Source organism: Chenopodium album, chromosome 2 (genome assembly GCF_948465745.1).
Source record: "Chenopodium album chromosome 2, dcCheAlbu1.1, whole genome shotgun sequence".
Lineage (NCBI taxonomy): Eukaryota > Viridiplantae > Streptophyta > Magnoliopsida > Caryophyllales > Amaranthaceae > Chenopodium > Chenopodium album.
Genome location: NC_137835.1, coordinates 51910885 through 51982973, shown reverse-complemented (window position 1 = coordinate 51982973; position 72089 = coordinate 51910885). Strand labels below are relative to the sequence as shown.

Below are 72089 nucleotides of genomic sequence, written 5' to 3'. Positions count from 1 at the left end.
GGAGGATGATGCAAGTCTAATCATGGAGAACTTCGAAGATTTGCTTATCATGCATCAAGATAGTTTATCCCTAAACATTGATTCAAGCCAAACATTGCATGGACACTTTCTTGGATATCAAAGCAAAGCCACGGTTTGCTTAGTGGTTTTTCTTGGAGTCTAGTTCACTTTCTTGAACTTTCTTGAATTTTCTTTACTTAGATTTTGCTTACAAGTTTTTACCTTTCACTTGAAAGGGTTTTTCTTGGTTCAAGCATTAGGATCTTTAATCTTTATTTAGTTATTTAACTTTTATTTATTTATTTAGTTGCTTTAAAAATCAGTTAGTTAGCAAAATAAATCAGTTTAGGCGTGTGCTTGTTCTCCAAGGAGTTTGGTGTATGCTTGTGCGCCAAGGTGCTTGCTCTTCAAGCAAGTTAGAATTCTAGTTTAATTAGGATTGAATTAGGAACTTGTCCTAATCTTCCTAGGTAAACTAAGTCCTATAAATAGGGCTGTAAAACACACGAATAAACATATAGATTAATATTCAGATTTATTTCTTAAGTTTCATACTTGAGTTTTTGTTGATTGTGATCAATTGCTATTTTGCTTGTTTTAGTTAAAACATTCGTTTGGATTGATTAATTAGGTGGATTCTTAATTGATTAATCTTAGTTTTTGTTTAATTCTTGGCGGATTTCCTGTATAGAATTAGGCTGAACATATCCCTTGTGTTTTGTTGATTTTCGGATCAATAATTCACATCATCTTTGGTATCAGTGCAGGTTTGCGCAACTTCGGTAAACATTACACTGGGAACAATTGGCTGGGAATTTTTACGTGATTCTTTTTGCATTGAACTCTAAAAACGTCCAGCTATCACCATATAAAATTTCATAATTTTTAGTTGAGTAACGCGTTCTACACAGCCTCAAACGTTTGGTGTTTGTGCACTGATTTGCGGTTGGGAGTCCGGTTTTTGTGTTGCCTAGTTTTCCTTCAAGGTTCGATCTTTTAATCAAGATTTTTGCATAAACTGACTTGTTTTGTGTAGGAATCATGAGTGACGAAGAGGTCCCACAAGTTCCAAGGGGATTAACCTTAGAACAGCTCAAAATCTTAGAAGAGACAGGCGAATTGACGAGTTGGCAGCAAGGATGGATGAGATATTAAAAAGGCTTGATACTCGTGCTGGAGATTCTTCAAGGAAAGGGAATTCTAACCCTAATTCTGGTTCAAGTGAGGAAGAACAACCAAGGAGGAACCCAAGGAGGCCACGAAATAATTATTCTTCAAGTGATGAATCACCAAGGCCTAAGAGAAGAGATAGACCAAAGGATGATGATAGGAACCTTAGATTAGATCTTCCCGAATTCAATGGGAGTATGAATGAACCTGAAAAATACTTTGAGTGGATTAGAAGGGCCGAGACACTCTTTGATTACAAGGAGTATGATGAAAGGAAAAGATGCAAATTGGCTGAATTAAAACTGACCGTTTATGCTAGTCTTTGGTATGATAATCTAAAGAAGAAGAGGCATAAGGAGGGGCGTGCAAGAATCTCAACTTGGGAACAACTCAAGAAGCACATGAAAAAAAGGTTCGTACCTAGTGATTATATTCAAGATGTTTATCTTAAGATGCAACTTTTTAAACAAAATTCTATGACTGTTGAGAATTATATTGGTGAATTTGAAAAGTTATGCATGCTATGTGGCTTAGAAGAGATTGTTGAGCATAAGATTGCTAGATTTATTTCGGGGTTGAATGATTATATTGCTGAAAAAGTTGAATTGCAACAATATTGGTCCTTTGAGGATGTTTGCAAGGTAGCTTTGAAAGTTGAAAAACAGATAAAGGGGAAGAAAGAGACGTACACTAAGCCCTTTGTAAAAGGTTTCACTAAACCTTTTGAGAAGAACAGCTTGGAGAAAAGTGGTTCTAGTTCGAACTACAAGGAGACTAAATCAAAATTTGAAGCTCCTAAAAAGCTTGTTGAAGATAGGAAGTGCTTCAAGTGTGGTAGTGTTGGTCACATTGAAACTAATTGTCCATCAAAAAGAGTAATGACTGCTCAAGAGTGGGAACAAGAACAAGCTAAGTGTGAGCAGGGTAGTGACTATGAAGAAAAGAACGAAGAGGAAAACTTTGAAGAAGAGGAGGGGCATATTGACGAAATTGATCCCGAGACTCATGGTCAAAGTTTGGTTCTAAGAAGGGCGCTACACTCTAAAACCGTACCTATGGAAAACAATCAAAGGGAGAAAATCTTTCTTACAAGGTGCAAGGTAGAAGATAGGTTGTGTGACATGATCATAGACACGGGGAGTTGCACTAATGTGGTATCTACTACTTTGGTAGACAAATTGAAGTGGCCAACTACTGAACATCCAAGCCCTTATAAGCTTCATTGGCTTAATAATTCGAGTGATGTTAAGGTAACTAAACAAGCCTTAATCTCCTTTTCAATTGGTAAATTTCATGATAAAGTTTTGTGTGATGTTTGTCCTATGGATGCTTGTCATATACTATTAGGCCGTCCTTGGAAATATGATAGATTTGTGAAGTTTGATGGAAGGACTAATGTGTATGTTGTGGGAAAAGGAGAAAAAGAGAGACCGGTTGCTTTAAAACCTTTGATAAGCAACAAGTCTTCTAATGTTACCTCTAATTCGACGAGTTCTTATTTGATTAGCGAGAAGGAATTAGAAAAAGAAATTTGCAGCAACAATGTGGTATATATACTTGTTTCTAATGAGATTCGAATTGATCAAAATAAACACGCAAAGAGGCCGTATGAATTGGAATCTGTTTTAGAAGAATTCAAGGATGTCTTTCCTAAGGAATTACCTCCGGGACTACCTCCTATTCGTGGGATAGAGCATCAAATTGACTTGATTCTGGGAGCACCATTACCTAATAAGGCAGCCTATAGAAGTAATCCGGAAGAAACAAAGGAGATGCAAAGGCAAATTGAAGAGCTTATGGCTAGAGGATACGTGAAGGAAAGTATGAGCCCTTGTGCCGTGCCTACTTTACTTGTCCCAAAGAAAGATGGGAGTTGGCGCATGTGTATTGATAGTAGGAGTGTGAATAACATCACTATCAAATACAGATTTCCTATTCCAAGGTTAGATGATCTACTTGATGAACTACATGGTTCAAAGTTGTTTTCTAAGATTGATCTTATGAGTGGTTATCATCAAATTCGAATGAGAGAAGGAGATGAGTGGAAGACAGCATTCAAGACTAAGTTAGGGTTGTATGAATGGTTGGTGATGCCGTTTGGACTCACTAATGCACCTAGCACTTTCATGAGGTTGATGCATGAGGTACTTAAACCTTTCCTTGGCAAGTTTGTTGTTGTTTATTTAGATGATATTCTGATATACTCAAAAAATTTGCATGATCATCTAAATCATCTAACAAGTGTGTTTGAAGTGTTAAGAGAGAAGAAACTCTATGCTAAGCTTGAAAAATGCTACTTCTTAGTGCCTAGTGTTACTTTTCTTGGTTATGTTGTATGAAAAGATGGAGTTTCAGTTGATCATTCGAAAGTAGAGGCTATTAAAACTTGGCCTATTCCTACTAATATGAGTGAAGTAAGGTCTTTTCATGGTCTAGCTTCGTTCTATAGAAGATTTGTCAAGAATTTCTCAAGTATTGTGGCGCCTATGACCAAATGTTTGAAGAAGGACAAGGGTAAATTCGAATGGACTAAAGAAGCTCAAAGTGCGTTTGAGTTGGTTAAAAAGAAGCTATGTGAAGCACCTATACTTGCGTTACCAGATTTCTCAAGTCCTTTTGAAGTTGAAACCGATGCTAGTGGAGTTGGAATTGGAGCAGTTTTACTCCAAAAGAAGAGGCCTATTGCATATTTCAGTGAGAAATTGGGAGGAGCTCGATTGAACTATTCTACTTATGATAAAGAGTTCTATGCCATTGTTAGAGCTTTAGATCATTGGAGTCATTATCTCCGACCTAATCACTTTGTGTTGCATTCTGATCATGAAGCATTGAAGTACATATATGGACAACAAAAGCTCAATCCTAGACATGCTACGTGGGTTGAATTTTTACAATCATTTAATTTTTCTTCAAAGTACAAAGAAGGGAAATCGAATGTTGTGGCTGATGCATTATCTAGAAGATACACTTTGATTGGAATTCTAAATAGCAAGCTACTTGGTTTTGAATTGATCAAAGAATACTATAAAAGTGATGATGATTTTGCTACATTGATTGAAGAGTGTTCTAAAGGAGCCGTGGGTTCTTATTTGCTGCAAGATGGTTTTCTTTTCAAAGGAAATCGACTTTGTCTTCCTAAGTGTTCTATTAGAGAGCTAGTTGTTAGAGAAGCTCATGGGGGAGGAATTGCTGGTCACTTTGGCATTACAAAGACCTTGAGTATGTTACAAGAACACTTCTATTGGCCTAAGATGCTCACGGATGTGCAACTAGTTATTTCTAGGTGTGCAACTTGTCAAAAAGCGAAGGCTACTTTTCATCAAGGCTTGTATACTCCTTTACCTGTTCTAGATTCACCTTGGGAAGATATTTCTATGGATTTTATTGTGGGATTGCCGAGAACACAACGGGGGAAAGACTCTATTATGGTTGTTGTGGATAGGTTTTCTAAGATGGCTCACTTTGTTCCTTGTCACAAAGTGGATGATGCTATGAAAGTGGCGGAATTATACTTCAAAGAGATTGTTAGATTGCATGGAATTCCGAAAACTATTGTGAGTGATCGAGATACAAAGTTCATGAGTTTCTTTTGGAAGTCTCTATGGAAGCTTGTGGGAACTAAATTGCTCTTTAGTACATCTTACCATCCACAAACTGATGGACAAACCGAGGTTACTAATCGTACTCTTGGTGCGCTTTTGCGTGGGTTAGTGAGTAAGACACAAAAGGATTGGGACATCAAGTTAGCTCATGCGGAGTTTGCTTATAATAGATCACCTACATATGCTACCAAACATAGTCCTTTTGAGGTAGTCTATGGAGTCAATCCGAAACTTCCAATTGATCTTGTTCCATTGCCTAAGGGTGAGTTAATTCACAAAGATGTCGAGTCTAAGTTGAAGAGTATGCTGAAATTACATGATCAAGTTCGAACAAGAATAGAGAAAGTAAATGACATGTACAAAGCTAGAGCAAACAAGCATAGAAAGCAACAAAGTTACAATGTTGGAGACTTGGTATGGTTACATTTGAGAAAGGAAAGATTTCCAGGAAAACGCAAGAATAAGTTGATGCCTAGAAGTGAAGGTCCTTTCAAGATTGTTGAGAAGATCAATGACAATGCTTATAAGTTAGAACTTCCGGGAGAATATGGAGTTAGTGCTACATTCAATGTTGGCGATTTGGCTAAGTATATTCCTGATGAAGAACTTCGAGATTTGAGGACAAATTCTTTCGAAGAAGAGGAGGATGATGCAAGTCTAAGCATGGAGAACTTCGAAGATTTGCTTATCATGCATCAAGATAGTTTATTCCTAAACATTGATTCAAGCCAAGCATTGCATGGACACTTTCTTGGATATCAAAGCAAAGCCACGGTTTGCTTAGTGGTTTTTCTTGGAATCTAGTTCACTTTCTTGAACTTTCTTGAATTTTCTTTACTTAGATTTTGCTTACAAGTTTTTACCTTTCACTTGAAAGGGTTTTTCTTGGTTCAAGCATTAGGATCTTTAATCTTTATTTAGTTCTTTAATTTTTATTTATTTATTTAGTTGCTTTAAAAATCAGTTAGTTAGCAAAATAAATCAGTTTAGGCGTGTGCTTGTTCTCCAAGGAGTTTGGTGTATGCTTGTGCGCCAAGGTGCTTGCTCTTCAAGCAAGTTAGAATTCTAGTTTAATTAGGATTGAATTAGGAACTTGTCCTAATCTTCCTAGGAAAACTAAGTCTTATAAATAGGGCTGTAACACACACGAATAAACATATAGATTAATATTCAGATTTATTTCTTAAGTTGCATACTTGAGTTTTTGTTGATTGTGATCAATTGCTGTTTTGCTTGTTTTAGTTAAAACATTCGTTTGGATTGATTAGTTAGGTGGATTCTTAATTGATTAATCTTAGTTTTTGTTTAATTCTTGGTGGATTTCCTGTATAGAATTAGACTTAAACATATCCCTTGTGTTTTGTTGATTTTCGGATCAATAATTCACATCACCCGCTGGAGAAAGCATTACAAAAGATGGATGCATCGGGTAGACTCTTAAAGTGGGAAATCGAGCTTTCTGAGTATGAATTCGAGGTCAAGCCTAGAGCAGCCATCAAGGCACAAGCTTTAGCAGACTTCATACTGGAAGCCTCCTATGAGGAAAAAGAGGATGACATTGGGGTCTGGAAGGTGGAAGTGGATGGATCCTCAGCCCAAACGGAGAGTGGGGCAGGAGTCATAATGACGTCTCCAGAAGGAAACGTATTTGAGTATGCCATCAAGTTCAAGTTCAAAGCGTCTAATAATGAAGAAGAGTACGAGGCGATGCTGGCAGGCCTGCGTATGAGCCTCGCAGCCGGAGCCCGCAAAGTACACCTACAGACTGATTCTCAGCTCGTTTCCAGCCAACTGCAGGGGTCGTATGAGATAAGGGAAGACACTATGATGAAATATGTAACCAAAGTGAAAGAGCTGGCAGCCCAGCTAGTCCATTTCCAGATAGACTTGGTCCCCAGAGCAGGAAACTCTCAGGCTGACGCCTTATCTAAGTTAGCCAGCTCCACCTTACAAAGCCTCACAAGAGCAGTGATGGTCGAAGTGTTAGAGGAAAGCAGCATCGTTGAAAAGGAGCAGGTAAACTGCGTCGGCAGTCAAAGAGCCTGGTTCTCAGACATCTTGGCGTACAAACTTCATGGCTCGTTGCCCGATGATGAAGTACAAGCTAAAAAGGTGAAGAAAGACGCAAATTGGTATGTAGTGATGAATGGAGAGCTCAACAAGAAAGGCTTCTCAAAGCCGCTGCTGAGGTGTATTCCAGAATGGGAGCAGGAGGGCATTATGGAAGAAGCCCACTCCAGAATATGTGCCAACCATATCGGCGGGAAAGCATTGGGAGTAGAGGTCCTTAGAAGAGGGGCATATTGGCCAACTCTCACGCAAGACGCACTAGCATATGTCAAAAAATGCGACAAGTGTCAAAAATATTCACCAGTCATAAATCAGCCAGCAAACGATCTAACTCCAATCCTCAGCCCGATCCCGTTCGCTTAGTGGGGAATGGACATATTGGGACCTTTCACCACTAGGTCAGCGGGCAGGAAGTATCTCATTGTGGCAGTAGATTACTTTACAAAGTGGATAGAAGCTGAACCCACCAAGTACATAAAGGCAACCCAGGTCAGAACATTTATATGGAAGAGCATCATCACTAGATTCGGGGTGCCACAGTGCATAGTCTTTGATCATGGGTGCCAATTTGACTACGATATTATAAAGGACTACCTGGGGGATATGGGCACCAAATATGCAAGTGCCTCAGTCTGCCACCCGCAGAGCAATGGCCAAGCAGAAGAAGCAAACAAGCTGATCCTGACTGCCCTACAGAAGAAGCTGGAGGAGTACAAGGGCCTGTGGGCAGACTTAGTCCCAGAGGTCTTGTGGGCAAATAGGACCACTAAGAAGGAGTCAACCGGTAAAAGCCCTTTCACCCTGGCCTACGGGGTTGATGCAATTGTCCCTGTGGAAGTGCAAATCCCCAGCCTGAGGATACAGCACTATGAGCAGCAAGGAAATGAAAAGCGCATGCTGGAAGAGCTAGACTTCCTGCCAGAAGTAAGGCTAAAAGCAACCCTTAAGCTGGCAGCCCAAAAGAGCAGGATCTCAAAAACTTTCAACAAAAGGGTCAAGCACAGGGAGCTCCTGCCAGGAGACTTAGTCCTCAGGAGGACAGCAGCAATTGGAAGAGGAAATCAGCATGGAAAGCTGTCAGCAAACTGGGAAGGCCCTTTCATCATCCACGAGCAGGTTGGACCAGGCGCGTTCCTCCTTGCAGATCAAGAAGGTCAGGTCTTAAGAAACAGTTTCAATGCTGATGTGTTAAAGAAATATTTTGTTTAAATAGCCTGAAACATAGCTGTTTCTAGTCGATAAACCTTTATTCAGTCCATGTTATGTTAACTAAGGCATTTGAGCCATTTTTATTCAATGAAATACAAGCCTCTGCGTGAGGAGTATGTTGCATAAATTTGTTTAATATAGTATGCCCAAGCATCATATACTAACATGCAGAAATCAAACAAGAATAATAATAAAGTGTTAGAGGCAAGAAGCACTCTAGCGCAAAATGACAAAGTGAAAGCATCCCTCCTTAAAACCTCACTTCACCTGCAAAAAGCAAAATAGGGCACCACCTCGGGGACGCCTGAGGGGGAGCCTGGCACGTTCAGCTTAAGCAAGGGAGAAGAGAAGAAAAGAAGAAGATGAGCTACATGGGCAACACTAAGGTTCTCTTAGTCCCATTCAGCCCATCTCTTCGAGGGGGAGAGGAAAGGAGAAGACAGTCAAGCAGTAAGCCCTTACAAAACGAAGTAAGCAGGCAGTAAACAAGCTGAATGACATTAATAAGTAACAGCATAAACAAGCTGAATGACATAAATAAGTCGCAGCATAAACAAGCTGAATGACATAAATAAGTCACAAAAACTTTATTTGATTCAAAAGGCTATGTTTGAATGTGTTTGACTTTCATTTGATTCACAAAAACTTTATTTGAATGTGTTTGACTTTCTTTTGATTCAAAAATTTTTGTTTTAATGTGTTTTACTTTTTTACAATTCGAAAAGAATTTTTTAAACGTATTTGACTTTCATTTGATTCAAAAAGCTTTGTTTGTACGTGTTTGACTTTCATTTTATTCAAAACCATTGTTTGTATGTGTTTGACTTTCATTTGATTAAAAAATATATGTTTGAATGTGTTTGACTTTCATTTGATTTTGAAAGATTTGTTTGAATGTGTTTGACTTTCATTTGATTCAAAACGCTTCTTTGAATGTGTTTGACTTTTTTTTTTTTAATTAATAAAGCTTTGTTCGTATTTGTTTTACTTTATTTCGATTCAAAAAGAATTGGTTGAATGTGTTTAACTTTTATTTGATTCAAAAAGCTATGTTTGAATGTGTTTGACTTTCATTTGATTCAAAAAGCTTTGTTTGAATGTGTTTGACTTTATTTCGATTCAAAAAGATTTTTTTGAATGTGTTTGACTTTCATTTGATTCAAAAAGCTTTGTTTGAATGTGTTTAACTTTTATTTGATTCAAAAACTTTGTTTAAATGTATATGACTTTCATTTGATTCAAAAAGCTTTGTTTGAACGTGTTTGACTTTCATTTGATACAAAAAGCTATGTTTGAATGTGTTTAACTTTCATTTGATTCAAAAAGCTTTGTTTGAATGTGTTTGACTTTCATTTGATTCAAAAAGCTTTGTTTGAATATGTTTGACTTTATTTCGATTCAAAAAGATTTATTTGAATGTGTTTGACTTTCATTTGATTCACAAAGCTTTGTTTGAATGAGTTTAACTTTCATATGATTCAAAAAGCTAAGTTTGAATGTGTTTGACTTTCATATGATTTATAAATATTTGTATGAATGTGTTTGACTTTCATTTGATACAAAAATCTTTGTTTAAATGTGTTTGACTTTCTTTTGATTAAAAAAACTTTGTTTGAATATGTTTTACTTTTTTTTTATTCAAAAAGAATTATTAGAATGTGTTTGACTTTCTTTTGATTCGTAAAGCTTTTATTGAATATGTTTGACTGTATTTTGATCTAAAAAGATTTGTTTGAATGTGTTTAACTTTCATTTGATTTAAAAAGCTTTTTTTGAGAGTGTTTGATTTTCATTTGATTCAAAAAGCTATGTTTGAATGTGTTTGACTTTCATTTGATTCAAAAATCTTTGTTTGAATGTGTTTGACTTTCTTTTGATTCAAAAAGATTTGTTAGAATGTGTTTTACTTTTTTTCGGTTTAAAAAGAATTGTTTAAATGTATTTGACTTTCATTTGATTCTAAAAGCTTAGTTTGAACGTGTTTGACTTTCATTTGATTCAAAAAGCTTTATTTGAATATGTTTGACTTTCATTTGATTTAAAAAGCTATGTTTGAATGTGTTTGACTTTTATTTGATTTTGAAAGATTTGTTTGAATGTGTTTGACTTTCATTTGATTTTGAAGGCTATGTTTGAATGTGTTTAACTTTCATATGATTTTGGAAGATTTGTTTGAATGTGTTTGACTTTCCTTTGATTCAAAAAGCTTGTTTGAATGTGTTTTACTTTCTTTTGATTCAAAAAGCTTTGTTTGAATTTGTTTTACTTTATTTCGATTCAAAAAGAATTGTTTGAATGTGTTTGACTTTCATTTGATTCAAAAAGCTTATTTTGAATGTATTTGACTTTCATTTGATTCAAAATACTTTGTTTGAATGTGTTTGACTTTCATTTGATTCAAAAATCTATGTTTGAATGTGTTTGACTTTCATTTAATTTAAAAAGATTTTTTTAAATGTATTTGACTTTCATTTGAAACAAAAATCTTTGTTTGAATGTGTTTGACTTTCTTTTGATTCAATAAACTTTGTTTGAATGTGATTTACTTTTTTCGATTTAAAAAGAATTGTTAGAATGTGTTTGACTTTCTTTTGATTCATATATCTTTGTTTGAATGTGTTTGACTGTATTTCGATCTAAAAAGATTTGTTTGTATGTGTTTGACTTTCTTTAGATTCAAAAAGCTTTGTTTGAGTGTGTTTGATTTTCATTTGATTCAAAAAGCTATGTTTGAATGTGTTTGACTTTCATATGATCCAAAAAGATTTGTTTGAATTGTTTTAATTTCATTTGATTCAAAAAGCTTTGTTTGAATGTGTTTGACTTTTTTTCGATTCAAAAAGATTTATTTACATGTGTTTGACTTTCATTTGATTCAAAAAGTTTTGTTTGAATTTGTTTAACTTTCATTTGATTCAAAAAGCTATGTTTGAATGTGTTTGACTTTCATTTGGTTTAAAAAGATTTGTTTGAATGTGTTTGACTTTCATTTGATTCAAAAAACTTTGTTTGAATGTGTTTGACTTTCTTTTGATTCAAAATGCTTTGTTTGAATGTGTTTAACTTTCATTCGATTCAAAAGCTTTGTTTAAATGTATTTGACTTTCATTTGAGTCTAAAAGCTTTATTTGAATGTGTTTGACTTTCGTTTGACTAAAAAAGCTTTATTTGAATATGTTTGACTTTCATTTAATTCAAAAAGCTTTGTTTGAATGTGTTTGACTTTATTTCGATTCAAAAAGAATTGTCAGAATGTGTTTGACTTTCTTTTGATTCTTAAAGCTTTGTTTGAATGTGTTTGACTGTATTTTGATCTAAAAAGATTTGTTTGAATGTGTTTAACTTTCATTTGATTTAAAAAGCTTTGTTTAAGTGTGTTTGACTTTCATTTGATTCTAAAAGCTATGTTTGAATGTGTTTGACTTTCATTTGATTCAAAAAGCTTCGTTTGAATGTGTTTGACTTTCTTTTTATTCAAAAAGATTTGTTAGAATGTGTTTTACTTTTTTTCGATTTAAAAAGAATTGTTTAAAAGTATTTGACTTTCATTTGATTCTAAAAGCTTTGTTTGAACGTGTTTGACTTTCATTTGATTCAAAAAGCTTTTTTTGAATATGTTTGACTTTCATTTGATTTAAAAAGCTATGTTTGAATGTGTTTGATATTTATTTGATTTTGAAAGATTTGTTTGAAGGTGTTTGACTTTCATTTGATTCAAAAGGCTAAGTTTGAATGTGTTTGACTTTCATTTGATTTTGGAAGATTTGTTTGAATGTGTTTGACTTTCCTTTGATTCAAAAAGTTTGTTTGAATGTGTTTTACTTTCTTTTGATTCAAAAAGCTTTGTTTGAGATTGTTTTACTTTATTTCGATTCTAAAAGAATTGTTTGAATGTGTTTCTCTTTCATTAAATTTAAAAAGCTTTGTTTGAATGTATTTGACTTTCATTTGATTCAAAATACTTTGTTTGAATGTGTTTGACATTCACTAGATTCAAAAATCTATGTTTGAATGTGTTTGACTTTCATTTAATTTAAAAATATTTTTTTGAATGTGTTTGACTTTAATTTGAAACAAAAATCTTTGTTTCAATGTGTTTGACTTTCTTTTGATTCAATAAACTTTGTTTGAATGTGATTTACTTTTTTTCGATTTAAAAATAATTGTTAGAATGTGTTTGACTTTCTTTTGATTCATAAATCTTTGTTTGAATGTGTTTGACTTTATTTCGATTCAAAAAGAATTGTTTGATAGTGTTTGACTTTTATTAGATTCAAAAAGCTTTATTTGAGTGTGTTTGACTTTCATTTGATTCAAAAAGCTATGTTTGAATGTGTTTGACTTTCATATGATCCAAAAAGATTAGTTTGAATGTGTTTTAATTTCATTTGATTCAAAATGATTTGTTTAAATGTGTTTGACTTTCATTTGATTCAAAAAGCTATGTTTGAATGTGTTTGACTTTCATAAGATTTAAAAAGATTTGTTTGAATGTGTTTTACTTTCTTTTGATTTAAAAAGCTATGTTTGAATTTGTTTGACTTTATTTCGATTCGAAAAGATTTGTTTGAATGTTTTTTACTTTCATTTGATTTAAAAAGCTTTGTTTGAATGTGTTTGACTTTATTTCGATTCAAAAAGATTTATTTGAATGTGTTTGACTTTTATTTGATTCAAAAAGCTTTGTTTGAATTTGTTTAACTATCATTTGATTCAAAAAGCTATGTTTGAATGTGATTGACTTTCATTTGATTTAAAAAGATTTGTTTGAATGTGTTTGACTTTCATTTGATTCAAAAAACTTTGTTTGAATGTGTTTGACTTTCTTTTGATTCAAAAAGCTTTGTTTAAATGTGTTTTACTTTTTTTCGATTCAAAAAGAATTGTTTCAATGTAATTGACTTTCATTTGATTCAAAAAGCTTTGTTTGAACATGTTTGACTTTCATTTGATTCAAAAAGCTTTATTTGAATGTGTTTAACTTTTATTTGATTCAAATAGCTATGTTTGAATGTGTTTGACTTTCATTTGATTTTGAAAGATTTGTTTGAATGTGTTTGACTTTCATTTGATTCAAAAAGCTTGTTTGAATGTGTTAAACTTTCTTTTGATTCAAAAATCTTTGTTTGAGTTTGTTTTGTTTTATTTCGATTCAAAAAGAATAGTTTGAATGTGTTTGACTTTCTTTTGATTCAAAAAACTATTTTTGAATTTGTTTGATTTTCTTTTAATTCATAAAGCTTTGTTTGAATTTATTTAACTGAATTTCAATCTAAAAAGTTTTGTTTGAATGTGTTTGACTTTCATTCGATTCAAAAAGATTTATTTGAATGTGTTTGACTTTCATTTGATTCAAAAACCTTTGTTTGAATGTATTTGACATTCATTTGATTCAAAAAGCTATGTTTAATTGTGTTTGACTGTATTTCGATCCAAATAGATTTGTTTGAATGTGTTTGACTTTCAATTGATTAAAAAGCTTTGTTTGAATGTGTTTGACTTTCATTTGATTCATAAAGCTATGCTTGTTTGTGTTTGACTTTCATTTGATTTTGAAAGATTTGTTTGACTTTCATTTGATTCAAAAAGCTTGTTTGAATGTGTTTCACTTTCATTTGATTCAAAAAGCTTTGTTTAAATGTGTTTGACTTTAATTTGATTCAAAAACCTATGTTTGAATGTGTTTAAATTTCATTTGATTCAAAAAGAATTGTTAGAATGTGTTTGACTTTATTTTGATTCTTAAAGCTTTGTTTGAATGTCTTTGACTGTATTTCGATCTAAAAAGATTTGTTTGAATGTGTTTGACTTTCATTTGATTCAAAAAGTTGTGTTTGAGTGTGTTCGACTTTCATTTGATTCAAAAAGCTATGTTTGAATGTGTTTGACTTTCATTTGATTCAAAAAGCTTTGTTTGAATGTGTTTGACTTGCTCTTGATTCAAAAAGATTTGTAGAATGTGTTTTACTTTTTTTCGATTTAAAAAGAATTGTTTGAATATATTTGACTTTCATTTGATTCTAAAAGCTTTGTTTGAACGTGTTTGACTTTCATTTGATTCAAAAAGCTTTATTTGAATATGTTTAACTTTTATTTGATTTTGAAAGATTTGTTTGAATGTGTTTGACTTTCATTTGATTCAAAAAGCGTGTTTGAATGTGTTTGACTTTCTTTTGATTCAAAAAGCTTTGTTTGAATTTGTTTTACTTTATTTGGATTCAAAAAGAATGGTTTGATTGTGTTTGACTTTCATTAGATTCAAAAAGCTTTGTTTGAATGTATTTGACTTTCATTTGATTCAAAAAGCTTTGTTTGAATGTGTTTGACTTTCGTTTGATTCAAAAGGCTATGTTTAAATGTGTTTGACTTTCATTTGATTCAAAAAAACTTTGGTTGAATGTGTTTGAATTTCTTTTGATTCAAAAATATTTGTTTTAATGTATTTTACTTTTTTTACGATTCGAAAAGAATTGTTTGAATGTATTTGACTTTCATTATATTCAAAAAGCTTTGTTTGAACGTGTTTGACTTTCATTAGATTCAAAAAGTTTTGTTTGAATATATTTGACTTTCATTTGATTCAAAAAGCTTTGTTTGAACGTGTTTGACTTTCATTTGATTTAAAACCATTGTTTGTATGTGTTTGACTTTCATTTGATTCAAAAAGATATGTTTGAATGTATTTGACTTTCATTTGATTTTGAAAGATTTGTTTGATGTCTTTGACTTTCATTTGATTCAAAACGCTTCTTTGAATGTGTTTGACTTTTTTTTAATTCAAAAAGCTTTGTTTGAATTTGTTTTACTTTATTTTGATACAAAAAGAATTGGTTGAATGTGTTTAACTTTCATTTGATTCAAAAAGCTTTGTTTAAATGTGTTTGACTTTCATTTGATTCAAAAAGCTTTGTTTGAATGTGTTTGACTTTATTTCGATTCAAAAAGATTTATTTGAATGTGTTTGACTTTCATTTGATTCAAAAAGCTTTGTTTGAATGTGTTTGACTTTCTTTTGATTCAAAAAGATTTGTTAGAATGTGTTTTACTTTTTTTCGATTTAAAAAGAATTGTTTAAAAGTATTTGACTTTCATTTGATTCTAAAAGCTTTGTTTGAACGTGTTTGACTTTCATTTGATTCAAAAAGCTTTATTTGAATATGTTTGACTTTCATTTGATTTAAAAAGCTATGTTTGAATGTGTTCGACTTTTATTTGATTTTGAAAGATTTGTTTGAATGTGTTTTACTTTCATTTGATTCAAAAGGCTATGTTTGAATGTGTTTGACTTTCATTTTATTTTGGAAGATTTGTTTGAATGTGTTTGACTTTTCTTTGATTCAAAAAACTTGTTTGAATGTGTTTTACTTTCATTTTATTCTAAAAGCTTTGTTTGAATTGTTTTACTTTATTTCGATTAAAAAAGAATTGTTTGAATGTGTTTGACTTTCATTAGATTTAAAAAGCTTTGTTTGAATGTGTTTGACTTTCATTTGATTCAAAAAGCTTTGTTTAAATGTGTTTGACTTTCATTTGATTCAAAAAGCTATGTTTGAATGTGTTTAACTTTCATTTGATTCAAAAACCTTGTTTGAATGTGTTTGACTTTCTTTTGATTCTTAAAGCTTTGTTTGAATGTCTTTGACTGTATTTCGATCTAAAAAGATTTGTTTGAATGTGTTTGACTTTCATTTGATTCAAAAAGCTCTTTTTGAGTGTGTTTGACTTTCTTTTGATTTAAATATTTTTTTTTTTAATATGTTTTAGTTTTTTTTACGATTCGAAAAGAATTGTTTGAATGTATTTGACTTTTATTTGATTTTGAAAGATTTGTTTGTTTGTGTTTGACTTTCATTTGATTCAAAACGCTTCTTTGAATGTGTTAAACATTTTTTTAATTCAAAAAGCTTTGTTTGAATTTGTTTTACTTTATTTCGATTTAAAAAGAATTGTTTGAATGTGTTTAACTTTCATTTGATTCAAAAAGCTATGTTTGAATGTGTTTGACTTTTATTTGATTCAAAAAGCTTTGTTTGAATGTGTTTGACTTTCATATGATTTATAAATATTCGTTTGAATGTGTTTTACTTTAATTTGATTCAAAAATCTTTGTTTGAATATGTTTTACTTTTTTTTTATTCAAAAACAATTGTTAGAATGGGTTTGACTTTCTTTTGATTCTTAAAGCTTTGTTTGAATGTGTTTGACTGTATTTCGATCTAAAAAGATTGGTTTGAATGTGTTTAACTTTCATTTGATTCAAAAAGATTTGTTTGAATGTGTTTAGCTTTCATTTGATTCAAAAGCTTTGTTTAAATGTATATGACTTTCATTTGATTCAAAAAGCTTTGTTTTAACGTGTTTGACTTTCATATGATTCAAAAAGCTTTGTTTGAATGTGTTTGACTTTCATTTGATTCAAAAAGCTTTGTTTGAATATGTTTGACTTTATTTCGATTCAAAAATATTTATTTGAATGTGTTTGACTTTCATTTGATTCACAAAGCTTTGTTTGAATGTGTTTAACTTTCATTTGATTCAAAAAGCTATGTTTGAATGTGTTTGACTTTCATATGATTTATAAATATTTGTTTGAATGTGTTTGACTTTCATTTGACTCAAAAAGCTTTGTTTGAACATGTTTGACTTTCATTTGATTCAAAAAGCTTTGTTTGAATGTGTTTAACTTTTATTTGATTTAAATAGCTATGTTTGAATGTGTTTGACTTTCATTTGATTTTTAAAGATTTGTTTGAATATGTTTGACTTTCATTTGATTCAAAAAGCTTTGTTTGAATGTGTTTGACTTTATTTCGATTCAAAAAGATTTATTTGAATGTGTTTGACTTTCATTTGATTCAAAAAGCTTTGTTTGAATGTGTTTAACTTTCATTTGATTCAAAACCTATGTTTTAATGTATATGAATTTCATTTCATTAAAAAAGCTTTGTTTGAACATGTATGACTTTCATTTGATTCAAAACCATTGTTTGTATGTGTTTAACTTTCATTTGATTCAAAAAAGATATGTTTGAATGTGTTTGACTTTCATTGATTTTGAAAGATTTGTTTGAATGTGTTTGACTTTTATTTAATTCAAAACGCTTCTTTGAATGTGTTTGACTTTCATTTGATTCAAAAAGCTTTGTTTGAATATGTTTAACTTTCATTTGATTCAAAAAGCTTTGTTTGAATGTGTTTGACTTTATTTTGATTCAAAAAGATTTATTTGAATGTGTTTGACATTAATTTGATTCAAAAAGCTTTGTTTGAATGTGTTTAACTTTCATTTGATTCAAAAAGCTATGTTTAATTGTGTTTGACTTTCATATGATTTATAAATATTTGTTTGAATGTGTTTGACTTTCATTTGATTCAAAAATCTTTGTTTAAATGTGTTTGACTTTTCTTTTGATTAAAAAAACTTTGTTTGAATATGTTTTACTTTTTTTTTATTCAAAAAGAATTGTTTAAATGTGTTTGACTATCTTTTGATTCTTAAAGCTTTGTTTGAATGTGTTTGACTGTATTTCGATCTAAAAAGATTGGTTTTAATGTGTTTAACTTTCATTTGATTTAAAAAGCTTTGTTTGAGTGTGTTTGACTTTCATTTGATTCAAAAAGCTGTGTTTGAATGTGTTTGAATTTCATTTGATTCAAAAAACTTTGTTTGAATGTGTTTGACTTTCATTTGATTCAAAAGGTTTTGTTTGAATGTGTTTGACTTTCATTTGATTCAAAAAGCTATGTTTGAATGTGTTTAACTTTCATTTGATTCAAAAAGCTTTGTTTGAATGTGTTTGACTTTCTTTTGATTCTTAAAGCTTTGTTTGAATGTCTTTGACTGTATTTCGATCTAAAAAGATTTGTTTGAACGTGTTTGACTTTCATTTAATTCAAAAAGTTTTGTTTGATTGTGTTTGACTTTCATTTCATTCAAAAAGCTATGTTTAAATGTGTTTGAGTTTCTTTTGATTTTGAAATATTTGTTAGAATGTATTTGACTTTCATTAGATTCAAAAAGCTTGTTAGAATGTGTTTGTCTTTCTTTTGATTCTTAAAGCATTGTTTGAATGTGTTTGACTGTATTTCGATCTTAAAAGATTTGTTTGAATGTGTTTAACTTTCATTTGATTTAAATAGTTTTGTTTGAGTGTGATTGACTTTCATTTGATTTAAAAAGCTATGTTTGAATGTGTTTGATTTTCATTTGATTCAAAAAGCTTTGTTTGAATGTGTTTGACTTTCTTTTGATTCAAAAAGATTTGTTAGAATAAGTTTTACTTTTTTCGATTTAAAAAGAATTGTTTAAATGTATTTGATTTTCATTTGATTCTAAAAGCTTTGTTTGAACGTGTTTGACTTTCATTTGATTCAAAAAGCTTTATTTGAATATGTTTGACTTTCATTTGATTTAAAAAGCTATGTTTGAATGTGTTGGACTTTTATTTGATTTTGAAAGATTTGTTTGAACGTGTTTTACTTTCATTTGATTAAAAAAGCTTGTTTTAATGTGTTTGACTTTCTTTTAATTCAAGAAGCTTTGTTTGAATTTGTTTTACTTTATTTCGATTCAAAAAGAATTGTTTGATTGTGTTTGACTTTCATTAGATTCAAAAAGTTTTGTTTGAATGTATTTGACTTTCATTTGATTCAAAAAGCTTTGTTTGAATGTGTTTGACTTTCATTTGATTCAAAAGGCAATGTTTGAATGTGTTTGACTTTCATTTGATTCAAAAAAACTTTGTTTGAATGTGTTTGACTTTCTTTTGATTCAAATTTTTTTTTTAATGTGTTTTAGTTTTTTTTACGATTCGAAAAGAATTGATTGAATGTATTTGACTTTTATTTGATTTTGAAAGATTTGTTTGTTTGTGTTTGACTTTCATTTGATTCAAAACGCTTCTTTGAATGTGTTATACATTTTTTTAATTCAAAAAGCTTTGTTTGAATTTGTTTTACTTTATTTCGATTTAAAAAGAATTGTTTGAATGTGTTTAACTTTCATTTGATTCAAAAAGCTATGTTTGAATGTGTTTGACTTTTATTTGATTCAAAAAGCTTTGTTTGAATGTGTTTGACTTTCATATGATTTATAAATATTTGTTTGAATATGTTTTACTTTTTTTTTATTCAAAAAGAATTGTTAGAATGTGTTTGACTTTCTTTTGATTCTTAAAGCTTTGTTTGAATGTGTTTGACTGTATTTCGATCTAAAAAGATTGGTTTGAATGTGTTTAACTTTCATTTGATTCAAAAAGATTTGTTTGAATGTGTTTAGCTTTCATTTTATTCAAAAGCTTTGTTAAAATGTATATGACTTTCATTTGATTCAAAAAGCTTTGTTTTAACGTGTTTGACTTTCATATGATACAAAAAGCTATGATTGAATGTGTATAACTTTCATTTGATTCAAAAAGCTTTGTTTGAATGTGTTTGACTTTCAATTGATTCAAAAAGCTTTGTTTGAATATGTTTGACTTTATTTCGATTCAAAAAGATTTATTTGAATGTGTTTGACTTTCATTTGATTCACAAAGCTTTGTTTGAATGTGTTTAACTTTCATTTGATTCAAAAAGCTATGTTTGAATGTGTTTGACTTTCATATGATTTATAAATATTTGTTTGAATGTGTTTGACTTTCATTTGATTCAAAAATCTTTGTTTAAATGTGTTTGACTTTCTTTTGATTAAAAAAACTTTGTTTGAATATATTTTACTTTTTTTGATTCAAAAAGAATTTTTAGAATGTGTTTGACTTTCTTTTGATTCTTAAAGCTTTGTTTGAATATGTTTGACTGTATTTCGATCTAAAAAGATTGGTTTGAATGTGTTTAAATTTCATTTGATTTAAAAAGCTTTGTTTGAGTGTGTTCGACTTTCATTTGATTCAAAAAGCTATGTTTGAATGTGTTTGAATTTCATTTGATTCAAAAGGTTATGTTTGAATGTGTTTGGTTTTCATTTGATTTGAAAATATTAGTTTGAATGTGTTTGACTTTCATTTGATTCAAAAAAACTTTGTTTAAATGTGTTTTACTTTCTTTTCATTCAAAAATTTTTGTTTTAATGTGTTTTACATTTTTTACGATTAGAAAAGAATTGTTTGAATGTATTTGACTTTCATTTGATTCAAAAAGCTTTGTTTAAACGTGTTTGACTTTCATTTGATTCAAAACCATTGTTTGAATGTTTTTGACTTTTATTTGATTCAAAAAGATATGTTTGAATGTGTTTGACTTTCATTTGATTTTGAAAGATTTGTTTGAATGTGTTTGACTTTCATTTGATTCAAAACGCTTGTTTAAATATGTTTGATTTTTTTTTTTATTCAAAAAGCTTTGTTTAAATTTGTTTTACTTTATTTCAATTCAAAAAGAATTGGTTGAATGTGTTTAACTTTCATTTGATTCAATAAACTATGTTTATATATGTTTCACTTTCATATGATTTAAAAAGATTTGTTTGAATGTGTTTGACTTTCATTTGATTTAAAAATTTTGTTTAAATGTGTTTGACTTTTTTTTTAATTAAAAAAACTTTGTTTGAATGTGTTTTTACTTTTTTTCGATTCAAAAAGAATTGTTTGAATGATTTTAAATATCTTTTAATTCATAAAGCTTTGTTTGAATGTGTTTGACTATATTTCGATCCAAAAAGATTTGTTTAAATGTGTTTAAATGTCATTTGATTCTAAAAGCTTTGTTTGAACGTGTTTGACTTTCATTTGATTCAAAAAGCATTGTTTGAACGTGTTTTACTTTCATTTAATTCAAAAAGCTTTGTTTGAATGTGTTTGACTTTCATTTGATTCAAAAAGCTTTGTTCGAATGTGTTATTCTTTCTTTCGATTCAAATAAAATTGTTTGAATGTGTTTGACTTTCTTTTGATTCAAAAAACTTTTTTTGAATTTGTTTGATTTTCTTTTAATTCATAAAGCTTTGTTTGAATTTGTTTAACTGAATTTCAATCTAAAAAGTTTTGTTTGAATGTGTTTGACTTTCATTCGATTCAAAAGGCTATTTTTGTAATGTGTTTGACTGTATTTCGATCCAAATAGATTTGTTTGAATGTGTTTGACTTTCAATTAATTCAACAAGCTTTGTTTGAATGTGTTTGACTTTCATTTGATTCAAAAAGCTATGCATGTTTGTGTTTGACTTTCATTTGATTTTAAAAGATTTGTTTGAATTTATTTGACTTTCATATTATTCAAAAAGCTTGTTTGAATGTGTTATACTTTCATATTATTCAAAAAGCTATGTTTAATTGTGTTTGACTTTCATTTGATTTAAAAAGCTATGTTTGAATGTTTTTAACTTTCATTTGATTCAAACAGCTTTGTTTGAATGTTTTTGACTTTTATTTGATTCAAAAAACTTTGTTTAAATATGTTTGACTTTATTTCGATTCAAAAAGATTTATTTGAATGTGTTTAACTTTCATTTGATTCTCAAAGCTTTGTTTGAATGTGTTTAACTTTCATTTGATTCAAAAAGCTATGTTTGAATGTGTTTGACTTTCATTTGATTCAAAAAGCTTGTTTGAATGTGTTTGACTTTCTTTGGATTCAAAAAGCTTTGTTTGAACGTGTTTGACTTTCATTTGATTCAAAAAGCTTTATTTGAATATGTTTGACTTTCATTAGATTTAAAAAGCTATGTTTGAATGTGTTTGACTTTTATTTGATTTTGAAAGATTTGTTTGAATGTGTTTGACTTTCATTTGATTCAAAAAGCTTGTTTGAATGTGTTTGACTTTCTTTTGATTCAAAAAGCTTTGTTTGAATTAGTTTTACTTTATTTCGTTTCAAAAAGAATTGTTTGATTGTGTTTGACTTTCATTAGATTTAAAAAGCTTTGTTTGAATGTATTTGACTTTCATTTGATTCAAAAAGCCTTGTTTGAATGTGTTTGACTTTCATTTGATTCAAAAAGCTATGTTTAAATGTGTTTGACTTTCATTTGATTTAAAAATATTTGTTTGAATGTGTTAAACTTTCATTTGATTCAAAAAAACTTTGTTTGAATGTGTTTGACTTTCTTTTGATTCAAAAATTTTTGTTTTAATGTGTTTTACTTTTTTTTACGATTCGAAAAGAATTATTTGAATGTATTTGACTTTCATTTGATTCAAAAATCTTTGTTTGAACGTGTTTGACTTTCATTTGATTCAAAACCATTGTTTGTATGTGTTTGACTTTCATTTGATTCAAAAAGATATGATTGAATGTGTTTGACTTTCATTTGATTTTGAAAGATTTGTTTGAATGTGTTTGACTTTCATTTGATTTAAAACGCTTCTTTGAATGTGTTTGACTTTTTTTTTTAATTTAAAAAGCTTTGTTTAAATTTGTTTTACTTTATTTCGATTCAAAAAGAAGTGGTTGAATGTGTTTAACTTTCATTTGATTCAAAAAGCTTTGTTTCAATGTGTTTGACTTTCATTTGATTCAAAAAGCTTTGTTTGAATGTGTTTGACTTTATTTCGATTCAAAAAGATTTATTTGAATGTGTTTGACTTTCATTTGATTCAAAAAGCTTTGTTTGAATGTGTTTAACTTTCATTTGATTCAAAAGTTATGTTTTAATGTATATGACTTTCATTTCATTAAAAAAGCTTTGTTTGATAGTGTTTGACTTTCATTTGATTCAAAAATCTATGTTTGAATGTGTTTGACTTTTATTTGATTTTGAAAGATTTCTTTGAATGTGTTTTACTTTCATTTGATTCAAAAAGCTTGTTTGAATGTGTTTGACTTTCTTTTGATTCAAAAATCTTTGTTTGAATTAGTTTTATTTTATTTCGATTCAAAAAGAATTGTTTGATTGTGTTTGACTTTCATTAGATTTAAAAAGCTTTGTTTGAATGTATTTGACTTTCATTTGTTTCAAAAAGCTTTGTTTGAATGTGTTTAACTTTCATTTGATTCAAAAGCTATGTTTTAATGTATATGACTTTCATTTCATTAAAAAAGCTTTGTTTGATAGTGTTTGACTTTCATTAGATTTAAAAAGCTTTGTTTGAATGTATTTGACTTTCATTTGATTCAAAAAGCTATGCATGTTTGTGTTTGACTTTCATTTGATTTTAAAAGATTTGTTTGAATTTATTTGACTTTCATATTATTCAAAAAGCTTGTTTGAATGTGTTTGACTTTCATTTGATTCAAAAAGCTATGCATGTTTGTGTTTGACTTTCATTTGATTTTAAAAGATTTGTTTGAATTTATTTGACTTTCATATTATTCAAAAAGCTTGTTTGAATGTGTTATACTTTCATATTATTCAAAAAGCTATGTTTAATTGTGTTTGACTTTCATTTGATTTAAAAAGCTATGTTTGAATGTTTTTAACTTTCATTTGATTCAAACAGCTTTGTTTGAATGTTTTTGACTTTTATTTGATTCAAAAAACTTTGTTTAAATATGTTTGACTTTATTTCGATTCAAAAAGATTTATTTGAATGTGTTTAACTTTCATTTGATTCTCAAAGCTTTGTTTGAATGTGTTTAACTTTCATTTGATTCAAAAAGCTATGTTTGAATGTGTTTGACTTTCATTTGATTCAAAAAGCTTGTTTGAATGTGTTTGACTTTCTTTGGATTCAAAAAGCTTTGTTTGAACGTGTTTGACTTTCATTTGATTCAAAAAGCTTTATTTGAATATGTTTGACTTTCATTAGATTTAAAAAGCTATGTTTGAATGTGTTTGACTTTTATTTGATTTTGAAAGATTTGTTTGAATGTGTTTGACTTTCATTTGATTCAAAAAGCTTGTTTGAATGTGTTTGACTTTCTTTTGATTCAAAAAGCTTTGTTTGAATTAGTTTTACTTTATTTCGTTTCAAAAAGAATTGTTTGATTGTGTTTGACTTTCATTAGATTTAAAAAGCTTTGTTTGAATGTATTTGACTTTCATTTGTTTCAAAAAGCTTTGTTTGAATGTGTTTAACTTTCATTTGATTCAAAAGCTATGTTTTAATGTATATGACTTTCATTTCATTAAAAAAGCTTTGTTTGATAGTGTTTGACTATCATTTGATTCAAAAATCTATGTTTGAATGTGTTTGACTTTTATTTGATTTTGAAAGATTTGTTTGAATGTGTTTTACTTTCATTTGATTCAAAAAGCTTGTTTGAATGTGTTTGACTTTCTTTTTATTCAAAAATCTTTGTTTGAATTAGTTTTATTTTATTTCGATTCAAAAAGAATTGTTTAATTGTGTTTGACTTTCATTAGATTTAAAAAGCTTTGTTTGAATGTATTTGACTTTCATTTGTTTCAAAAAGCTTTGTTTGAATGTGTTTGACTTTCATTTGATTCAAAAAGCTTTGTTTGAATATGTTTGACTTTCATTTGATTCAAAAAGCTATGCATGTTTGTGTTTGACTTTCATTTGATTTTAAAAGATTTGTTTGAATTTATTTGACTTTCATATTATTCAAAAAGCTTGTTTGAATGTGTTTGACTTTCATTTGATTCAAAAAGCTATGCATGTTTGTGTTTGACTTTCATTTGATTTTAAAAGATTTGTTTGAATTTATTTGACTTTCATATTATTCAAAAAGCTTGTTTGAATGTGTTATACTTTCATATTATTCAAAAAGCTATGTTTAATTGTGTTTGACTTTCATTTGATTTAAAAAGCTATGTTTGAATGTTTTTAACTTTCATTTGATTCAAACAGCTTTGTTTGAATGTTTTTGACTTTTATTTGATTCAAAAAACTTTGTTTAAATATGTTTGACTTTATTTCGATTCAAAAAGATTTATTTGAATGTGTTTAACTTTCATTTGATTCTCAAAGCTTTGTTTGAATGTGTTTAACTTTCATTTGATTCAAAAAGCTATGTTTGAATGTGTTTGACTTTCATTTGATTCAAAAAGCTTGTTTGAATGTGTTTGACTTTCTTTTGATTCAAAAAGCTTTGTTTAAATTAGTTTTACTTTATTTCGTTTCAAAAAGAATTGTTTGATTGTGTTTGACTTTCATTAGATTTAAAAAGCTTTGTTTGAATGTATTTGACTTTCATTTGATTCAAAAAGCCTTGTTTGAATGTGTTTGACTTTCATTTGATTCAAAAAGCTATGTTTAAATGTGTTTGACTTTCATTTGATTTAAAAATATTTGTTTGAATGTGTTAAACTTTCATTTGATTCAAAAAAACTTTGTTTGAATGTGTTTGACTTTCTTTTGATTCAAAAATTTTTGTTTTAATGTGTTTTACTTTTTTTTACGATTCGAAAAGAATTATTTGAATGTATTTGACTTTCATTTGATTCAAAAATCTTTGTTTGAACGTGTTTGACTTTCATTTGATTCAAAACCATTGTTTGTATGTGTTTGACTTTCATTTGATTCAAAAAGATATGATTGAATGTGTTTGACTTTCATTTGATTTTGAAAGATTTGTTTGAATGTGTTTGACTTTCATTTGATTTAAAACGCTTCTTTGAATGTGTTTGACTTTTTTTTTTAATTTAAAAAGCTTTGTTTAAATTTGTTTTACTTTATTTCGATTCAAAAAGAAGTGGTTGAATGTGTTTAACTTTCATTTGATTCAAAAAGCTTTGTTTCAATGTGTTTGACTTTCATTTGATTCAAAAAGCTTTGTTTGAATGTGTTTGACTTTATTTCGATTCAAAAAGATTTATTTGAATGTGTTTGACTTTCATTTGATTCAAAAAGCTTTGTTTGAATGTGTTTAACTTTCATTTGATTCAAAAGTTATGTTTTAATGTATATGACTTTCATTTCATTAAAAAAGCTTTGTTTGATAGTGTTTGACTTTCATTTGATTCAAAAATCTATGTTTGAATGTGTTTGACTTTTATTTGATTTTGAAAGATTTCTTTGAATGTGTTTTACTTTCATTTGATTCAAAAAGCTTGTTTGAATGTGTTTGACTTTCTTTTGATTCAAAAATCTTTGTTTGAATTAGTTTTATTTTATTTCGATTCAAAAAGAATTGTTTGATTGTGTTTGACTTTCATTAGATTTAAAAAGCTTTGTTTGAATGTATTTGACTTTCATTTGTTTCAAAAAGCTTTGTTTGAATGTGTTTAACTTTCATTTGATTCAAAAGCTATGTTTTAATGTATATGACTTTCATTTCATTAAAAAAGCTTTGTTTGATAGTGTTTGACTATCATTTGATTCAAAAATCTATGTTTGAATGTGTTTGACTTTTATTTGATTTTGAAAGATTTGTTTGAATGTGTTTTACTTTCATTTGATTCAAAAAGCTTGTTTGAATGTGTTTGACTTTCTTTTTATTCAAAAATCTTTGTTTGAATTAGTTTTATTTTATTTCGATTCAAAAAGAATTGTTTAATTGTGTTTGACTTTCATTAGATTTAAAAAGCTTTGTTTGAATGTATTTGACTTTCATTTGTTTCAAAAAGCTTTGTTTGAATGTGTTTGACTTTCATTTGATTCAAAAAGCTTTGTTTGAATATGTTTGACTTTATTTCGATTAAAAAAGATTTATTTGAAAGTGTTTGACTTTCATTTGATTAAAAAAGCTATGTTTTAATGTGTTTGACTTTCATATGATTTATAAATATTTGTTAGAATGTGTTTGACTTTCATTTGATTCAAAAATCTTTGTTTAAATGTGTTTGACTTTCATTTGATTCAAAAAGCTTTCTTTGAATGTGTTTGACTTTCTTTTGATTCAAAAAGATTTGTTAGAATGTGTTTTACTTTTTTTCGATTTAAAAAGAATTGTTTGAATGTATTTGACTTTCATTTGATTCTAAAAGCTTTTTTGAACGTGTTTCACTTTCATTTAATTCAAAAAGCTTTATTTGAATATGTTTGACTTTCATTTGATTTAAAAAGCTATGTTTGAATGTATTTGACTTTTATTTGATTTTGAAAAGATTTGTTTGAATATGTTTGACTTTCATTTGATTCAAAAAGCTTGTTTGAATGTGTTTAACTTTCTTTTGATTCATAAAGCTTTGTTTGAAATTTGTTTTATTTTATTTCGATTCAAAAAGAATTGTTTGATTTTGTTTGACTTTCATTAGATTCAAAAAGCTTTGTTTGAATGTATTTGACTTTCATTTGATTCAAAAAGTTTTGTTTGAATGTGTTTGACTTTCATTTGATTCAAACGGCTATGTTTGAATGTGTTTGACTTTCATTTGATTCAAAAAAACTTTTTTTAAATGTGTTTGACTTTCTTTTGATTCAAAAATTTTTGTTTTTATGTGTTTTACTTTTTTTACGATTCGAAAAGAATTATTTGAATGTATTTGACTTTCATTTGATTCAAACGGCTATGTTTGTACGTGTTTGACTTTCATTTGATTCAAAACCATTGTTTGTATGTGTTTGAGTTTCATTTGATTCAAAAATCTTGGTTAGATGTGTTTGACTTTCTTTTGATTCATAAAGCTTTGTTTGAAATTTGTTTTATTTTATTTCGATTCAAAAAGAATTGTTTGATTGTGTTTGACTTTCATTAGATTCAAAAAGCTTTGTTTGAATGTATTTGACTTTCATTTGATTCAAAAAACTTTGTTTGAGTGTGTTTGACTTTCATTTGATTCAAAAAGCTATTTTTGAATGTGTTTGACTTTCATTTGATTCAAAAAGCTATTTTTGAATGTGTTTGACTTTTATTTGATTCAAAAAGCTTTGTTTGAATGTGTTTGACTTTCTTATGATTCAAAAAGATTTGATAGTATGTGTTTTACTTTTTTTCGATTTAAAAAGAATTGTTTAAATTTATTGGACTTTCATTTGATTCTAAAAGCTTTGTTTGAACGTGTTTGACTTTCATTTGATTCAAAAATCTTTATTTGAATATGTTTGACTTTCATTTGATTTAAAAAGCTATGTTTGAATGTATTTGACTTTTATTTGATTTTGTAAGATTTGTTTGAATGTGTTTGCTTTTCATTTGATTCAAATGGCTATGTTTGATTGTGTTTGACTTTAATTTGATTTTAGAAGATTTGGTTGAATGTGTTTGACTTTCCTTTGATTCAAAAAGCTTGTTTGAATGTGTTTTACTTTCTTTTTATTCAAAAAGCTTTGTTTGAATTTGTTTTACTTTATTTCGATTCAAAAAGAATTGTTTGAATGTGTTTGACTTTCATAAGATTCAAAAAGCTTTGTTTGAATGTATTTGACTTTCATTTAATTCAAAATACTTTGTTTGAATGTGTTTGACTTTCTTTTGATTCAATAAACTTTGTTTGAATGTAATTTACTTTTTTCGATTTAAAAAGAATTGTTAGAATGTGTTTGACTTTCTTTTGTTTCATAAATCTTTGTTTGAATGTTTTTTACTGTATTTCGATCTAAAAAGATTTGTTTGTATGTGTTTGACTTTCTTTAGATTTGAAAAGCTTTGTTTGAGTGTGTTTGACTTTCATTTGATTCAAAAAGCTATGTTTTAATGTGTTTGACTTTCATATGATCCAAAAAGATTTGTTTGAATGTGTTTAAATTTCATTTGATTCAGAAAGCTTTGTTTGAATGTGTTTGATTTTTTTTCGATTCAAAAAGATTTATTTGAATGTGTTTGACTTTCAGTTGATTCAAAAAGCTTTGTTTAAATTTGTTTAACTTTCATTTGATTCAAAAAGCTATGTTTGAATGTGTTTGAATTTCATTTGATTTAAAAAGATTTGTTCGAATGTGTTTGACTTTCATTTGATTCAAAAAACTTTGTTTGAATGTGTTTGACTTTTTTTGATTCAAAAAGCTTTGTTTGAATGTATTTTACTTTTTTCAATTCAAAAAAAAATGTTTGAATATATTTGGCTTTCATTTGATTCAAAAAGCTTTGTTTGAACATGTTTGACTTTCATTTGATTCAAAAAGCTTTGTTTATATGTGTTTAACTTTCATTTGATTCAAATAGCTATGTTTGAATGTGTTTGACTTTCATTTGATTTTAAAAGATTTGTTTGAATGTGTTTGACTTTCATTTGATTCAAAAAGCTTTGTTTGGATTTATTTTACTTTATTCCGATTTAAAACGAATAATTTGAATGTGTTTGACTTTCATTTGATTCAAAGAGTTTTGTTTGAATGTATTTGACTTTCATTTTATTCAAAATACTTTGTTTGAATGTGTTTGACTTTCATTTGATACAAAAAACTATGTTTGAGTGTGTTTGACTTTCATTTTATTCAAAGACCTTTGTTTGAATGTATTTGACTTTCATTTGATTCAAAAAGCTTTGTTTGAGTGTGTTTGACTTTCATTTGATTCAAAAAGCTTTGTTTGAATGTGTTTGACTTTCATTTGATTCAAAAAGCTTTGTTTGAACGTGTTTGACTTTCATTTGATTCAAAACCATTGTTTGTACGTGTTTGACTTTTATTTGATTCAAAAAGATATTCTTGAATGTGTTTGACTTTCATTTGATTTTGAAAGATTTGTTTGAATGTGTTTGTCTTTTATTTGATTAAAACGCTTCTTTGAATATGTTTAACTTTCTTTAATACAAAAAGCTTTGTTTGAATTTGTTTTACTTTATTTCGATTCAAAAAGAATTGGTTGAATGTGTTTAACTTTCATTTGATTCAAAAAGCTATGTTTGAAGGTGTTTGACTTTCATTTGATTCAAAAAGCTTTGTTTGAATGTGTTTAACTTTATTTCGATTCAAAAAGATTTATTTGAATGTGTTTGACTTTCATTTGATTCAAAAAGATTTGTTTGAATGTGTTAACTTTCATTTGATTCAATAGCTTTGTTTAAATGTATATGACTTTCATTTAATTCAAAAAGCTTTGTTTGAATGTGTTTGACTTTCATTTGATTCAAAACCATTGTTTGTATGTGTTTAACTTTCATTTGATTCAAAAAAGATATGTTTGAATGTGTTTGACTCTCATTTGATTTAAAAATTTTGTTTAAATGTGTTTGACTTTATTTTAATTAAAAAAACTTTGTTTGAATGTGTTTTTATTTTTTTTCGATTTAAAAAGAATTGTTTGAATGATTTTGAATATCTTTTAATTCATAAAGCTTTGTTTGAATGTGTTTGACTATATTTCGATCCAAAAAGATTTGTTTAAATGTGTTTAAATTTCATTTGATTCTAAAAGCTTTGTTTGAACGTGTTTGACTTTCATTTGATTCAAAAAGCTTTGTTTGAACGTGTTTTACTTTCATTTAATTCAAAAAGTTTTGTTTGATTGTGTTTGACTTTCATTTGATTCAAAAAGCTATTTTTGAATGTGTTTGACTTTCATTTGATTCAAAACCATTGTTTGTATGTGTTAGACTTTCATTTGATTCAAAAATCTTTGTTAGATGTGTTTGACTTTCTTTTGATTCATAAAGCTTTGTTTGAAATTTGTTTTATTTTATTTCGATTCAAAAAGAATTGTTTGATTGTGTTTGACTTTCATTAGATTCAAAAATCTTTGTTTGAATGTATTTGACTTTCATTTGATTCAAAAAACTTTGTTTGAGTGTGTTTAACTTTCTTTTGATTCAAAAAGCTATTTTTGAATGTGTTTGACTTTCATTTGATTCAAAAAGCTATTTTTGAATGTGTTTGACTTTTATTTGATTCAAAAAGCTTTGTTTGAATGTGTTTGACTTTCTTATGATTCAAAAAGATTTGTTAGTATGTGTTTTACTTTTTTCGATTTAAAAAGAATTGTTTAAATTTATTGGACTTTCATTTGATTCTAAAAGCTTTGTTTGAACGTGTTTGACTTTCATTTGATTCAAAAAGCTTTATTTGAATATGTTTGACTTTCATTTGATTTAAAAAGCTATGATTGAATGTGTTTGACTTTTATTTGATTTTGTAAGATATGTTTGAATGTGTTTGCTTTTCATTTGATTCAAAAGGCTATGTTTGATTGTGTTTGACTTTAATTTGATTTTGGAAGATTTGTTTGAATGTGTTTGACTTTCCTTTGATTCAAAAAGCTAGTTTGAATGTGTTTTACTTTCTTTTGATTCAAAAAGCTTTGTTTGAATTTGTTTTACTTTATTTCGATTCAAAAAGAATTGTTTGAATGTGTTTGACTTTCATTAGACTCAAAAAGCTTTGTTTGAATGTATTTGACTTTCATTTGATTCAAAATACTTTGTTTTAATGTGTTTGACTTTCTTTTGATTCAATAAACTTTGTTTGAATGGGATTTACTTTTTTCGATTTAAAAAGAATTGTTAGAATGTGTTTGACTTTCTTTTGTTTCATAAATCTTTGTTTGAATGTGTTTTACTGTATTTCGATCTAAAAAGATTTGTTTGTATGTGTTTGACTTTCTTTAAATTCAAAAAGCTTTGTTTGAGTGTGTTTGACTTTCATTTGATTCAAAAAGCTATGTTTGAATATGTTTGACTTTCATATGATCCAAAAAGATTTGTTTGAATGTGTTTAAATTTCATTTGATTCAGAAAGCTTTGTTTGAATGTGTTTGATTTTATTTCGATTCAAAAAGATTTATTTGAATGTGTTTGACTTTCATTTGATTCAAAAAGCTTTGTTTGAATTTGTTTAACTTTCATTTGATTCAAAAAGCTATATTTGAATGTGTTTGACTTTCATTTGATTTAAAAAGATTTGTTCGAATGTGTTTGATTTTCATTTGATTCAAAAAACTTTGTTTGAATGTGTTTGACTTTCTTTTGATTCAAAAAGCTTTGTTTGAATGTGTTTTACTTTTGTCGATTCAAAAAAAAATGTTTGAATATATTTGACTTTCATTTGATTCAAAAAGCTTTGTTTGAACATGTTTGACTTTCATTTGATTCAAAAAGCTTTGTTTGAATGTGTTTAACTTTCATTTGATTCAAATAGCTATGTATGAATGTGTTTGACTTTCATTTGATTTTAAAAGATTTGTTTGAATGTGTTTGACTTTCATTTGATTCAAAAAGCTTTGTTTGAATGTGTTTGACTTTATTTCGACTCAAAAAGATTTATTTGAATGTTTTTGACTTTCATTTGATTCAAACAGCTTTGTTTAAATGTGTTAACTTTCATTTGATTCAATAGCTTTGTTTTAATGTATATGACTTTCATTTGATTCAAAAAGCTTTGTTTGAACGTGTTTGACTTTCATTTGATTCAAAACCATTGTTTGTATGTGTTTAACTTTCATTTGATTCAAAAAAGATATGTTTGAATGTGTTTGACTTTCATTTATTTTGAAAGATTTGTTTGAATGTGTTTGACTTTTATTTAATTCAAAACGCTTCTTTGAAAGTGTTTGACTTTTATTTGATTCAAAAAGCTTTGTTTGAATATGTTTAACTTTCATTTGATTCAAAAAGCTATGTTTGAATGTGTTTGACTTTCATTTGATTAAAAAAGATTTGTTCGAATGTGTTTGACTTTCATTTGATTCAAAAAACTTTGTTTGAATGTGTTTGACTTTCTTTTGATTCAAAAAGCTTTGTTTGAATGTGTTTTACTTTTTTCGATTCAAAAAAAAATGTTTGAATATATTTGACTTTCATTTGATTCAAAAAGCTTTGTTTGAACATGTTTGACTTTCATTTGATTCAAAAAGCTTTGTTTGAATGTGTTTAACTTTCATTTGATTCAAATAGCTATGTTTGAATGTGTTTGACTTTCATTTGATTTTAAAAGATTTGTTTGAATGTGTTTGACTTTCATTTGATTCAAAAATCTTGTTTGAATGTGTTTGACTTTCTTTTGATTCAAAAAGCTTTGTTTGGATTTATTTTACTTTGTTCCGATTTAAAAAGAATAGTTTGAATGTATTTGACTTTCATTTGATTCAAAGAGTTTTGTTTGAATGTATTTGACTTTCATTTGATTCAAAATACTTTGTTTGAATGTGTTTGACTTTCATTTGATACAAAAAGCTATGTTTGAGTGTGTTTGACTTTCATTTTATTCAAAGAGCTTTGTTTGAATGTATTTGACTTTCATTTGATTCAAAAAGCTTTGTTTGAGTGTGATTGACTTTCATTTGATTCAAAAAGCTTTGTTTGAATGTGTTTGACTTTCATTTGATTCAAAAAGCTTTGTTTGAACGTGTTTGACTTTCATTTGATTCAAAACCATTGTTTGTACGTGTTTGACTTTCATTTGATTCAAAAAGATATTCTTAAATGTGTTTGACTTTCATTTGATTTTGAAAGATTTGTTTGAATGTGTTTGACTTTCATTTGATTAAAACGCTTCTTTGAATGTGTTTAACTTTTTTTTAATACAAAAAGCTTTGTTTGAATTTGTTTTACTTTATTTCGATTCAAAAAGAATTGGTTGAATGTGTTTAACTTTCATTTAATTCAAAAAGCTATGTTTGAATGTGTTTGACTTTAATTTGATTCAAAAAGCTTTGTTTGAATGTGTTTGACTTTATTTCGATTCAAAAAGATTTATTTGAATGTGTTTGACTTTCATTTGATTCAAAAAGCTTTGTTTGAATGTGTTAACTTTCATTTGATTCAATAGCTTTGTTTAAATGTATATGACTTTCATTTGATTCAAAAAGCTTTGTTTGAACGTGTTTGACATTCATTTGAATCAAAACCATTGTTTGTATGTGTTTAACTTTCATTTGATTCAAAAAAGATATGTTTGAATGTGTTTGACTTTCATTTATTTTGAAAGATTTGTTTGAATGTGTTTAACTTTCATTTGATTCAAAAAGCTATGTTTGAATGTGTTTGACTTTTATTTGATTCAAAAAGCTTTGTTTGAATGTGTTTGACTATATTTCGATCCAAAAAGATTTGTTTAAATGTGTTTAAATGTCATTTGATTCTAAAAGCTTTGTTTGAACGTGTTTGACTTTCATTTGATTCAAAAAGCATTGTTTGAACATGTTTTACTTTCATTTAATTCAAAAAGCTTTGTTTGAATGTGTTTGACTTTCATTTGATTCAAAAAGCTTTGTTCGAATGTGTTATACTTTCTTTCGATTCAAATAAAATTGTTTGAATGTGTTTGACTTTCTTTTGATTCAAAAAACTTTTTTTGAATTTGTTTGATTTTCTTTTAATTCTTAAAGCTTTGTTTGAATTTGTTTAACTGAATTTCAATCTAAAAAGTTTTGTTTGAATGTGTTTGACTTTCATTCGATTCAAAAGGCTATTTTTGAATGTGTTTGACTGTATTTCGATCCAAATAGATTTGTTTGAATGTGTTTGACTTTCAATTAATTCAACAAGCTTTGTTTGAATGTGTTTGACTTTCATTTGATTCAAAAAGCTATGCCTGTTTGTGTTTGACTTTCATTTGATTTTGAAAGATTTGTTTGAATTTATTTGACTTTCATATTATTCAAAAAACTTGTTTGAATGTGTTATACTTTCATACTATTCAAAAAGCTTTGTTTAATTGTGTTTGACTTTCATTTGATTTAAAAAGCTATGTTTGAATGTTTTTAACTTTCATTTGATTCAAACAGCTTTGTTTGAATGTTTTTTACTTTTATTTGATTCAAAAAACTTTGTTTAAATATGTTTGACTTTCATTTGTTTCAAAAAGCTTTGTTTGAATGTGTTTAACTTTCATTTGATTTAAAATCTATGTTTTAATGTATATGACTTTCATTTCATTAAAAAAGCTTTGTTTGATAGTGTTTGACTTTCATTTGATTCAAAAATCTATCTCTGAATGTGTTTGACTTTTATTTGATTTTGAAAGATTTGTTTGAATGTGTTTCACTTTCATTTGATTCAAAAAGCTTGTTTGAATGTGTTTGACTTTCTTTTGATTCAAAAATCTTTGTTTGAATTAGTTTTATTTTATTTCGATTCAAAAAGAATTGTTTGATTGTGTTTGACTTTCATTAGATTTAAAAAGCTTTGTTTGAATGTATTTGACTTTCATTTGTTTCAAAAAGCTTTGTTTGAATGTGTTTGACTTTCATTTGATTCAAAAAGCTTTGTTTGAATATGTTTGACTTTATTTCGATTCAAAAAGATTTATTTGAAAGTGTTTGACTTTCATTTGATTCACAAAGCTTTGTTTGAATTTGTTTAACTTTCAATTGATTAAAAAAGCTATGTTTGAATGTGTTTGACTTTCATATGATTTATAAATATTTGTTAGAATGTGTTTGACTTTCATTTGATTCAAAAATCTTTGTTTAAATGTGTTTGACTTTCATTTGATTTAAAAAGCTTTGTTTAAATGTGTTTGACTTTCTTTTGATTCAAAAAGATTTATTAGAATGTGTTTTAATTTTTTTCGATTTAAAAAGAATTGTTTAAATGTATTTGACTTTCATTTGATTCTAAAAGCTTTTTTGAACGTGTTTGACTTTCATTTAATTCAAAAAGCTTTATTTGAATATGTTTGACTTTCATTTGATTTAAAAAGCTATGTTTGAATGTATTTGACTTTTATTTGATTTTGAAAGATTTGTTTGAATATGTTTGACTTTCATTTGATTCAAAAAGCTTGTTTGAATGTGTTTAACTTTCTTTTGATTCATAAAGCTTTGTTTGAAATTTGTTTTATTTTATTTCGATTCAAAAAGAATTGTTTGATTGTGTTTGACTTTCATTAGATTAAAAAAGCTTTGTTTGAATGTATTTGACTTTCATTTGATTCAAAAAGCTTTGTTTGAATGTGTTTGACTTTCATTTGATTCAAAAGGCTATGTTTGAATGTGTTTGACTTTCATTTGATTCAAAAAAACTTTTTTTAAATGTGTTTGACTTTCTTTTGATTCAAAAATTTTTGTTTTTATGTTTTTTACTTTTTTTACGATTCGAAAAGAATTATTTGAATGTATTTGACTTTCATTTGATTCAAAAAGCTTTGTTTGAACGTGTTTGACTTTCATTTGATACAAAACCATTGTTTGTACGTGTTTGACTTTCATTTGATTCAAAACCATTGTTTGTATGTGTTTGACTTTCATTTGATTCAAAAATCTTTGTTAGATGTGTTTGACTTTCTTTTGATTCATAAAGCTTTGTTTAAAATTTGTTTATTTTATTTCGATTCAAAAAGAATTGTTTGATTGTGTTTGACTTTCATTAGATTCAAAAAGCTTTGTTTGAATGTATTTGACTTTCATTTGATTCAAAAAACTTTGTTTGAGTGTGTTTGACTTTCATTTGATTCAAAAAGCTATTTTTGAATGTGTTTGACTTTCATTTGATTCAAAAAGCTATTTTTGAATGTGTTTGACTTTTATTTGATTCAAAAAGCTTTGTTTGAATGTGTTTGACTTTCTTATGATTCAAAAAGATTTGTTAGTATGTGTTTTACTTTTTTTCGATTTAAAAAGAATTGTTTAAATTTATTGGACTTTCATTTGATTCTAAAAGCTTTGTTTGAACGTGTTTGACTTTCATTTGATTCAAAAAGCTTTATTTGAATATGTTTGACTTTCATTTGATTTAAAAAGCTATGTTTGAATGTGTTTGCTTTTCATTTGATTCAAATGGCTATGTTTGATTGTGTTTGACTTTAATTTGATTTTAGAAGATTTGTTTGAATGTGTTTGACTTTCCTTTGATTCAAAAAGCTTGTTTGAATGTGTTTTACTTTCTTTTTATTCAAAAAGCTTTGTTTGAATTTGTTTTACTTTATTTCGATTCAAAAAGAATTGTTTGAATGTGTTTGACTTTCATAAGATTCAAAAAGCTTTGTTTGAATGTATTTGACTTTCATTTAATTCAAAATACTTTGTTTGAATTTGTTTGACTTTCTATGGTTTCAATAAACTTTGTTTGAATGTGATTTACTTTTTTTCGATTTAAAAAGAATTGTTAGAATGTGTTTGACTTTCTTTTGTTTCATAAATCTTTGTTTGAATGTTTTTTACTGTATTTCGATCTAAAAAGATTTGTTTGTATGTGTTTGACTTTCTTTAGATTTAAAAAGCTTTGTTTGAGTGTGTTTGACTTTCATTTGCTTCAAAAAGCTATGTTTTAATGTGTTTGACTTTCATATGATCCAAAAAGATTTGTTTGAATGTGTTTAAATTTCATTTGATTCAAAAAGCTTTGTTTAAATGTGTTTGATTTTATTTCGATTCAAAAAGATTTATTTGAATGTGTTTGACTTTCAGTTGATTCAAAAAGCTTTGTTTGAATTTGTTTAACTTTCATTTGATTCAAAAAGCTATGTTTGAATGTGTTTGACTTTCATTTAATTTAAAAAGATTTGTTCGAATGTGTTTGACTTTCATTTGATTCAAAAAACTTTGTTTGAATGTGTTTGACTTTCTTTTGATTCAAAAAGCTTTGTTTGAATGTATTTTACTTTTTTCAATTCAAAAAAAAATGTTTAAATATATTTGACTTTCATTTGATTCAAAAAGCTTTGTTTGAACATGTTTGACTTTCATTTGATTCAAAAAGCTTTGTTTGAATGTGTTTAACTTTCATTTGATTCAAATAGCTATGTTTGAATGTGTTTGACTTTCATTTGATTTTAAAAGATTTGTTTGAATGTGTTTGACTTTCATTTGATTCAAAAAACTTGTTTGAATGTGTTTGACTTTCTTTTGATTCAAAAAGCTTTGTTTGGATTTATTTTACTTTATTCCGATTTAAAAAGAATAATTTGAATGTGTTTGACTTTCATTTGATTCAAAGAGTTTTGTTTGAATGTATTTGACTTTCATTTGATTCAAAATACTTTGTTTGAATGTGTTTGACTTTCATTTGATACAAAAAGCTATGTTTGAGTGTGTTTGACTTTCATTTTATTCAAAGAGCTTTGTTTGAATGTATTTGACTTTCATTTGATTCAAAAAGCTTTGTTTGAGTGTGTTTGACTTTCATTTGATTCAAAAAGCTTTGTTTGAATGTGTTTGACTTTCATTTGATTTAAAAAGCTTTGTTTGAATTTGTTTTACTTTATTTCGATTCAAAAAGAATTGTTTGAATGTGTTTGACTTTCATAAGATTCAAAAAGCTTTGTTTGAATGTATTTGACTTTCATTTAATTCAAAATACTTTGTTTGAATGTGTTTGACTTTCTTTTGATTCAATAAACTTTGTTTGAATGTAATTTACTTTTTTCGATTTAAAAAGAATTGTTAGAATGTGTTTGACTTTATTTTGTTTCATAAATCTTTGTTTGAATGTTTTTTACTGTATTTCGATCTAAAAAGATTTGTTTGTATGTGTTTGACTTTCTTTAGATTTAAAAAGCTTTGTTTGAGTGTGTTTGACTTTCATATGATTCAAAAAGCTATGTTTTAATGTGTTTGACTTTTATATGATCCAAAAAGATTTGTTTGAATGTGTTTAAATTTCACTTGATTCAGAAAGCTTTGTTTGAATATGTTTGATTTTATTTCGATTCAAAAAGATTTATTTGAATGTGTTTGACTTTCAGTTGATTCAAAAAGCTTTGTTTGAATTTGTTTAACTTTCATTTGATTCAAAAAGCTATGTTTGAATGTGTTTGAATTTCATTTGATTTAAAAAGATTTGTTCGAATGTGTTTGACTTTCATTTGATTCAAAAAACTTTGTTTGAATGTGTTTGACTTTTTTTGATTCAAAAAGATTTGTTTGAATGTATTTTACTTTTTTCAATTCAAAAAAAAATGTTTGAATATATTTGGCTTTCATTTGATTCAAAAAGCTTTGTTTGAACATGTTTGACTTTCATTTGATTCAAAAAGCTTTGTTTGAATGTGTTTAACTTTCATTTGATTCAAATAGCTATGTTTGAATGTGTTTGACTTTCATTTGATTTTAAAAGATTTGTTTGAATGTGTTTGACTTTCATTTGATTCAAAAAGCTTTGTTTGGATTTATTTTACTTTATTCCGATTTAAAACGAATAAATTGAATGTGTTTGACTTTCATTTGATTCAAAGAGTTTTGTTTGAATGTATTTGACTTTCATTTTATTCAAAATACTTTGTTTAAATGTGTTTGACTTTCATTTGATACAAAAAGCTATGTTTGAGTGTGTTTGACTTTCTTTTTATTCAAAGACCTTTGTTTTAATGTATTTGACTTTCATTTGATTCAAAAAGCTTTGTTTGAGTGTGTTTGACTTTCATTTGATTCAAAAAGCTTTGTTTGAATGTGTTTGACTTTCATTTGATTCAAAAAGCTTTGTTTGAACGTGTTTGACTTTCATTTGATTCAAAACCATTGTTTGTACGTGTTTGACTTTTATTTGATTCAAAAAGATATTCTTGAATGTGTTTGACTTTCATTTGATTTTGAAAGATTTGTTTGAATGTGTTTGACTTTTATTTGATTAAAACGCTTCTTTGAATATGTTTAACTTTCTTTAATACAAAAAGCTTTGTTTGAATTTGTTTTACTTTATTTCGATTCAAAAAGAATTGGTTGAATGTGTTTAACTTTCATTTGATTCAAAAAGCTATGTTTGAAGGTGTTTGACTTTCATTTGATTCAAAAAGCTTTGTTTGAATGTGTTTAACTTTATTTCGATTCAAAAAGATTTATTTGAATGTGTTTGACTTTCATTTGATTCAAAAAGATTTGTTTGAATGTGTTAACTTTCATTTGATTCAATAGCTTTGTTTAAATGTATATGACTTTCATTTGATTCAAAAAGCTTTGTTTGAACGTGTTTGACTTTCATTTGATTCAAAACCATTGTTTGAAAGTGTTTGACTTTCATTTGATTCACAAGGCTTTGTTTGAATTTGTTTAACTTTCAATTGATTAAAAAAGCTATGTTTGAATGTGTTTGACTTTCATATGATTTATAAATATTTGTTTAAATGTGTTTGACTTTCATTTGATTCAAAAATCTTTGTTTAAATGTGTTTGACTTTCATTTGATTCAAAAAGCTTTGTTTGAATGTGTTTGACTTTCTTTTGATTCAAAAAGATTTGTTAGAATGTGTTTTACTTTTTTTCGATTTAAAAAGAATTGTTAGAATGTATTTGACTTTCATTTGATTCTAAAAGCTTTGTTTGAACGTGTTTGACTTTCATTTAATTCAAAAAGCTTTATTTGAATATGTTTGACTTTCATTTGACTTAAAAAGCTATGTTTGAATGTATTTGACTTTTATTTGATTTTGAAAGATTTGTTTGAATATGTTTGACTTTCATTTGATTAAAAAAGCTTGTTTGAATGTGTTTGATTTTGTTTTGATTCATAAAGCTTTGTTTGAAATTTGTTTTATTTTATTTCGATTCAAAAAGAATTGTTTGATTGTGTTTCACTTTCATTAGATTCAAAAAGCTTTGTTTAAATGTATTTGACTTTCATTTGATTCAAAAAGCTTTGTTTGAATGTGTTTGACTTTTATTTGATTCAAAAGGCTATGTTTGAATTTGTTTGACTTTCGTTTGATTCAAAAAAACTTTTTTTAAATGTGCTTGACTTTTTTTGATTCAAAAATTTTTGTTTTTATGTGTTTTACTCTTTTTACGATTCGAAAAGAATTGTTTAAATGTATTTGACTTTCATTTAATTCAAAAAGCTTTGTTTGAACGTGTTTGACTTTCATTTGATACAAAACCATTGTTTGTACGTGTTTGACTTTCATTTGATTCAAAACCATTGTTTGTATGGGTTTGACTTTCATTTGATTCAAAAATCTTTGTTAGATGTGTTTGACTTTCTTTTGATTTAAAAAGCTTTGTTTGAGTGTGTTTGACTTTCATTTGATTCAAAAAGCTATTTTTGAATGTGTTTGACTTTCACTTGATTCAAAAAGCTTTTTAGAATGTGTTTCACTTTATTTTGATTCTTAAAGCTTTGTTTGAATGTGTTTGACTCTATTTCGATCTAAAAAGATTTGTTTGAATGTGTTTTACTTTCATTTGATTTAAAAAGCTTTGTTTGAGTGTGTTTGACTTTCATTTGATTTAAAAAGCTATGTTTGAATGTGTTTTATTTTCATTTGATTCAAAAAGCTTTGTTTGAATGTGTTTGACTTTCTTTTGATTCAAAAAGATTTGTTAGTATGTGTTTTACTTTTTTTCGATTTAAAAAGAATTGTTTAAATTTATTGGACTTTCATTCGATTCTAAAAGCTTTGTTTGAACGTGTTTGACTTTCATTTGATTCAAAAAGCTTTATTTGAATATGTTTGACTTTCATTTGATTTAAAAAGCTATGTTTGAATATGTTTGACTTTTATTTGATTTTGTAAGATTTGTTTAAATGTGTTTGCTTTTCATTTGATTCAAAAGGCTATGTTTTATTGTGTTTGACTTTAATTTGATTTTGGAAGATTTGTTTGAATATGTTTGACTTTCCTTTGATTCAAAAAGCTTGTTTGAATGTGTTTTACTTTCTTTTGATTCAAAAAGCTTTGTTTGAATTTGTTTTACTTTATTTCGATTCAAAAAGAATTGTTTGAATGTGTTTGACTTTCATTAGATTCAAAAATCTTTGTTTGAATGTATTTGACTTTCATTTGATTCAAAATACTTTGTTTGAATGTGTTTCACTTTCTTTTGATTCAGTAAACTTTGTTTGAATGTGATTTACTTTTTTTCGGTTTAAAAAGAATTGTTAGAATGTGTTTGACTTTCTTTTGTTTCATAAATCTTTGTTTGAATGTGTTTTACTGTATTTCGATCTAAAAAGATTTGTTTGTATGTGTTTGACTTTCTTTAGATTCAAAAAGCTATGTTTGAATGTGTTTGACTTTCATATGATCCAAAAAGATTTGTTTGAATGTGTTTAAATTTCATTTGATTCAGAAAGCTTTGTTTGAATGTGTTTGATTTTATTTCGATTCAAAAAGATTTATTTGAATGTGTTAGACTTTCATTTGATTCAAAAAGCTTTGTTTGAATTTGTTTAACTTTCATTTGATTCAAAAAGCTATGTTTGAATGTGTTTGACTTTCATTTGATTTAAAAAGATTTGTTCGAATGTGTTTGACTTTCATTTGATTCAAAAAACTTTGTTTGAATGTGTTTGACTTTCTTTTGATTCAAAAAGCTTTGTTTGAATGTGTTTTACTTTTTTCAATTCAAAAAAACATGTTTGAATATATTTGACTTTCATTTGATTCAAAAAGCTTTGTTTGAACATGTTTGACTTTCATTTGAATCAAAAAGCTTTGTTTGACTGTGTTTAACTTTCATTTGATTCAAATAGCTATGTTTGAATGTGTTTGACTTTCATTTCATTTTTAAAGATTTGTTTGAATGTGTTTAACTTTCATTTGATTCAAAAAACTTGTTTGAATGTGTTTGACTTTCTTTTGATTCATAAAGCTTTGTTTGGATTTATTTTACTTTATTCCGATTTAATAAGAATAGTTTGAATGTGTTTGACTTTCATTTGATTCAAAGAGTATTGTTTGAATGTATTTGACTTTCATTTGATTCAAAATACTTTGTTTGAATGTGTTTGACTTTCATTTGATACAAAAAGCTATTTTTGAGTGTGTTTGACTTTCATTTTATTCAAAGAGCTTTGATTGAATGTATTTGATTTTCATTTGATTCAAAAAGCTTTGTTTGAGTGTGTTTGACTTTCATTTTATTCAAAAAGCTTTGTTTGAATGTGTTTGACTTTCATTTGATTCAAAAATCTTTGTTTGAACGTGTTTGACTTTCATTTGATTCAAAACCATTGTTTGTATGGGTTTAACTTTCATTTGATTCAAAAAAGATAAGTTTGAATGTGTTTGGCTTTCATTTATTTTTAAAAATTTGTTTGAATGTGTTTGACTTTTATTTAATTCAAAACGCTTCTTTGAATGTGTTTGACTTTTTTTAATTCAAAAAGCTTTGTTTGAATTTGTTTTACTTTATTTCGATTCAAAAAGGAATTGTTTGAATGTGTTTAACTTTCATTTGATTCAAAAAGCTATGTTTGAATGTGTTTGACTTTTATTTGATTCAAAAAGCTTTGTTTGAATGTGTTTGACTTTATTTCAATTCAAAAAGATTTTTTTGAATGTGTTTGACATTAATTTGATTCAAAAAGCTTTGTTTGAATGTGTTTAAATTTCATTTGATTCAAAAAGCTATGTTTAATTGTGTTTGACTTTCATATGATTTATAAAAATTTGTTTGAATGTGTTTGACTTTCTTTTGATTCAAAAATCTTTGTTTAAATGTGTTTGACTTTCTTTTGATAAAAAAAACTTTGTTTGAATATGTTTGACTTTTTTTTTTATTCAAAAAGAATTGTTTAAATGTGTTTGACTTTCTTTTGATTCTTAAAGCTTTGTTTGAATGTGTTTGACTGTATTTCAATCTAAAAAGATTGGTTTTTAATGTGTTTAACTTTAATTTGATTTAAAAAGCTTTGTTTGAGTGTGTTTGACTTTCATTTGATTCAAAAAGCTGTGTTTGAATGTGTTTGAATTTCATTTGATTCAAAAAACTTTGTTTGAATGTGTTTGACTTTCATTTGATTCAAAGGTTATGTTTGAATGTGTTTGACTTTCATTTGATTTAAAAATATTTGTTAGAATTTGTTTGACTTTCATCTGATTCAAAATTTTTTGTTTGAATGTGTTTTACTTTCTTTTGATTCAAAAATTTTTGTTTTAATGTGTTTTACATTTTTTACGATTCGAAAAGAATTGTTTGAATGTATTTGACTTTCATTTGATTCAAAAAGCTTTGTTTAAACGTGTTTGACTTTCATTTGATTCAAAACCATTGTTTGAATGTTTTTGACTTTTATTTGATTCAAAAAGCTTGTTTGAATGTGTTTGACTTTCTTTTGATTCAAGAAGCTTTGGTTGAATTTGTTTTACTCTATTTCGATTCAAAAAGAATTGTTTGATTGTGTTTGACTTTCATTAGATTCAAAAAGTTTTGTTAGAATGTATTTGACTTTCATTTGATTCAAAAAGCTTTGTTTGAATGTGTTTGACTTTCATTTGATTCAAAAGGCAATGTTTGAATGTGTTTGACTTTCATTAGATTCAAAAAAACTTTGTTTGAATGTGTTCGACTTTCTTTTGATTCAAAATTTTTTTTTATGTGTTTTAGTTTTTTTACGATTCGAAAAGAATTGTTTGAATGTATTTGACTTTCATTTGATTCAAAAAGCTTTGTTTGAACGTGTTTGACTTTCATAAGATTCAAAACCATTGTTTGTATGTGTTTGATTTTCATTTGATTCAAAAAAGATATGTTTGAATGTGTTTGACTTTCATTTGATTTTCAAAGATTTGTTTGAATGTGTTTGACTTTCATTTGATTCAAAACGCTTCTTTGAATGTGTTAAACTTTTTTTTAATTCAAAAAGCTTTGTTTGAATTTGATTTTCTTTATTTCGATTCAAAAAGAATTGTTTAAATGTGTTTAACTTTCATTTGATTCAAAAAGCTATGTTTGAATGTGTTTGACTTTTATTTGATTCAAAAAGCTTTGTTTGAATGTGTTTGACTTTCATATGATTTATAAATATTTGTTTGAATGTGTTTGACTTTCATTTGATTCAAAAATTTTTGTTTAAATGTGTTTGACTTTCTTTCGATTAAAAAAACTTTGTTTGAATATGTTTTACTTTTTTTTGACTCAAAAAGAATTGTTAGAATGTGTTTGACTTTCTTTTGATTCTTAATGCTTTGTTTGAATGTGTTTGACTGTATTTCGATCTTAAAAGATTGGTTTGAATGTGTTTAACTTTCATTTGATTCAAAAAGCTTTGTTTGAATGTGTTTAACTTTCATTTGATTCAAAAGCTTTGTTTAAATGTATATGACTTTCATTTGATTCAAAAAGCTTTGTTTTAACATGTTTGACTTTCATATGATTCAAAAAGCTATGTTTGAATGTGTTTAACTTTCATTTGATTCAAAAAGCTTTGTTTGAATGTGTTTGACTTTCATTTGATTCAAAAAGCTTTGTTTTAATATGTGTGACTTTATTTCGATTCAAAAAGATTTAATTGAATGTGTTTGACTTTCATTTGATTCACAAAGCTTTGTTTGAATGTGTTTAACTTTCATTTGATTCAAAAAGCTATGTTTGAATGTGTTTGACTTTCATATGATTTATAAATATTTGTTTGAATGTGTTTAACTTTCATTTGATTCAAAAATCTTTGTTTAAATGTGTTTGACTTTCTTTTGATTAAAAAAACTTTGTTTGAATATGTTTTACTTCTTTTTTATTCAAAAAGAATTGTTAGAATGTGTTTGACTTTCTTTTGATTCTTAAAGCTTTGTTTGAATGTGTTTGACTTTATTTCGATCTAAAAAGATTGGTTTGATTGTGTTTAACTTTCATTTGATTTAAAAAGCTTTGTTTGAGTGTGTTTGACTTTCATTTGATTCAAAAAGCTATGTTTGAATGTGTTTGAATTTCATTTGATTCAAAAAGCTTTGTTTGAATGTGTTTGACTTTCATTTGATTCAAAAGGTTATGTTTGAATGTATTTGACTTTCATTTGATTTAAAAATATTTGTTTGATTGTGTTTGACTTTCATTTGATTCAAAAAATTTTTGTTTGAATGTGTTTTACTTTCTTTTGATTCAAAATTTTTTGTTTTAATGTGTTTTACATTTTTTACGATTCGAAAAGAATTGTTTGAATGTATTTGACTTTCATTTGATTCAAAAAGCTTTGTTTAAACGTGTTTGACTTTCATTTGATTCAAAACCATTTGTTTGAATGTGTTTGACTTTTATTTGATTCAAAAAGCTTGTTAGAATGTGTTTGACTTTCTTTTGATTCTTAAAGCTTTTTTTGAATGTGTTTGACTTTCATTTGATTCAAAAAGCTTTTTAGAATGTGTTTGACTTTATTTTGATTCTTAGAGCTTTGTTTGAATGTGTTTGACTGTATTTCGATCTAAAAAGATTTGTTTGATTGTGTTTAACTTTCATTTGATTTAAAAACCTTTGTTTGAGTGTGTTTGACTTTCATTTGATTTAAAAAGCTATGTTTGAATGTGTTTGATTTTCATTTGATTCAAAAAGCTTTGTTTGAATGTGTTTGACTTTCTTTTGATTCAAAAAGATTTGTTAGAATAAGTTTTACTTTTTTTCGATTTAAAAAGAATTGTTTAAATGTATTTGACTTTCATTTGATTCTAAAAGCTTTGTTTGAACGTGTTTGACTTTCATTTGATTCAAAAAGCTTTATTTGAATATGTTTGACTTTCATTTGATTTAAAAAGCTATGTTTGAATGTGTTTGACTTTTATTTGATTTTGAAAGATTTGTTTGAATGTGTTTGACTTTCATTTGATTTAAAAAGCTTGTTTGAATGTGTTTGACTTTCTTTTGATTCAAAAAGCTTTGTTTGAATTTGTTTTAGTTTATTTCGATTCAAAAAGAATTGTTTGATTGTGTTTAATTTTCATTAGATTCAAAAAGTTTTGTTTGAATGTATTTGACTTTCATTTGATTGAAAAAGCTTTGTTTAAATGTGTTTGACTTTCCTTTGATTCAAAAGGCAATATTTGAATGTGTTTGCCTTTCATTTGATTCAAAAAAACTTTGTTTAAATGTATTTGACTTTCTTTTGATTCAATAAATTATGTTTGAATATGTTTCACTTTCGTATGATTTAAAAATATTTGTTTGAATTTGTTTGACTTTCATTTGATTCAAAAATTTTGTTTAAATGTGTTTGACTTTCTTTTAATTCAAAAATCTTTGTTTGAATGTGTTTTTACTTTTTTTTTATTCAAAAACAATTGTTTGAATGATTTTGAATATCTTCTAATTCATAAAGCTTTTTTTGAATGTGTTTGACTATATTTCGATCCAAAAAGATTTGTTTAAATGTGCTTAAGTTTCATTTGATTCAAAAAGCTTTGTTTGAATGTGTTTGACTTTCATTTGATTCAAAAAGCTTTGTTTGAACGTCTTTGATTTTTATGTAATTCAAAAAGTTTTGTTTGAATGTGTTTGACTTTCATTTGATTCAAAAAGCTATGTTTAAATGTGTTTGAGTTTCATTTGATTCAAAAAGCTTGTTAGAATGTGTTTGACTTTCTTTTGATTCTTAAAGCTTTATTTGAATGTGTTTGACTGTATTTCGATCTAAAAAGATTTGTTTGAATGTGTTTAACTTTCATTTGATTTAAAAAGCTTCGTTTGAGTGTGTTTGACTTTCATTTGATTTAAAAGCTATGTTTGAATGTGTTTGATTTTCATTTGATTCAAAAAGCTTTGTTTGAATGTGTTTGACTTTCTTTTGATTCAAAAAGATTTGTTAGAATAAGTTTTACTTTTTTTCGATTTAAAAAGAATTGTTTAAATGTATTTGACTTTCATTTGATTCTAAAAGCTTTGTTTGAACGTTTTTGACTTTCATTTGATTCAAAAAGCTTTATTTGAATATGTTTGACTTTCATTTGATTTAAAAAGCTATGTTTGAATGTGTTTGACTTTTATTTGATTTTGAAAGATTTGTTTGAATGTGTTTGACTTTCATTTGATTCAAAAAGCTTCTTTGAATGTGTTTGACTTTCTTTTGATTCAAAAAGCTTTGTTTGAATTTGTTTTACTTTATTTCGATTCAAAAAGAATTGTTTGATTGTGTTTAACTTTTATTAGATTCAAAAAGTTTTGTTTGAATATATTTGACTTTCATTTGATTGAAAAAGCTTTGTTTGAATGTGTTTGACTTTCCTTTGATTCAAAAGGAAATATTTGAATGTGTTTGCCTTTCATTTGATTCAAAAAAACTTTGTTTTAATGTGTTTGACTTTCTTTTGGTTCAAAAATTTTTGTTTTAATGTGTTTTAGTTTTTTTACGATTCGAAAAGAATTGTTTGAATGTATTTGACTTTCATTTGATTCAAAAAGCTTTGTTTGAACGTGTTTGACTTTCATTTGATTCAAAACCATTGTTTGTATGTGTTTGATTTTCATTTGATTCAAAAAAGATATGTTAGAATGTGTTTGACTTTCTTTTGATTCAAAACGCTTCTTTGAATGTGTTAAACTTTTTTTTAATTCAAAAAGCTTTGTTTGAATTTGTATTACTTTATTTCGATTCAAAAAGAATTGTTTGAATGTGTTTAACTTTCATTTGATTCAAAAAGCTATGTTTGAATGTGTTTGACTTTCATATGATTTATAAATATTTGTTTGAATGTGTTTGACTTTCATTTGATTCAAAAATTTTTGTTTAAATGTGTTTGACTTTCTTTTGATTAAAAAAACTTTGTTTGAATATGTTTTTCTTTTTTTTTTTAATTTAAAAAGAATTGTTAAAATGTGTTTGACTTTCTTTTGATTCTTAAAGCTTTGTTTGAATGTGTTTGACTGTATTTCAATCTAAAAAGATTGGTTTGAATGTGTTTAACTTTCATTTGATTTAAAAAGCTTTGTTTGAGTGTGTTTGACTTTCATTTGATTCAAAAAGCTACGTTTGAATGTATTTGAATTTTATTTGATTCAAAAAGCTTTGTTTGAATGTGTTTGACTTTCATTTGATTCAAAAGGTTATGTTTGAATGTGTTTGACTTTCATTTGATTTAAAAATATTTGTTTGAATGTGTTTGACTTTCATTTGATTCAAAAAAAACTTTGTTTGAAAGTGTTTTACTTTCTTTTGATTCAAAAATTTTTGTTTTAATGTGTTTTACATTTTTTACGATTCGAAAAGAATTGTTTGAATGTATTTGACTTTCATTTGATTCAAAAAGCTTTGTTTAAACGTGTTTGACTTTCATTTGATTCAAAACCATTGTTTGAATGTGTTTGACTTTTATTTGATTCAAAAAGATATGTTTGAATGTGTTTGACTTTCATTTGATTTTGAAAGATTTGTTTGAATGTGTTTGACTTTCATTTGATTCAAAACGCTTGTTTAAATGTGTTTGACTTTTTTTTGATTCAAAAAAGCTTTGTTTGAATTTGTTTTACTTTATTTCGATTCAAAAAGAATTGGTTGAATGTGTTTAACTTTCATTTGATTCAATAAACTATGTTTGAATATGTTTCACTTTCGTAAAATTTAAAAAGATTTGTTTGAATGTGTTTGATTTTCATTTGATTCAAAAAGCTTTGTTTAAATGTGTTTGACTTTCTTTTAATTCAAAAATCTTTGTTTGAATGTGTTTTTACTTTTTTTCGATTCAAAAAGAATTGTTTGAATGATTTTGAATATCTTTTAATTCATAAAGCTTTTTTTGAATGTGTTTGACTATATTTCGATCCAAAAAGATTTGTTTAAATGTGCTTAAGTTTCATTTGATTCAAAAAGCATTGTTTGAATGTGTTTGACTTTCATTTGATTCAAAAAGCTTTGTTTGAACGTCTTTGATTTTTATGTAATTCAAAAAGTTTTGTTTGAATGTGTTTGACTTTCATTTGATTCAAAAAGCTATGCTTAAATGTGTTTGAGTTTCATTTAATTCAAAAAGCTTGTTAGAATGTGTTTGACTTTCTTTTGATTCTTAAAGCTTTATTTGAATGTGTTTGACTGTATTTCGATCTAAAAAGATTTGTTTGAATGTGTTTAACTTTCATTTGATTTAAATAGCTTTGTTTGAGTGTGTTTGACTTTCATTTGATTTAAAAAGCTTTGTTTGAATGTGTTTGATTTTCATTTGATTCAAAAAGCTTTGTTTGAATGTGTTTGACTTTCTTTTGATTCAAAAAGATTTGTTAGAATAAGTTTTACTTTTTTTCGATTTAAAAAGAATTGTTTAAATGTATTTGACTTTCATTTGATTCTAAAAGCTTTGTTTGAACGTGTTTGACTTTCATTTGATTAAAAAAGCTTTATTTGAATATGTTTGACTTTCATTTGATTTAAAAAGCTATGTTTGAATGTGTTTGACTTTTATTTGATTTTGAAAGATTTGTTTGAATGTGTTTGACTTTCATTTGATTCAAAAAGCTTCTTTGAATGTGTTTGACTTTCTTTTGATTCAAAAAGCATTGTTTGAATTTGTTTTACTTTATTTCGATTCAAAAAGAATTGTTTGATTGTGTTTAATTTTCATTAGATTCAAAAAGTTTTGTTTGAATGTATTTGACTTTCATTTGATTCAAAAAGCTTTGTTTGAATGTGTTTGACTTTCCTTTGATTCAAAAGGCAATGTTTGAATGTTTTTGACTCTCATTTGATTCAAAAAAACTTTGTTTGAATGTGTTTGACTTTCTTTTGATTTAAAAATTTTTGTTTTAATGTGTTTTAGTTTTTTTATGATTCGAAAAGAATTGTTTGAATGTATTTGACTTTCATTTGATTCAAAAAGCTTTATTTGAACGTGTTTGACTTTCATTTGATTCAAAACCATTGTTTTTATGTGTTTGATTTTCATTTGATTCAAAAAAGATATGTTTGAATGTGTTTGACTTTCATTGGATTTTCAAAGATTTGTTTGAATGTGTTTGACTTTCTTTTGATTCAAAACGCTTCTTTGAATGTGTTAAACTTTTTTTTAATTCAAAAAGCTTTGTTTGAATTTGTATTACTTTTTTTCGATTCAAAAAGAATCATTTGAATGTGTTTAACTTTCATTTGATTCAAAAAGCTATGTTTGAATGTGTTTGACTTTCAAATGATTTATAAATATTTGTTTGAATGTGTTTGACTTTCATTTGATTCAAAAATCTTTGTTTGAATGTGTTTGACTTTCGTTTGATTAAAAAAACTTTGTTTGAATATGTTTTTCTTTTTTTGATTCAAAAATAATTGTTAGAATGTGTTTGACTTTCTTTTGATTCTTAAAGCTTTGTTTGAATGTGTTTGACTGTATTTTGATCTAAAAAGATTGGTTTGAATGTGTTTAACTTTCATTTGATTTAAAAAGCTTTGTTTGAGTGTGTTTGACTTTCATTTGATTTAAAAAGATTTGTTTAAATGTGTTTGACTTTCATTTGATTCAAAAAGCTTCGTTTGAATGTGTTTTACTTCTTTTCGATTCAAAAAGAATTGTTTGAATGTATTTAACTTTCATTTCATTAAAAAAACTTTGTTTGAATGTGTTTTACTTTCTTTTGATTCAAAAATTTTTGTTTTAATGTGTTTTACATTTTTTACGATTCGAAAAGAATTGTTTGAATGTATTTGACTTTCATTTGATTCAAAAAGCTTTGTTTGAACGTGTTTGACTTTCATTTGATTCAAAACCATTGTTTGTATGTGTTTGATTTTCATTTGATTCAAAAAAGATATGTTAGAATGTGTTTGACTTTCTTTTGATTCAAAACGCTTCTTTGAATGTGTTAAACTTTTTTTTAATTCAAAAAGCTTTGTTTGAATTTGTATTACTTTATTTCGATTCAAAAAGAATTGTTTGAATGTGTTTAACTTTCATTTGATTCAAAAAGCTATGTTTGAATGTGTTTGACTTTCATATGATTTATAAATATTTGTTTGAATGTGTTTGACTTTCATTTGATTCAAAAATTTTTGTTTAAATGTGTTTGACTTTCTTTTGATTAAAAAAACTTTGTTTGAATATGTTTTTCTTTTTTTTTTTAATTTAAAAAGAATTGTTAAAATGTGTTTGACTTTCTTTTGATTCTTAAAGCTTTGTTTGAATGTGTTTGACTGTATTTCAATCTAAAAAGATTGGTTTGAATGTGTTTAACTTTCATTTGATTTAAAAAGCTTTGTTTGAGTGTGTTTGACTTTCATTTGATTCAAAAAGCTACGTTTGAATGTATTTGAATTTTATTTGATTCAAAAAGCTTTGTTTGAATGTGTTTGACTTTCATTTGATTCAAAAGGTTATGTTTGAATGTGTTTGACTTTCATTTGATTTAAAAATATTTGTTTGAATGTGTTTGACTTTCATTTGATTCAAAAAAAACTTTGTTTGAAAGTGTTTTACTTTCTTTTGATTCAAAAATTTTTGTTTTAATGTGTTTTACATTTTTTACGATTCGAAAAGAATTGTTTGAATGTATTTGACTTTCATTTGATTCAAAAAGCTTTGTTTAAACGTGTTTGACTTTCATTTGATTCAAAACCATTGTTTGAATGTGTTTGACTTTTATTTGATTCAAAAAGATATGTTTGAATGTGTTTGACTTTCATTTGATTTTGAAAGATTTGTTTGAATGTGTTTGACTTTCATTTGATTCAAAACGCTTGTTTAAATGTGTTTGACTTTTTTTTGATTCAAAAAAGCTTTGTTTGAATTTGTTTTACTTTATTTCGATTCAAAAAGAATTGGTTGAATGTGTTTAACTTTCATTTGATTCAATAAACTATGTTTGAATATGTTTCACTTTCGTAAAATTTAAAAAGATTTGTTTGAATGTGTTTGATTTTCATTTGATTCAAAAAGCTTTGTTTAAATGTGTTTGACTTTCTTTTAATTCAAAAATCTTTGTTTGAATGTGTTTTTACTTTTTTTCGATTCAAAAAGAATTGTTTGAATGATTTTGAATATCTTTTAATTCATAAAGCTTTTTTTGAATGTGTTTGACTATATTTCGATCCAAAAAGATTTGTTTAAATGTGCTTAAGTTTCATTTGATTCAAAAAGCATTGTTTGAATGTGTTTGACTTTCATTTGATTCAAAAAGCTTTGTTTGAACGTCTTTGATTTTTATGTAATTCAAAAAGTTTTGTTTGAATGTGTTTGACTTTCATTTGATTCAAAAAGCTATGCTTAAATGTGTTTGAGTTTCATTTAATTCAAAAAGCTTGTTAGAATGTGTTTGACTTTCTTTTGATTCTTAAAGCTTTATTTGAATGTGTTTGACTGTATTTCGATCTAAAAAGATTTGTTTGAATGTGTTTAACTTTCATTTGATTTAAATAGCTTTGTTTGAGTGTGTTTGACTTTCATTTGATTTAAAAAGCTTTGTTTGAATGTGTTTGATTTTCATTTGATTCAAAAAGCTTTGTTTGAATGTGTTTGACTTTCTTTTGATTCAAAAAGATTTGTTAGAATAAGTTTTACTTTTTTTCGATTTAAAAAGAATTGTTTAAATGTATTTGACTTTCATTTGATTCTAAAAGCTTTGTTTGAACGTGTTTGACTTTCATTTGATTAAAAAAGCTTTATTTGAATATGTTTGACTTTCATTTGATTTAAAAAGCTATGTTTGAATGTGTTTGACTTTTATTTGATTTTGAAAGATTTGTTTGAATGTGTTTGACTTTCATTTGATTCAAAAAGCTTCTTTGAATGTGTTTGACTTTCTTTTGATTCAAAAAGCATTGTTTGAATTTGTTTTACTTTATTTCGATTCAAAAAGAATTGTTTGATTGTGTTTAATTTTCATTAGATTCAAAAAGTTTTGTTTGAATGTATTTGACTTTCATTTGATTCAAAAAGCTTTGTTTGAATGTGTTTGACTTTCCTTTGATTCAAAAGGCAATGTTTGAATGTTTTTGACTCTCATTTGATTCAAAAAAACTTTGTTTGAATGTGTTTGACTTTCTTTTGATTTAAAAATTTTTGTTTTAATGTGTTTTAGTTTTTTTATGATTCGAAAAGAATTGTTTGAATGTATTTGACTTTCATTTGATTCAAAAAGCTTTATTTGAACGTGTTTGACTTTCATTTGATTCAAAACCATTGTTTTTATGTGTTTGATTTTCATTTGATTCAAAAAAGATATGTTTGAATGTGTTTGACTTTCATTGGATTTTCAAAGATTTGTTTGAATGTGTTTGACTTTCTTTTGATTCAAAACGCTTCTTTGAATGTGTTAAACTTTTTTTTAATTCAAAAAGCTTTGTTTGAATTTGTATTACTTTTTTTCGATTCAAAAAGAATCATTTGAATGTGTTTAACTTTCATTTGATTCAAAAAGCTATGTTTGAATGTGTTTGACTTTCAAATGATTTATAAATATTTGTTTGAATGTGTTTGACTTTCATTTGATTCAAAAATCTTTGTTTGAATGTGTTTGACTTTCGTTTGATTAAAAAAACTTTGTTTGAATATGTTTTTCTTTTTTTGATTCAAAAATAATTGTTAGAATGTGTTTGACTTTCTTTTGATTCTTAAAGCTTTGTTTGAATGTGTTTGACTGTATTTTGATCTAAAAAGATTGGTTTGAATGTGTTTAACTTTCATTTGATTTAAAAAGCTTTGTTTGAGTGTGTTTGACTTTCATTTGATTTAAAAAGATTTGTTTAAATGTGTTTGACTTTCATTTGATTCAAAAAGCTTCGTTTGAATGTGTTTTACTTCTTTTCGATTCAAAAAGAATTGTTTGAATGTATTTAACTTTCATTTCATTAAAAAAACTTTGTTTGAATGTGTTTTACTTTCTTTTGATTCAAAAATTTTTGTTTTAATGTGTTTTACATTTTTTACGATTCGAAAAGAATTGTTTGAATGTATTTGACTTTCATTTTATTCAAAAGGCTTTGTTTAAACGTGTTTGACTTTCATTTGATTCAAAACCATTGTTTGAATGTGTTTGACTTTTATTTGATTCAAAAAGATATGTTTGAATGTGTTTGACTTTCATTTGATTTTGAAAGATTTGTTTGAATGTGTTTGACTTTCATTTGATTCAAAACGCTTGTTTAAATGTGTTTGACTTTTTTTTTTATTCAAAAAGCTTTCTTTAAATTTGTTTTACTTTATTTCGATTCAAAAAGAATTGGTTGAATGTGTTTAACTTTCATTTGATTCAATAAACTATGTTTGAATATGTTTCACTTTCATATGATTTAAAAAAATTTGTTTAAATGTGTTTGACTTTCATTTGATTCAAAAATTTTGTTTAAATGTGTTTGACTTTCTTTTAATTCAAAAAACTTTGTTTGAATGTGTTTTTACTTTTTTTCGATTCAAAAAGAATTGTTTGAATGATTTTGAATATCTTTTAATTCATAAAGCTTTGTTTGAATGTGTTTGACTATATTTCGATCCAAAAAGATTTGTTTAAATGTGTTTAAATTTCATTTGAATCAAAAAGCTTTGTTTGAATGTGTTTGACTTTCATTTGATTCAAAAAGCTTTGTTTGAAAGTCTTTGACTTTCATGTAATTCAAAAAGTTTTGTTTGAATGTGTTTGACTTTCATTTGATTCAAAAAGCTATGTTTAAATGTGTTTGAGTTTCATTTGATTTTGAAAGATTTGTTAGAATGTGTTTGACTTTCATTTGATTTTTAAAGCTTTGTTTGAATGTGTTTGACTGTATTTCGATCCAAAAAGATTTGTTTGAATGTGTTTAACTTTCATTTGATTTAAAAAGCTTTGTTTGAGTGTGTTTGACTTTCATTTGATTTAAAAAGCTATGTTTGAATGTGTTTGATTTTCATTTGATTCAAAAAGCTTTGTTTGAACGTGTTTGACTTTCATTTGATTCAAAAAGCTTTATTTGAATATGTTTGACTTTCATTTGATTTAAAAAGCTATGTTTGAATGTGTTTGACTTTTATTTGATTTTGAAAGATTTGTTTGAATGTGTTTGACTTTCATTTGATTCAAAAAGCTTCTTTGAATGTGTTTGACTTTCTTTTGATTCAAAAAGCTTTGTTTAAATTTTATTTACTTTATTTCGATTCAAAAAGAATTGTTTGATTGTGTTTAATTTTCATTAGATTCAAAAAGTTTTGTTTGAATGTATTTGACTTTCATTTGATTCAAAAAGCTTTGTTTGAATGTGTTTGACTTTCCTTTGATTCAAAAGGCAATGTTTGAATGTGTTTGACTCTCATTTGATTCAAAAAAACTTTGTTTGAATGTGTTTGACTTTCTTTTGATTCAAAAATTTTTGTTTTAATGTGTTTTAGTTTTTTTATGATTCGAAAAGAATTGTTTGAATGTATTTGACTTTCATTTGATTCATAAAGCTTTGTTTGAACGTGTTTGACTTTCATTTGATTCAAAACAATTGTTTGTATGTGTTTGATTTTCATTTGATTCAAAAAAGCTATGTTTGAATGTGTTTGACTTTCATTTGATTTTCAAAGATTTGTTTGAATGTGTTTGACTTTCTTTTGATTCAAAACGCTTCTTTGAATGTGTTAAACTTTTTTTTAATTCAAAAAGCTTTGTTTGAATTTGTATTACTTTATTTCGATTCAAAAAGAATTGTTTGAATGTGTTTAACTTTCATTTGATTCAAAAAGCTATGTTTGAATGTGTTTGACTTTCATATGATTTATAAATATTTGTTTGAATGTGTTTGACTTTCATTTGATTCAAAAATCTTTGTTTAAATGTGTTGGACTTTCTTTTGATTAAAAAAACTTTGTTTGAATATGTTTTTCTTTTTTTTTGATTCAAAAAGAATTGTTAGAATGTGTTTGACTTTCTTCTGAATCTTAAAGAATTGTTTGAATGTGTATTTTGATCTAAAAAGATTGGTTTGAATGTGTTTAACTTTCATTTGATTTAAAAAGCTTTGTTTGAGTGTGTTTGACTTTCATTTGATTCAAAAAGCTATGTTTGAATGTTTTTGAATTTCATTTGATTCAAAAACCATTGTTTGAATGTGTTTGACTTTTATTTGATTCAAAAAGATATGTTTGAATGTGTTTGACTTTCATTTGATTTTGAAAGATTTGTTTGAATGTATTTGACTTTCATTTGATTCAAAACGCTTGTCTAAATGTGTTTGACTTTGTTTTTTTTTATTCAAAAACCTTTGTTTTTCTTTTGATTCGAAAAGCTTTGTTTTAATGTGTTTTACTTTTTTTCGATTCAAAAAGAATTGTTTGAATGTATTTGACTTTCATTTGATTAAAAACGATTTGTTTGAACGTGTTTGACTTTCATTTGATTCAAAAAGCTTTGTTTGAATGTGTTTGACTTTCATTTGATTCTAAAAGCTATGTTTGAATGTGTTTGACTTTCATTTGATTTTGAAAGATTTGTTTGAATGTGTTTGGCTTTCATTTGATTCAAAAAGCTTTGTCAGATTGTGTTATACTTTCTTTTGATCCAAAAAGCTTTGTTTGAATGTTTAGACTTTATTTTGATTCAAAAAGATTAATTTGAATGTGTTTGACTTTCATTTGATTCAAAAAGCTTGTTTGAATGTGTTTGACTTTCATTTGATTCAAAAATCTTTGTTTAAATGTGTTTGACTTTCATTTGATTCAAAATGCTATGTTTGAATGTGTTTAACTTTCATTTGATTCAAAAATCTTTGTTTGAACGTGTTTGACTTTCATTTGATTCAAAAAGCTTTGTTTGAATGTGTTTTTACTTTCTTTCGATTGAAAAATATTTATTTGAATGTGTTTGACTTTCATTTGATTCACAAAGCTTTGTTTGAATGTGTTTAACTTTTATTTGATTCAAAAAGGTTTGTTTAAATGTATTTGATTTTCATTTGATTCAAAAAGTTTTTTTTTAATGTGTTTAACTTCATTTCGATTCAAAAAGATTTATTTGAATGTGTTTGAATTTCATTTGATTCAAAAAGCTTTGTTTGAATATGTTTGACTTTATTTCGATTCAAAAAGATTTATTTGAATATGTTTGACTTTCATTTGATTCAAAAAGCTTTGTTTGAACGTGTTTGACTTTCATTTGATTCAAAAAGCTATGTTTGAATGTGTTTGACTTTCATATGATTTATAAATATTTGTTTGAATGTGTTTGTTTTTCATTTGATTCAAAAATCTTTGTTTAAATGTGTTTGACTTTCTTTTGATTAAAAAAACTTTGTTTGAATATGTTTTATTTTTTTTTCGATTCAAAAAGAATTGTTAGAATGTGTTTGACTTTCTTTTGTTTCTTAAAGCTTTGTTTGAATGTGTTTGACTGTATTTCGATCTAAAAAGATTTGTTTTAATGTGTTTGACTTTCATTTGAATCAAAAAGCTTTGTTTGAGTGTGTTTGACTTTCATTTGATTCAAAAAGCTATGTTTGAATGTGTTTGTCTTTCATTTGATTCAAAAAGCTTTTTTTTTTTTTTTTTTTGGTAAATAACGTATTTTATTACCAAAAGGAGAAGTTACAACTTACATAAGCTAAGTTATAACAAACAACAAACACCACAAGACCTAAAAACAGGCCAAACACCCACCAAACAGTTCAGGCTCATTCTCTAGCCACCTTCTAGGAAGGGTTCTAGAGAAAGAGACAAGAACAATCTAGACTCAAGCTTCCAGCCACCTTCTAGGAAGGGTTCTGAGAGCCAGAGCCAGACACAGAAAAAGCAAGTAAAGAGCTTGCAAATTCTATACAAAAACCAAGCTGCAAACTGCAGCAGACAAAGAACCTCCACCTAGACTCAGCTGCAGAAAACAGCAAGGCTAGACAAAAGAGGCATTACACCAGAATGGACAAAAGAGACAAATTGTACTCAGGCTGGTAAAACCAAACTGAGCACCAAAAAAACCACAACTGCAAAAAAGCACAAGGTTACAGAATCAGCAATTTTCTGTCAGGAACAGGGCATCTACAGGCAACAGCAAACAGAATATCCCTGAGCACAGCTTCACTTGATTTGCAGCTTCCTGTAAAGATCAAAGAGTTTCTCTGCAGCCAAATATGATAAACAACTTCAGCAAAACACATTCCCAAAAGTCTATTTTTAGCTCTATCCTTCCTGCAGATTTTAGAAATCCACATGACTTCAGCATCAAAGCTTAAAATAGCCCTGTTGTAACCAAAGATAGCTAAAATCCTTCCCCAAATATCCTTAGCAAATCTGCATTCAAAAAATAAATGCTGAACTGACTCAAGGTGCATATTACATAAAAAACAGATAGGATCACATTGCATATTCCATGAGCTCAATCTATCTTTTGTAAGCAATCTATTCCTAACAGCAAGCCATAGAATGAACAAGCTTTTAGGGGTAGCAGCATTGTTACAAAACAACCTTCTCCATAGAACTTTGGGAGCTTGAGTCATGAGCTTCAGATATATTTTTTTAATCTTGATTCTACCACCATGCTTTACAGCATCCCAACCACCAATATTATCAATTACAGTTCTGCACTTCAATATTCTACTAAGCACCCAAGAACATCTCCTAGGGGCTGGCTTGTCCCACCAAGAGTTGCCTTTGAAATAGTAGATATGAACCCATTTCACCCATAAGTTGTCAGCTTTATGGGCCAGATCCCAAAGCATCTTAGAAATAGCAGCACAATTCCACTCAGGAAGAGAAAGAAGGTTCCAGCCACCACTAACTTTGGGAAGAAAAACTTAAGACCAAGAAACAAGGGATTTCTTAAATGGGTTGGCTTTCCCAGTCCATAAGAAAGCCCTAAATCTTGACTCAATTTCTCTCAGGATCTTTTTAGGAAGGATAAAGATTTGAGCCCAGTATGTTTGTATTCCAAACAAAACACTCTTAACTAACTGGAGTCTACCAGCATAAGAAAGATGATTAGCAGACCAGCCATTAATCCTGGAAGTCACTTTATCCACAAGGGGTTTACATTGAGCAATGGTCAACTTTTTAGAAGAAAGGGGAACCCCAAGATACCTAAATGGAATAGTACCAGGAGCAACCCCAATAAGATTTCTCAGCTCATTTTGACCAGCAACATCAAGACCACCAAAGTACACCTCACTTTTATCCAAGTTTGCAGAGAGTCCAGAAGCTCCATAAAATTTAGAGAAAGCTTGGAAAAGCAAGGAGACAGACTGAGCATCAGCCCTAGAAAAGAGAAGCAAATCATCAACAAACATAAGATGTGTCAAGTACATTTTCTCACATCTAGGGTGATAGTTGAAATTAGGATTCAACTGTAACTCAGAGAGACATCTAGAGAGATATTCCATTCCAATGGCAAACAAGAAAGGAGACATTGGATCTCCCTGTCTAAGACCCTTTTTTGCAGGAAAGGGCTTAGAAGGAATACCATTAATCAAGATAGAGAAGGAGACAAGAGACAATCAAGCCATAATCCAGGCAATAAACTGGTTAGGAAAACCAATCTCAGACATAACAGTCTTCAGAAAACTCCACTCAACAGAATCATAAGCCTTTTTCAAGTCAATCTTCAACATACATCTAGGAGAAAAAAATTTATGCCCATAACCTTTAATAAGCTCAGTTGCTAAAAGAATGTTGTCACCAATGTGCTTCCTAGGGATAAAACCAGCTTGGGAGCCATCAATCACTTTAGAAATCACTTTTTCCAACCTTGCAGTAAGAATTTTAGAAATGATCTTATATAGGACAGAACAACAAGCAATTGGTCTGAAATCTTTAGCAAAGGAAGGATTTTGAACCTTAGGAACTAAGGTTATAATAGTACAATTCCATTGCTGCAACATAATACCAGATTGAAAAACTCTAAAACACCAGCATAGACATCATTTTTCACCACATCCCAAGACTTCTTGAAAAAGTGAGAATTAAAACCATTTATCCCAGGGGCTTTGGAGCTATCAATGTCTTTCAAGGCTGAATCAATCTCCTCTACAGAAATAGGAGCTAAAAGAGACTGCTGAGAATCCCTAGACAGTTGTGCACCTCTTCTCACAGTATTAAGATCAATCCCAGGCAGAGAAATAGCACAAGAACCAAGAAGAACCTTATAGAAACCAGTAATTTCATCTTCAATAGCATCAGGGGTTTTCAATAATGTACCATCACTAGCAAATATAGTGTCAATTCTATTCCTGCTTTGCCTTTGTTTCATGACAGCAAAGAAATACTTGTTATTACTGTCACCAAGCTGAAGCCAATCAACCCTGGATTTTTGTCTATAGATACTCTCCTGAACATTAATCCAGTATTTGACTTTCCGAATAGCTGCCTGCTCTTGAGTGTGCAGGATAACATTATCAACATCATTGATAATCTGCTGCTGAATATCAGTGAGGGTACTTTGAGCAGCTTCAAGTCTTTCACCAACTTTGCCAAATTTCTCTATATTCATGGTTTTAAGAGCAGCCTTAACTTGCTTGAGCTTATACCACACTTTATGCATTGCACTACCAGTAATAGAACATTGCCAAGCAGAGTCCACTACAGACAAAAAATCTTCATGATCAGCCAAGCAATTGAGAAATCTAAAAGGTCTCCCTTTGCCCAGGTGAGAATGAAAAATATCAACAAGAACTGGATTGTGATCAGAAAGAGAGGGGGGCAAATAAATAGCTTCCAAATGCCCATACACCTCAACCCAATCTTGGTTTACAAGACCTCTATCAATCCTAGAGTAAGTCCTAGGACCATTATGAGCCTTGTTACACCAAGAGAAGAATGAACCCTTACTCTAAAAAAGCTTTGTTTGAATGTGTTTGATTTTCTTTTGATTCAAAAGCTTTTTTATAATAAGTTTTACTTTTTTTCGATTTAAAAAGAATTGTTTAAATGTATTTGACTTTCATATGATTCTAAAAGCTTTGTTTAAACGTGTTTGACTTTCATTTGATTCAAAAAGCTTTATTTGAATATGTTTGACTTTCATTTGATTTAAAAAGCTATGTTTGAATGTGTTTGATTTTTATTTGATTTTAAAAGATTTGTTTGAATGTGTTTGACTTTCATTTGATTTAAAAAGCTTGTTTGAATGTGTTTGACTTTCTTTTGATTCAACAAGCTTTGTTTGAAGTTGTTTTACTTTATTTCGATTCAAAAAGAATTGTTTGATTTTGTTTGACTTTCATTAGATTTAAAAACCTTTGTTTGAATGTATTTGACTTTCATTTTATTCAAAAAGCTTTGTTTGAATTTGTTTGACTTTCATTTGATAAAAAAAGCTATGTTTGAATGTGTTTGACTTTCATTTGATTTAAAAATATTTGTTTGAATGTGTTTGACTTTCATTTGATTCAAAAAAACTTTGTTTTAATGTGTTTGACTTTCTCTTGATTCAAAAATTTTTGTTTTAATGTGTTTTACTTTTTTTACGATTCGAAAAGAATTGTTTGAATGTATTTGACTTTCATTTGATTCAAAAAGCTTTGTTTGAATGTGTTTGACTTTCATTTGATTCAAAACCTTTGTTAGAATGTGTTTGAATTTCATTTGATTCAAAAAGATATGTTTGAATGTGATTGACTTTCATTTGATTTTGAAAGATTTGTTTGACTTTCATTTGATTCAAAACGCTTGTTTGAATGTGTTTGACTTTTTTTTATTCAAAAAGATTTTTTGAATTTGTTTTACTTTGTTTCGATTCAAAAAGAATTGGTTGAATGTGTTTGACTTTCATTTGATTCAAAAATTTTATTAAATGTGTTTGACTTTCTTTTAATTCAAAAAGCTTTATTTGAATGTGTTTTTACTTTTTTTCGATTCAAAAAGAATTGTTTGAATGATTGTGAATTTATTTTGATTCATAATGCTTTGTTTGAATGTGTTTGACTATATTTCGATCTAAAAAGATTTGTTTGAATGTGTTTAAAGTTCATTTGATTTAAAAAGCTTTGTTTGAATGTGTTTGACTTTCATTTGATTCAAAAAGCTTTGTTTGAATGTGTTTGACTTTATTTCGATTCAATAAGATTTATTTAAATGTGTTTTACTTTCATTTGATTCAAAAACCTTTGTTTGAATATGTTTAACTTTCATTTGATTCAAAAAGCTTTGTTTAAATGTATTTGACTTTCATTTGATTCAAAAAGCTTTGTTTGAACGTGTTTGACTTTCATTTGATTCAAAAAGCTTTGTTTGAATGTGTTTTACTTTTTTTCGATTCAAAAAGAATTGTTTAAATGTATTTGACTTTCATTTGATTCAAAAGCTTTGTTTGAACGTGTTTGACTTTCATTTGATTCAAAAAGCTTTGTTTGAATGTGTTTGACTTTCATTTGATTCAAAAAGCTATGTTCTAATGTGTTTGAGTTTCATTTGATTTTGAAAGATTTGTTAGCATGTGTTTGACTTTCATTTGATTCAAAAAGCTTGTTAGAATGTGTTTGACTTTCTTTTGATTCAAAAAGCTTTTTTTGAATTTGTGTTACTTTATTTCGATTCAAAAAGAAATTTTTGAATGTGTTTGACTTTCATTAGATTCAAAAAGCTTTGTTTGAATGTATTTGCCTTTCATTTGATTCAAAAAGCTATGTTTCAGTGTGTTTGACTTTCATTTGATTTAAAAAGATTTGTTTGAATGTGTTTGACTTTCATTTGAATCAAAAAACTTTGTTTGAATATGTTTGACTTTCTTTTAATTCAAAAAACTTTGTTTGAATGTGTTTTACTTTTTTTCGATTTAAAAAGAACTGTTAGAATGTGTTTGACTTTCTTTTAATTCATAAAGCATTGTTTGAATGTGTTTAACTGTATTTCGATCTAAAAACCTTTGTTTGAATGTGTTTGACTTCCATTTGATTCAAAAAGCTATATTTGAATGTGTTTGACTTTCATCTGATTTAAAAAGATTTGTTTGAATGTGTTTGACTTTCATTTGATTCAAAAAACTTTGTTTGAATGTGTTTGACTTTCTTTTGATTCAAAAAGCTTTGTTTGAATGTGTTTTAACTTTTTTTCGATTCAAAAAGAATTGTTTGAATGTGTTTGATTTTCTTTTGATCATAAAGCTTTGTTTGAATGTGTTTGACTTTTATTTGATTCAAAAATCTTTGTTTGACTGTGTTTGACTTTCATGTGATTTAAAATGCTATGTTTGAATGTGTTTGACTTTCATTTGATTTAAAAAGATTTGTTTGAATGTGTTTGTCTTTCATTTGATTCAAAAAGCTTGTTTGAATGTGTTTGCCTTTCTTTTGATTCAAAAAGCTTTGTTTGAATTTGTTTTACTTTATTTCAATTCAAAAAGAATTGTTTGATTGTGTTTGACTTTCATTAGATTCAAAAAGTTTTGTTTGAATGTATTTGACTTTCATTTGATTCAAAAAGCTTTCTTTGAATGTGTTTGACTTTCATTTCATTCAAAAAGCTTTGTTTGAATGTGTTTGACTTTTTTTTTTATTCAAAAAGCTTTGTTTTAATGTGTTTTACTTTTTTTTGGATTCAAAAAGAATTGTTTGAATGTATTTGACTTTCATTTGATTCAAAAAGCTATGGTTGAATGTGTTTGACTTTCATTTGATTTAAAAAGATTTGTTTGAATGTGTTTGACTTTCATTTGATTCAAAAAGCTTGGTTTGAATGAGTTTGACTTTCATTTGATTTAAAAAGCTATGTTTGAATGTGTTTGACTTTCAATTGATTAAAAAATATTTGTTTGAATGTGTTTGACTTTCATTTGATTCAAAAAAAACTTTGTTTTAATGTGTTTGACTTTCTTTGGATTCAAAAATTTTTGTTTTAATGTGTTTTACTTTTTTTATGATTCGAAAAGAATTGTTTGAATGTATTTGACTTTCGTTTGATTCAAAAAGCTTTGTTTAAACGTATTTGACTTTCATTTGATTCAAAACCTTTGTTTGAATGTGTTTGACTTTCATTTGATTCAAAAAGATATGTTTGAATGTGTTTGACTTTCATTTGATTTTGAAAGATTTGTTTGAATGTGTTTGACTTTCATTTGATTCAAAACGCTTGTTTGAATGTGTTTGACTTTCTTTTTATTCTAAAGAAATTTGTTTGAATTTGTTTTACTTTATTTCGATTCAAAAAGAATTGGTTGAATGTGTTTGACTTTCATTTGATTCAAAAAGCTATGTTTGAATATGTTTTACTTTCATATGATTTAAAAAGATTTGTTTGAATGCGTTTGACATTCATTTGATTCTTAAATTTTTTTTAAATGTGTTTGATTTTCTTTTAATTCAAAAAGCTTTGTTTGAATGTGTTTTTACTTTTTTTCGATTCAAAAAAGAATTGTTTGAATGATTTTGAATTTCTTTTTATTCATAAAGCTTTGTTTGAATGTGTTTGACTATATTTCGATCTAAAAAGATTTGTTTGAATGTGTTTAAATTTCATTTGATTCAAAAAGCTTTGTTTGAATGTGTTTGACTTTCATTTGATTCAAAAAGCTTTGTTTGAATGTGTTTAACTTTATTTCGATTCAAAAAGATTTATTTGAATGTGTTTGACTTTCATTTGATTCTATAAGCTTTGTTTGAATGTGTTTAACTTTCATTTGATTCAAAAAGCTTTGTTTAAATGTATTTGACATTCATTTGATTCAAAAAGCTTTGTTTGAACGTGTTTGACTTTCATTTGATTCAAAAAGCTTTGTTTGAATGTGTTTTAATTTTTTTCGATTCAAAAACAATTGTTTAAATGTATTTGACTTTCATTTGATTCAAAAGCTTTGTTTGAACGTGTTTGACTTTCATTTGATTCAAAAAGCTTTGTTTGAATGTGTTTGACTTTCATTTGATTCAAAAGGCTATGTTTGAATATGTTTGAGTTTCATTTGATTTTGAAAGATTTGTTAGCATGTGTTTGACTTTCATTTGATTCAAAAAGCTTGTTTGAATGTGTTTGAAATTCTGTTGATTCAAAAAGCTTTGTTTGAATTTGTGTTACTTTATTTCGATTCAAAAGAAATTTTTGAATGTGTTTGACTTTCATTAGATTCAAAAAGCTTTGTTTGAATGTATTTGCCTTTCATTTGATTCAAAAAGCTATGTTTCAATGTGTTTGACTTTCATTTGATTTAAAAAGATTTGTTTGAATGTGTTTGACTTTCATTTAATTCAAAAAGCTATATTTGAATGTGTTTGACTTTCATCTGATTTAAAAAGATTTGTTTGAATGTGTTTGACTTTCATTTGATTCAAAAAACTTTGTTTGAATGTGTTTGACTTTCTTTTGATTCAAAAAGCTTTGTTTGAATGTGTTTTAACTTTTTTTTCGATTCAAGAAGAATTGTTTGAATGTGTTTGACTTTCTTTTGATCATAAAGCTTTGTTTGAATGTCTTTGACTTTTATTTGATTCAAAAATCTTTTGTTTGACTGAGTTTGACTTTCATGTGATTCAAAATGCTATGTTTGAATGTGTTTAACTTTCATTTGATTTAAAAAGATTTGTTTGAATGTGTTTGACTTTCTTTGATTCAAAAAGCTTTGTTTGTATGTCTTTGACTTTCTTTTGATTCAAAAAGCTTTGTTTGAATGTGTTTTACTTTTTTTGATTCAAAGAATTGTTTGAATGTATTTGACTTTCATTTGATTCAAAAAGCTATGTTTGAATGTGTTTGACTTTCATTTGATTTAAAAAGATTTGTTTAAATGTGTTTGACTTTCATTTCATTCAAAAAGCTTTGTTTGAATGTGTTTGACTTTTTTTTTTTCAAAAAGCTTTGTTTTAATGTGTTTTACTTTTTTTGGATTCAAAAAGAATTGTTTGAATGTATTTGACTTTCATTTGATTCAAAAAGCTATGGTTGAATGTGTTTGACTTTCATTTGATTTAAAAAGATTTGTTTGAATGTGTTTGACTTTCATTTGATTCAAAAACCTTTGTTTGAATGAGTTTGACTTTCATTTGATTTAAAAAGCTACGTTTGAATGTGTTTGACTTTCAATTGATTTAAAAATATTTGTTTGAATGTGTTTGACTTTCATTTGATTCAAATAAAACTTTGTTTTAATGTGTTTGACTTTCTTTTGATTCAAAAATTTTTGTTTTAATGTGTTTTACTTTTTTTATGATTCGAAAAGAATTGTTTGAATGTATTTGACTTTCATTTGATTCAAAAAGCTTTGTTTAAACGTGTTTGACTTTTATTTGATTCAAAACCTTTGTTTGAATGTGTTTGACTTTCATTTGATTCAAAAAGATATGTTTGAATGTGTTTGACTTTCATTTGATTTTGAAAGATTTGTTTTAATGTGTTTGACTTTCATTTGATTCAAAACGCTTGTTTGAATGTGTTTGACTTTTTTTTAATTCAAAAAGATTTGTTTGAATTTGTTTTACTTTAATTCGATTCAAAAAGAATTGGTTGAATGTGTTTGACTTTCATTTGATTCAAAAAGCTATGTTTGAATATGTTTCACTTTCATATGATTCAAAAAGATTTGTTTGAATGCGTTTGACTTTCATTTGATTCCAAATTTTTTTTTAAATGTGTTTGACTTTCTTTTAATTCAAAAAGCTTTGTTTGAATGTGTTTTTACTTTTTTTCTATTCAAAAAAGAATTGTTTGAATGGTTTTGAATTTCTTTTGATTCATAAAGCTTTGTTTGAATGTGTTTGACTATATTTCGATCTAAAAAGATTTGATTGAATGTGTTTAAATTTCATTTGATTCAAAAAGCTTTGTTTGAATGTGTTTAAATTTCATTTGATTCAAAAAGCTTTGTTTGAATGTGTTTGACTTTCATTTGATTCAAAAAGCTTTGTTTGAATATGTTTTATTTTTTTGATTCAAAAAGAATTGTTTGAATGTATTTGACTTTCATTTGATTCAAAAAGCTATTTTTTAATGTGTTTGACTTTCATTTGATTTAAAAAGATTTATTTAAATGTGTTTGACTTTCTTTTCATTCAAAAAGATTTGTTTGAATGTGTTTGACTTTTATTTCGATTCAAAAATATTTATTTGAATGTGTTTGACTTTTATTTGATTCAATAAGCTTTGTTTGAATGTGTTTAACTTTCATTTGATTCAAAAAGCTTTGTTTAAATGTATTTGATTTTCATTGGATTCAAAAAGCTTTGTTTGAACGTGTTTGACTTTCATTTGATTCAAAAAGCTATGTTTGAATGTGTTTGACTTGCAATTGATTCAAAAAGCTATGTTTGAATGTGATTGACTTTCATTTGATTTAAAAGTATTTGTTTGAATGTGTTTGACTTTTGTTTGATTCAAAAAAGCTTTGTTTGAACGTGTTTGACTTTCATTTGATTCAAAAAGCTTTGTTTGAATGTGTTTTAATTTTTTTCGATTCAAAAACAATTGTTTAAATGTATTTGACTTTCATTTGATTCAAAAGCTTTGTTTGAACGTGTTTGACTTTCATTTGATTCAAAAAGCTTTGTTTGAATGTGTTTGACTTTCATTTGATTTAAAAGGCTATGTTTGAATGTGTTTGAGTTTCATTTGATTTTGAAAGATTTGTTAGCATGTGTTTGACTTTCATTTGATTCAAAAAGCTTGTTTGAATGTGTTTGAAATTCTGTTGATTCAAAAAGCTTTGTTTAAATTTGTGTTACTTTATTTCGATTCAAAAGAAATTTTTGAATGTGTTTGACTTTCATTAGATTCAAAAAGCTTTGTTTGAATGTATTTGCCTTTCATTTGATTCAAAAAGCTATGTTTCAATGTGTTTGACTTTCATTTGATTTAAAAAGATTTGTTTGAATGTGTTTGACTTTCATTTGAATAAAAAAACTTTGTTTGAATATGTTTGACTTTCTTTTAATTCAAAAAACTTTGTTTGAATGTGTTTTACTTTTTTTCGATTTAAAAAGAATTGTTAGACCGTGTTTGACTTTCTGTTAATTCATAAAGCATTGTTTGAATGTGTTTAACTGTATTTCGATCTAAAAACCTTTGTTTGAATGTGTTTGACTTTCATTTAATTCAAAAAGCTATATTTGAAGGTGTTTGACTTTCATCTGATTTAAAAAGATTTGTTTGAATGTGTTTGACTTTCATTTGATTCAAAAAACTTTGTTTGAATGTGTTTGACTTTCTTTTGATTCAAAAAGCTTTGTTTGAATGTGTTTTAACTTTTTTTCGATTCAAAAAGAATTGTTTGAATGTGTTTGACTTTCTTTTGATCATAAAGCTTTGTTTGAATGTCTTTGACTTTTATTTGATTCAAAAATCTTTTGTTTGACTGAGTTTGACTTTCATGTGATTCAAAATGCTATGTTTGAATGTGTTTAACTTTCATTTGATTTAAAAAGATTTGTTTGAATGTGTTTGACTTTCTTTGATTCAAAAAGCTTTGTTTGTATGTCTTTGACTTTCTTTTGATTCAAAAAGCTTTGTTTGAAAGTGTTTTACTTTTTTTGATTCAAAGAATTGTTTGAATGTATTTGACTTTCATTTGATTCAAAAAGCTATGTTTGAATGTGTTTGACTTTCATTTGATTTAAAAAGATTTGTTTAAATGTGTTTGACTTTCATTTCATTCAAAAAGCTTTGTTTGAATGTGTTTGACTTTCATTTGATTCAAAAAGATATGTTTGAATGTGTTTGACTTTCATTTGATTTTGAAAGATTTGTTTTAATGTGTTTGACTTTCATTTGATTCAAAACGCTTGTTTGAATGTGTTTGACTTTTTTTTAATTCAAAAAGATTTGTTTGAATTTGTTTTACTTTATTTCGATTCAAAAAGAATTGGTTGAATGTGATTGACTTTCATTTGATTCAAAAAGCTATGTTTAAATATGTTTCACTTTCATATGATTTAAAAAGATTTGTTTGAATGCGTTTGACTTTCATTTGATTCCAAATTTTTTTTTAAATGTGTTTGTCTTTCTTTTAATTCAAAAAGCTTTGTTTGAATGTGTTTTTACTTTTTTTCTATTAAAAAAAGAATTGTTTAAATGGTTTTGAATTTCTTTTGATTCATAAAGCTTTGTTTGAATGTGTTTGACTATATTTCGATCTAAAAAGATTTGATTGAATGTGTTTAAATTTCATTTGATTCAAAAAGCTTTGTTTGAATGTGTTTAAATTTCATTTGATTCAAAAAGCTTTGTTTGAATGTGTTTGACTTTCATTTGATTCAAAAAGCTTTGTTTGAATATGTTTTATTTTTTTGATTCAAAAAGAATTGTTTGAATGTATTTGACTTTCATTTGATTCAAAAAGCTATTTTTTAATGTGTTTGACTTTCATTTGATTTAAAAAGATTTATTTAAATGTGTTTGACTTTCTTTTCATTCAAAAAGATTTGTTTGAATGTGTTTGACTTTTATTTCGATTCAAAAATATTTATTTGAATGTGTTTGACTTTTATTTGATTCAATAAGCTTTGTTTGAATGTGTTTAACTTTCATTTGATTCAAAAAGCTTTGTTTAAATGTATTTGACTTTCATTGGATTCAAAAAGCTTTGTTTGAACGTGTTTGACTTTCATTTGATTCAAAAAGCTATGTTTGAATGTGTTTGACTTGCAATTGATTCAAAAAGCTATGTTTGAATGTGATTGACTTTCATTTAATTTAAAAGTATTTGTTTGAATGTGTTTGACTTTTGTTTGATTCAAAAAAGCTTTGTTTGAACGTGTTTGACTTTCATTTGATTCAAAAAGCTTTGTTTGAATGTGTTTTAATTTTTTTCGATTCAAAAACAATCGTTTAAATGTATTTGACTTTCATTTGATTCAAAAGCTTTGTTTGAACGTGTTTGACTTTCATTTGATTCAAAAAGCTTTGTTTGAATGTGTTTGACTTTCATTTGATTCAAAAGGCCATGTTTGAATGTGTTTGAGTTTCATTTGATTTTGAAAGATTTGTTAGCATGTGTTTGACTTTCATTTGATTCAAAAAGCTTGTTTGAATGTGTTTGAAATTATGTTGATTCAAAAAGCTTTGTTTGAATTTGTGTTACTTTATTTCGATTCAAAAGAAATTTTTGAATGTGTTTGACTTTCATTAGATTCAAAAAGCTTTGTTTGAATGTATTTGCCTTTCATTTGATTCAAAAAGCTATGTTTCAATGTGTTTGACTTTTATTTGATTTAAAAAGATTTGTTTGAATGTGTTTGACTTTCATTTGAATAAAAAAACTTTGATTGAATATGTTTGACTTTCTTTTAATTCAAAAAACTTTGTTTGAATGTGTTTTACTTTTTTTCGATTTAAAAAGAATTGTTAGACCGTGTTTGATTTTCTTTTAATTCATAAAGCATTGTTTGAATGTGTTTAACTGTATTTCGTTCTAAAAACCTTTGTTTGAATGTGTTTGACTTTCATTTAATTCAAAAAGCTATATTTGAATGTGTTTGACTTTCATCTGATTTAAAAAGATTTGTTTGAATGTGTTTGACTTTCATTTGATTCAAAAAACTTTGTTTGAATGTGTTTGACTTTCTTTTGATTCAAAAAGCTTTGTTTGAATGTGTTTTAACTTTTTTTCGATTCAAAAAGAATTGTTTGAATGTGTTTGACTTTCTTTTGATCATAAAGCTTTGTTTGAATGTCTTTGACTTTTATTTGATTCAAAAATCTTTTGTTTGACTGAGTTTGACTTTCATGTGATTCAAAATGCTATGTTTGAATGTGTTTAACTTTCATTTGATTTAAAAAGATTTGTTTGAATGTGTTTGACTTTCTTTGATTCAAAAAGCTTTGTTTGTATGTCTTTGACTTTCTTTTGATTCAAAAAGCTTTGTTTGAATGTGTTTTACTTTTTTTGATTCAAAGAATTGTTTGAATGTATTTGACTTTCATTTGATTCAAAAAGCTATGTTTGAATGTGTTTGACTTTCATTTGATTTAAAAAGATTTGTTTAAATGTGTTTGACTTTCATTTCATTCAAAAAGCTTTGTTTGAATGTGTTTGACTTTTTTTTTTTCAAAAAGCTTTGTTTTAATGTGTTTTACTTTTTTTGGATTCAAAAAGAATTGTTTGAATGTATTTGACTTTCATTTGATTCAAAAAGCTATGGTTGAATGTGTTTGACTTTCATTTGATTTAAAAAGATTTGTTTGAATGTGTTTGACTTTCATTTGATTCAAAAACCTTTGTTTGAATGAGTTTGACTTTCATTTGATTTAAAAAGCTATGTTTGAATGTGTTTGACTTTCAATTGATTTAAAAATATTTGTTTGAATGTGTTTGACTTTCATTTGATTCAAAAAAAACTTTGTTTTAATGTGTTTGACTTTCTTTTGATTCAAAAATTTTTGTTTTAATGTGTTTTACTTTTTTTATGATTCGAAAAGAATTGTTTGAATGTATTTGACTTTCATTTGATTCAAAAAGCTTTGTTTAAACGTGTTTGACTTTCATTTGATTCAAAACCTTTGTTTGAATGTGTTTGACTTTCATTTGATTCAAAAAGATATGTTTGAATGTGTTTGACTTTCATTTGATTTTGAAAGATTTGTTTGAATGTGTTTGACTTTCATTTGATTCAAAACGCTTGTTTGAATGTGTTTGACTTTTTTTTAATTCAAAAAGATTTGTTTGTATTTGTTTTACTTTATTTCGATTCAAAAAGAATTGGTTGAATGTGTTTGACTTTCATTTGATTCAAAAAGCTATGTTTGAATATGTTTCACTTTCATATGATTTAAAAAGATTTGTTTGAATGCGTTTGACTTTCATTTGATTCCAAATTTTTTTTTAAATGTGTTTGTCTTTCTTTTAATTCAAAAAGCTTTGTTTGAATGTGTTTTTACTTTTTTTCTATTCAAAAAAGAATTGTTTGAATGGTTTTGAATTTCTTTTGATTCATAAAGCTTTGTTTGAATGTGTTTGACTATATTTCGATCTAAAAAGATTTGATTGAATGTGTTTAAATTTCATTTGATTCAAAAAGCTTTGTTTGAATGTGTTTAAATTTCATTTGATTCA

General features: G+C 26.6%; 2 protein-coding genes across 2 annotated transcripts; one reads left to right on the top strand and one right to left on the bottom strand.

Annotated features, from left to right (window-relative positions):
• The first annotated feature begins 6188 nt into the window (after window positions 1-6188).
• On the top strand, window positions 6189-8077 carry LOC145572700 (uncharacterized). The gene is made up of 3 exons (XM_081631676.1): window positions 6189-7055; window positions 7539-7918; window positions 8056-8077. The coding sequence occupies exons 1-3, from the start codon at window positions 6189-6191 to the stop codon at window positions 8075-8077; spliced, it is 1269 nt and encodes a 422-aa protein (XP_081487802.1).
• Window positions 8078-57888: 49811 nt separating this feature from the next.
• Window positions 57889-58851, bottom strand: LOC145572690 (uncharacterized). Its single transcript, XM_081631664.1, has 2 exons — window positions 58176-58851; window positions 57889-58025 (listed from the first exon to the last, which is right to left on the bottom strand). Exons 1-2 carry the CDS (start codon window positions 58849-58851, stop codon window positions 57889-57891), a joined length of 813 nt encoding a protein of 270 aa, XP_081487790.1.
• Between the last annotated feature and the right edge of the window lie 13238 nt (window positions 58852-72089).

Coding starts and splice junctions, on each gene's coding strand:
- LOC145572690 (XM_081631664.1), bottom strand. CDS start 58,851: ATGCTTTGGGATCTGGCCCATAAAGCTGACAACTTATGGGTGAAATGG. Junction 58,026..58,175: donor TATTCTGTTTGCTGTTGCCT/GTAGATGCCCTG, acceptor TCTTTTGTCTAG/CCTTGCTGTTTTCTGCAGCT.
- LOC145572700 (XM_081631676.1), top strand. CDS start 6,189: ATGGATGCATCGGGTAGACTCTTAAAGTGGGAAATCGAGCTTTCTGAG. Junction 7,056..7,538: donor GGAAAGCATTGGGAGTAGAG/GTCCTTAGAAGA, acceptor ACTGCCCTACAG/AAGAAGCTGGAGGAGTACAA. Junction 7,919..8,055: donor GGAAATCAGCATGGAAAGCT/GTCAGCAAACTG, acceptor TTGTTTAAATAG/CCTGAAACATAGCTGTTTCT.